The sequence below is a fragment of the Anoplolepis gracilipes genome, chromosome 11 (assembly GCF_047496725.1).
Source record: "Anoplolepis gracilipes chromosome 11, ASM4749672v1, whole genome shotgun sequence".
Taxonomy (NCBI): Eukaryota; Metazoa; Arthropoda; class Insecta; order Hymenoptera; family Formicidae; genus Anoplolepis; species Anoplolepis gracilipes.
The window spans coordinates 1,597,611-1,669,699 of record NC_132980.1 but is presented as its reverse complement, the minus strand read 5'-3'; the positions used below and the strand labels follow the sequence as shown (position 1 = coordinate 1,669,699).

The following is a 72,089-nucleotide window of genomic DNA, read 5'->3' as shown; positions in this document are numbered from 1 at the left end:
ATAATAGATATATAATTCTTGCTATTTTCAATTACTAAAAACATAGAAACAGGTTTTGAACATTTGTTATAGTCAAAACTCATTTATATTTTGCATTATATAGAATATTTCGTGCAACTATGAGATCTATCACATGAAAGAGAAATAAGACAGTGTGGAAATAAAGAAATCAATTTATATTTTGCATGAGAGCCAGTCGACAGCAAATTTTTTATCATCCATGGTGAAGCGTAACAAAAAACACAAGCATAAATGTTAGTTTTTATCAGGTAAATTAAAATGACTACTGTTCTCTCTCTCTCTCTCTCTCTCTCTATATATATATATATATATATATATATATATATAATGCTATAAATAATATATACTATATATAATAAAATATACTATATATATAAAATGTGAACAACAGTTTTGAATTATACAGCGAGCTTTCGGATAGTACACTTGAGAGAAATGACATATTGATTTCATTGGACGTAGTTTCATTATTTACAAATGTACCTCTGAATCTTGCGATTGACAGTATTAATAGGAGATGGATTTACATAGGAGCGCACACAACATTGCCGCAGAATGAATTCATATTCGCGGTTAATTTCATTTTGACGTCAACTTATTTTACATTTAATAATAAAATCTATAAACATATAAGTGCCCTGAGTTTGAGTGCCCCATGGGATCTCCACTATCGCCTATGATAGCTGATTTGGTTATGCAGGATCTTGAAACAACAGTACTTAATTCTTTAAATTTACATACTTCGTTGTACTACAGATACGTTGACGACATTATAATAGTAGCTCCATTAAATTTGGTTTCTACTATTGCAAGCGCTTTTAATAATTATCATGATTGTTTAAAATTTACAGTAGAATATGAGACAGACCATTGCATAAGTTTCTTGGATTTATTGATCAAGATAAGAAATTACATTATTTATATTGATTGGTTCCATTAAAAAACGTTTTCAGGAAGAGTATTGTCTTTCTTTTCGAGTCATCCTTATTGCCAAAAAAATAAGAATTATTTACAATTTGGATAGAGCGTTACGGTTGTCACATCCAATTCATAAAAGGAATATAGAATTAATAATCAATATATTAATGAACAACGGTTACCCTCTAGAATTGATTTTCAGAATTATAAATAAAAGAATAAAGAATCTTATTTCCAACAAAACTAATACAAAAAAATAAGTAAATCTAACGATATATCCTGAACAAAACAATGATAATAAGCGTAAAAAGATTTTTGTTGTTCCATATGTTAATAACATTTCTGAAAAGATAGTCTCCACGTTTAAAAAAACGGATTTAATGATAGGATATTGTTGCTTGAATAAACTGGATAGAATCATTAAAGTACAGAAGGATAAAAAACCTTTTATGACTAACTCCAATGTTATTTATAAAATAAACTGCAGTGACTGTAATGCGACATATGTAGGGCAGACTAAAAGACAATTACGGACAAGAATTAAACAACACATTAACAATATAAAATTGAATTCGGAAAAACACTCGGTAATTTCGGAACATATCTTAAAAGAGAAACATACATTTAACTGAGATGACGTAAAAATTCTTGACGTTGAAATGAATTATCATAAGAGACTTATTTCGGAGATATTACATATTAAGGAACAAAAAATGGTTTAAATTTAAATAAGGATACCGAATTACTTAACAACGCTTATTATGATATTTTACATGAGTTGACAAATAAATAAAAACTTATTTACAAGACAGTAATAACAGTGAATAATGATAGGTGGTTTGAAATACACAATAGGTTTCTCCTTGTCCTTTGTGCTATTAAAAACAGTACAACATGGAAATTGGAAGTAAGATGTCTTATGGAGTCAGGAGTTGGTTGATTTGTTTAAACAATTGACATATGAGTTTAAGATGATAAGGGTGCAAATGAGTGATATTTATTGGGATTTAACACCACACAGCATTGTCATCGTAATTTGTGATATGTTTATAGAATATATAACTCTACGCATCCAAAAAAACGCATAGATTGTTGGTGAATAGTTGTAAATTCTCGCCCTCAACCGATGAAGGAATAATTGGCCAGCAACCTATGAGGATGTAAAAAACAATGTATTTTAAATTAGACTAACGACGTCCTAATAACTGATCGTATAGTTCATATAGTTCGAAAATTTTAATTAAACTTGCTCTTATCTTGCGGTTGTTATAAACAACCATGGATGCTTAAGAAGCCCTTTTATACGTACTGATGCGGAGTTTTATAACAATGATATGATTATAATTCTCGTCACATGAATTTTTGTTTTTTGCTTTTGCGTTCGTAATATACTGAAGAAGGCTGCGTACAGCCGAAACGTTTATGTAGTAATTCAGAACAATAATAAATATTATTTTAATGAACACACGGTTAAATTTGCTCGTTAGTTGGCCCAATAGTTGTTTAATTACTGTATTACTCGTTAAAATTCCAACAACAAAAAATTACCAAGATCCTTTGTAATCAGTGATGAATTCTATAGCATTTTTAAAAAATATATAGCATTGAGACCAAAGAATGTCCAAACTTCAAGATTTTTCTTAAATTATCAAAACGGACGTTGCACCCAACAACCAATTGGAATAAATAAATTTGGCAAAATTCCAAACATCATCGCATCATCTTAAATTACTAAAATCTTATTTATACACTGGCCACACCTTTCGTCGCACTTCCGCCATACTGTTAGCAGACTCTGGAGCTGACTTTATAACATTAAAACGACACGGCGGATGGAAATCCAACACAGTAGCTGAAGGATACATAGAAAATTCCTTCAACAACAAAAAGAAAACCTGCAACCGAATTACTTATTCAATAATAAATAAACCTATATCTTCAATTCTAAAAACAGCAAACTTAAACTTTAATAACGTAAATCCATCAACATCAAAAAACTATATAAATTTCGAAACTACAAATTCAAATAAAAAAAAAATATGTCAAACAATTCAAATAAAGAGAATATAGACATATCAAAAGATTCAAATAAAGAGAATATAGACATGTCAAACGAAATATTAACTACATTTCAAACAAAAAATTTTTCCATCATATTAACCAACTGCCTAAACATAACAATAGCCATTGGAGAAAAAAAAACTAATTCTTTTTCTTTCTCGCCTATCAAAAAAATGAATAATTATCACTTTTTATATGTATTACATACACTATGTAACATTTATTATTCTTTAATTTCCACATTCTTTTTCTTAATCTAATCATTATTTCTACATTTCTAAAAACATTTATAAATAAAATTCTTTAAACATTATTCATAAAACTTTATTCATAAAAAAGTTTTTCTTTATCTTCTTTACCTCTCATTAAAAATAAATAAATAATTATTCTTTCTTTTCTATTTATTAAATTTCCATTCATTACATTTTTTTAATCTCTAGTCATCATTTGTTTCTACAAATAAAATTTATAAATAAAACTTTTTATTTTATAAAAATTATAAAAACAATAAATTACTCTCTTCATTTGCGGGGGGTCTGACCCCCTGCCAGGGGGCTTTGCCCCCTGGACCCCCATCAAGATACTTCACCCCTTGAACCCCCACCAGAAAGCAAGGCCTCCTGGACCCCCGCCTTACCTCACCTAACTTTATTTTACACGTACTTGTATCACAATACACTATTCTTTATCATGCGACAATGCATCTGTCGTGACAGAAAAATATTTATCTTTTAAAAAAAAGCTTGAATCAAAATGCAAAAATTTATTAACATTTTCATGTCTTTGCCATCCCTCCGCGTAGGCTGCGTATGCTGCATGCGCTTAAATATCTGGTTATTGCAAAGAATTTTTAAGAAAAATTGTAAGTTACATTAATAGCAGTCCAAAACGTGTAGCTATTTTTAATGAATTTTATGAATATTTTCAAGATACAAATCGCAAAATTTTGAAATTATGCGATACTCAGTAGCTTTCGCGTTATTCATATATTCACAGACTTCTATAGAGTCATGGGATTCAATAAAATATTTTCTTAACGAAAGGGTTGCGAGTAAAAAACGAAGTCTGGAGAATATTTATTATCGTTAATAAAAAATGTTGACGTAAAAGCATATTATTTATTTTTAAAATATGTTTTAAATTTCTTTAACTCCTTCAATACTTTCTTTCAAGCATATGAAACAAGAATTCATTTATTACAATCTAAATCCGTTAATTTTCTTATACAAATCTGTCAAAACTTTTTAAAACCAGAATTATTACAACATGTGCTTACAAACATTTCATTTCGTGAGAAAGAAAATCACAAATCTCTTGATGATATTACTTTGGGATCAGAATGCGAAGAATATCTTTTGTAACGGCCAAGTCGTCACTATTAGTCTCGGGAGGCCGACACCCGCTCCCAATATTCAAGACTCAGCGCCTATGGGCGCCCCCATTGCACACACCACTGGAATCTCCCTCTCTCGATACGATAATGGAGAGGGAGAAGATTTCCTGGTATAAAAGCCGGACCGATCGACGACTTGGCACCCAGAGAAGCCAGATTCAAGGCACGTAACATCCCATATAGAGTCGCCAGACATTACAACGAAGCCGACGCTTGGCCAACGCATGGCAGACAACTATTCGTCAAGGTTCTGTTAGCCAGTACTGCGCCAACACTGGCAAATTGTCGGCTATCTATCTAATAGAAGGCATTAAATAATAACAGGCATTAAACGATGACACGAGAACAAAATTTTACAAACGTGCTGGACACCATTAATATCATTCGTATTTTCTTCTGTTTTATGGCAAAGGACTTCTCAGTCCATGCTGCCAATATCACTCGTATGACTCGCTCGCTTAAAATATGTTGACTATGTCGCGGACGAGAATGCCCATGGAAAGAGAAATCTTCCGGTAGAAGATATTATATTATACGAGTGATATTAATGGTGTCCAGCACGTTTATAAAATTTTGTTTTCGTGTCATCGTTTAATGCCTGTTATTTGCAGTAAGTCTGTTGTGTGATCTCTTATCGGCGCTGCTGATTTTAAATTCATCGTAAGTACAAACGTATATGTGGAATATGTCTCAATATTATCGCGTAAAGAAACATCGCGAGTTAAAGAGAAAACGAAGTGTGCGCGAAAATAAATCTAATAAAAATAATTTGCATATAAATATTAATTACAATGACATAAGCATTAGTAATGCGAGTAATAATATTGTTAACGATAGTGAAAAAGAGATAGATAATAGTCAGCTTTCAAATGGCAGTGAATTGGATGGTGACTGTGAATTTGCATTGGTTACAGATTTATTTAAATTCAAAGAAACAATTAATGATAAAATTTTGCAGTGGACGTTAAAAAATTTAGATACGCTAAGATTAAATGTAGTGTCAGAATTACTATTAGTATTAAGAGAAGAAGGACACACATCGTTACCTCGAACGGCTCATAGTTTACTGGGTACGAAGCACCATCGAATTTTACAAGTAATGATTAGTAATCGAGAAACTGAGGGTGCATATATGTATTTGTGAAAGATGTATAATGAAGGGTATATCTGTGGGAAACAAACGTGCTATTAAAAGAGTTTATCCTGAAATGAATTGTCCAAAACGGAATAAAGAATCTTTTTTAAAACAAGAACAGCCAGAACATCATAAAGTTGATACAGAATCAGCATTGCTACAATTGCCAAATTTTGATGTAGTTAATTCTGTTGTAATTGATTCCATGCACCTTTTATATCTTGATGTGATGAAAATGTTAATGGAAAAATGGCTAGTTAAGACAAATGTTGCAAAACTTAAAGACGAAAGATATGTCATTTGAAAGCTGTAATGAATTCCATAAGTACAGATATACCTTGTGAGTTTCAACGCAAAATTTGACATAAGTATTATATGTAGATGGAAAGCGACACAATATAGATTTTTTTTATTATATTGTAGCTCAATAGTTTTAGAAAATATACTTGAAAATGATTATTACAGACATTTTTTACTTTTATTTGTAGCATGTCGCATTTTAAACAAACAAAACGTAACATTATCAGAATGTAATTATGCTGAATGTTTATGTTACGTCCAGGCCCGTGGAAAGGATGGGTCAGAGGAAGGGCGTAACAGGAACTGTTCCGATGTCAAAAGTCTTATCGACGAGTGACTCGGTCGAGCAGGTTAGCAAACAGGTAAACAACGGGTGTCGTTATTACTCTGTTATGCGAACGCTCTCTCAGTCCTTTTTTGGTAAGAGAATCGAATCTCTTTTACGCGGGACGGGACCAAGTGTGATCTTTCGCGTGGAGAGAGTGAGGGAGTTAAATAAATTTAGCGATCATTTAATTTTTAGATTAACATTTATTCATTTAATTCCTAACATTATACATACGATCTTATTAATATCGATAAGTAAATAAGAAAGAGGCAATAGGAGCGAGGAGATGTGAATCAAATTATAAGTTATTTTATATAGGTGATGTGTCGCAGATATATTGACAATAAGTACACTAGTAACATTCTATAAAAAGACGGGAATTATAATAAAAATCTGAACGTTTTGATTCATGTTTTGAATCATCTTCAGCATAATATATAAAATAAATAAGTAAATTATAAATAGATAAAAACGAAAATTCATGAGAACGCATCGCATAATAAAGGCGTAAGCAATGTATGAACTAAAAATCGTAGTCGCATGATTAAATGGATCAATGCATTAGAACCGTTGTACATATTTGTCGCATGTTAGTTGTATAAATGACATATATATAAAACGATCCAACTTGTTCGGCTCTTTTATTGTACGGCTTGCATAATAATCCCGTGAGGCAATTCTCCGAGGTTTCCAGACCGAGGGAGGTATGCAGTTAGATTGAGGGGTTAAGTCTGTATTAATAAATGAGTATAATAAATACCTGTTTGTAATAAAGTTATTTACCGCTATTTTGTGTATAATGGTGGTGATTCAGAAAATGCTTACAGGATATGCATTCCGTTTGCGTGTTGTTGAATCTATGGTATATGTATCGCGCAACTGATATTTAACGTGAGGTTGTGCCGATGGTACAGATGGTAATGAGCTCAAGGGCGAAAAATACATTTAAAATGGAAAGAGTTAGATAGGTGACATTAGATCTTAGGCAGTTTGTTTATTATATCATCGTAAATTGCTGGCAAACCTTCTATATCTGTTTGTAGATTTATGCTGTTTATTTGTCGTTTGATGTATAACATTTCAGATATCAGTCTTTTTGTGTAATAGGGCTAATGTACTTATTGTCAATATATCTGCGACACATCACCTATATAAAATAACTTATAATTTGATTTCTATCTCCTCGCTCCTATTGCCTCTTTCTTATTTACTTATTTATATTTAATAATTCGGAGCTCTTTCTGTAATCTTATTATTAATATCGGTTTTAAAATTATTTGTATGAGTGTGTGTGTGTGTGTGGGGAGGGGGGGGGGGATCGCGGCTGTTACATAAGTACGGAGGCCATCAACCAGAAAAGAAGGGGAACGAGTGCGATTCTAAAAATTTTATTCTGGTTGGTATTCGTTACAATAGTTTATAAAAAAAAATAATAAAGATTTACGAAAGTGCAGTATGTGTTACGGCGCGATTTCGACGTCCTCGAAGACGCTATCTATCAGGTGGAAGAGAGCGGAATCGGACATAGATTCGATTCTAAAGAGGGGAGCGCGAAGGTGTTAGGATCTGCTTTGGAGAGTACTCCAAAGAGGAGTCGGGTAATTCTATCGTGTGGTTCGACGAATTATCCGAGAGGATCACGGACGAGGAATCAGAAAAGGTTGGGGGAGACGACGGCGGTGAGTCATCGGATATATCGATGACCGAAGGTGAAAGGGGTACGGGGGAATATGATGGGGAAGGAAAATCTATTTCAGGGTAACAATGGGTAGATGGGAAAAGCGTCTTCAATAGGGTGGAACAGCGCGGGTACTGCGGGGAAGAAGGGGGAGAATCAAAACTGTTGGTTTCGTTCACGGTTGTGTCGTTCGATCTATGGTCTCGGTTAGCTCGCGAGAATCGGCGGGTCGGCGCGATTTTAGGCACTTTAAATAAAGAACAGGGTTGAATAAAGGGAACGAAACGACGGTAAAAGAGAGAAGGAAAATAGACTTACTACTTAGGCAGGTTTCGCTATTTTTTTCAGCTGCTGGTCAGGTTGTGGTCCAGTTGTAGCTCTTGCTCGGCGGGTGGTCGTTGTTGGGCACTAACTCTAATAGTTTTCAAGACTTAATCAGAACTCCCGATATGTGAAACGAATTCCTTGAGTCAGCAAACGACCGAAATAAGTATGAGCGAGAGTAACTGTGCCGAATGAATCTAACGCTGTACTATCGACTGACTTGAATTTTGTGTGTCTGTAATGCGCGAGTCTTCCCTTTTTATATTAAATCTTGAGGGCGTGTTAACAATTTTGGGCGGGAGTATTTTTGAGATTTTGACGTGTAAAAAGCTGTCGTTCGGTGAGATCCTTCTCCTCTTTATTTTTGATTATTGCTGATTGGTGAGCTCTGTACGGCCTCTTAGGAAATTTGGAGATTCTTCATTTGATTATCTCCTGGGATTATGTAGCTATTTTTATCCATTTATTTATTTAGGGGATCTCACTATCGATCCTTTTCGATCATTTCTTTGAATATTGATTTCAATGTTTAAAACATTTTTTCGTTCCGCAGCCCTTTTATGACTGGTCGGGCAATTTTTGCTTCATCTTTATAGGAGGTAAAGACGTGGAGCCGACAGTGCGTAGCGGCATTATTTGTTCCTTAAGATTATGCAGCTGTGTTTGTCTATTTATTCATTTAGAGGATCTCACTATCGGTCCTTTCCTGTCGTTTCTTTTGACATCGTTTTCAATGTTTAAAATTAAATTTTTCGTTGTACGATCCCTTTTATGATTAGTCGGGCGATTATTGCTTCATCTTTATAGGAGGTGAAGGCGTGAAGCCGACAGTACATAGCGGCATTATTTGTTCGTTTCTTAAGATTATGCAGTTGTGTTTGTTCTGTTTCGTTGTTTTTAGGGGATTTTGTTATTGATCCCTTCCGGTATTTGTTTAGATATCGTTTTTAGTAGGTCTAAACATTATTTGATAATAACGGTTCTTTTCTATTGCGCGACTCGTTTTTTGTGACCGATCGGACGATTATTGTTTCATTTTCGTGGCAGGAAAAACGTGGAGCCGACAGGACGTAATATTTATTAAGAAAATTTTTTTATTTGTTACCATCTTTTTATGAAGAACAATCTTAAGTTTTAAATATGCACTATTTAATCCATATATCTGACGACGTAAAAAATTTTAAAATGCCATTAAGCGATCTGTCTACATTTTGGAATGAAAATTATATAAGTATTTTTAAAAAATTAGTAAAATATCACCAAATAAACCACTGACCCAAATTATTAACAGACTCTCTGAATTAGAATCACGGAAAAATTTACAAATAAAAAGAAAATGGTATTTGGATAAGTGTGTCTTTAAAATATTTAACACCTACAATTATAATGACATAGAATATATTATTGTATCCAGCGTTAATGTTTATAACTTTGTATTGAAATGTGTTCATCCTGATAATGTTGTTCAGTTAAAAAATAAAAAAATGTTTAAGATCGATAAAATATTAATTAAAAGAGAAGATGCTAAGGATACGCGTAAACTGCAGGATTTATATATATTAGGATATGAATTAGCTGATTCACAAGAAACATTTAATTATTCAGTTTCATCGAAAGAGGTTGGAATTGTTTTTGGAAACACATTCGCGAAGTCACAAAGAATGTTCTCTATAAAAGATGTAGAATGTAAATGTTTTGTTACGTATAAATAATAAGCTATACGTAATTTCACTATTGCATATATAATTATTGCTTGCTTGTAAATAGCTAATATGATATAATATAGCTATTTTATATATATATATATATATATACATGTAATACCTATATACATATAATTTTTTTTCCTCGACATATTCTCCATATATATTGTACATATTTTTATATCTTATTTCTCATTATATAATTAAAAAAATTTTTTTCTCGAGTCCTCATGATTAACAATTGTTGAAAACAGTCAACGTCTTGGTATCCTCATCGCATCGTTGTATATAAATATTTATTAATTCTCGAAAAGTAGGTATAACTCTTCATTATGCTTTTAAATTCAATACACATATACAAAGATGTATATATATATATATATATATATATATATATATATATATATATATATATATTCTTCCTGAATCGTCATGAAAAAAAAAATAAAGTACTGTGTCGCTATCCTGATGCGGAAGATTACTCCAAGCTATCAAATTGGGTAGCTACGTTAAAAAAAATACGAAGAAAAATGGAAATCTTTTGCTGTCGAAATACTTAGCTATGCACGTAAGTAAACATGCGTTACTAAAAATGGAATTTAGAAAAAGATGATGTTATAATTGAAATAATTTAATCTTAGGTAATTTTAAACAAGGAAACAGAAGATTTAAAAGAACATTAAAAAATATAAATACAATACAAAGTGCGGAAAATAGTATCGACAATATCCAGGAAAATGCAATACCAATTTTAAGTAGAGTAGAGTTGCACGCAGAATTATATAATATAGAGCAAATAAATACGATTGAAATGGAAGATGATACAAATGTAATTGAAGATGATTCCATTTCTACACACAATATCGATGAGGAAGAACAAAATATCGATGAGGAAGTTTCCATATCGTTGGAACCAAAAATAACATACGGTAAGTTATACCATTATATTTATAATTTATTGTATTCTGTATAAAATGCGGTGTTGTGTACATATAATGATTATGACACATTTTTCAGGATTTTTAAAGAGACACATAGATGAAAAATTTAATTAATTATTAGCAACAATCAACTCCGCTAAAAGGAGTATATTGTACGATTTAAAAAAAAAAATCAATGAAGTGAAACGTACAATTGTCGCAAATCGAACGACGGAATTGCCAAGCGATAATGTTCGCGCTATAAAAGATGATTTGAGAGTAGAGCTTCCTATAAAGGCACTAGAAGACTTTTTGTCCTTTGAGGAAGCAGTTACAGCTTCAGAAACGAAGAAAAAAGCTCTTGTAATTATACTATTAAATAGATATAACATTATACTTACTATTTTTACGAAATGTAATATTATTTTATATACGCGCTACAACACACTATATTGTTAATTGCATTTACAGATCAATTTCTTCCGGCTACTTGTCTGTGGAGAAACAATAATGAAAACGTGTGTCAAGAAAATAATGACGGCAACTCTCGCAAAATCCGTAGAAATAGAATATTCGGCATTTGGCAGACAAATCCATGGTGTTGACAAACGTGATTTTAGCAAGACACAAACTTATTTGTGCTTAAAGGTTAGTAGGTTCACTGGGAAAAAAAATGTTGAATCAACATCATTGATTAACGGCATCGTAACTTATTTTATTAATTTAATAATATTATAAATCAAATCAATATATGGCTATTGATATATGGTTATTGATTTGATTAATAATGTTATTGAATTAACAAAATAAATTTCGACTACGTTGCTGTTGATCAATAATGTTGTGTGTGATTTAACATTCTTTTTGTGTATATTATTGCAATCTTTTATCAGACGTTTATTTCAAAATTCAAATGCGATATTAGTGTGAATTTGACACTGCAAGTAAATCGAGAGACACTAATTAAAATTTTATTTATAAAATTTGGGCAAATTAATATTAAAGTTTTATAGTTAAAAAATATTATATATTAAAATAACTTTTAAAAAAGAGTCAAATTGACAGTAAAGGCCAATGAGAGTAAATGAAAAAACTAAACCAAAAATTTATATTTTTGCACAAAAATGTGTTCCAGATGTATTAATGGAAAAGTTTGGACATACAGAAGATTTTAAATCTCTGCCCACTATTATGAGCCGTTGGGTGTCCGAAGTTGAAGATCGAGAAGGAAGACGCAAAAAGCGGAAATCAAGTGATTAATTATATAAAAGTTAATATATCATAATTGTCATAATTATCATTTCTGATTATGCAGCCGACGCGCGCGCGCACACATACACACACACACACATATTTATATACATGTGCCGTCCCTTGTCCCCTCCCCTTGTAGACGCCCATGATTGTGATAAATGTAAAATAAATTATTAATATGCTTTATATTATACAAATGTATTATAGTAACGTAAAGTTATGTTGTAAATATATAAATAAATAATTTTATATACACGGTATTATTTGCAATTTTTGAGTTTTGGTTATTTCACCGTAATCCTTGACTGTGCCAGTATTACCCACCAGTTTTGGCCCGACGCGACGTTATTATCTTATGCTGCGCCAATACTAGCCCAGTAGTGTTACCAGCATTGCGTCAGTGTCGTAATTCTAACAAACCAACATTGAATCGATCGTAAAACCATTGCTGGATCAGTACTGGCTAACTACGGTTAAACCAGTATAGTTTATCAGTATTGGGCCCAAGTTATCATCAGACTCTGTGCCAGTGCTAAGCCAGTAGTGTTACCAATACTGCGCCAGTGCTGCTATTCTGGGAACCATTACTGGCCCAGTACTGGGCCGGTCGCAAAACCCTACATGGGATGCCAAATAGAGGAACCGGATACGCCGGTAAAAGGAATGATGCACACAAACGCGAACCGCATACGTGTGTACACTAACCTGAATCTGGCTTCTCTGTCGGTCCCAATCCTGAATCCGGCTTCTCTGTCGGTCCCAATCCTGAATCCGGCCGGGCTAGAAGCCTCAGGGTGTGCTCTGAAGTGAAATCAACAGCTAAATTCGATCCGTTCCTCGATTTCCTGACTGTCGATCCGGGAGGAGGGTGTTCTCTCCTTCTGCCGGGTGTTCCCGGCAACCGCGATACCGACCGCCCCCGATCCGGGAGAAGGATGTTCCCTTCTTCTGCTGGGTGTTCCCGACGATCAACCTGCGCCCGAAATCGCGTCGCGATTCCATCTCGACCATACGCGTTTGCGCTATCGCACGAAGCCGCACCGCAATATCTGCTTGTATACGCACCTACGCATTCGAGCCTGTATTGCGATATCTACTTGTATACGCGCCTGCGCTTCTGATCCTGTACATAACTGCCTGCATGTACACCTACTATTGTAAATACTTGCCTGCGACCTGCTTGTTTTGCGAACCGCTTGTAATTCGCTTGTATCGCGCACCGCTCGCACCTGTAAATACCTGTATGCGTTCTCTTGCGAATCATACACAAATACACCCGCGCCAACACACACGCACACACATTGTAAATAGAACACACTCACACGTTGAATATAAAGCCTGTAAATATTTGCCTGAATAAATGCTTGTTACCGATAATTCCGTTCTGGTTAATTGGAGTCTTTCCCTTCTCCCGAATCCTGGAACCGACAAGCTAGTCCGATATGTCGGGAAAAATTAACCGTTACACTTTCAAAGTTAGTAAATGATGAAGAACATACAAATATTGTTATAACTATTCGACAAAATTGTTTGCAGTTTTATAACACTGCTGCTGAAGAAATTAAAAGGAGATTACCTGTTAATAATGTATTGTTATAGAAACTACAAGTTTTTCAATCAAATAGAGTTTTATTTGGCAATAATAGAGAAACATTTTTTTAGCGATATTTCTTTTACCGCGAGAACACTTAAGAGGATGCAGTACTGTCCTACTTTATCGATTAAAACAATTATTTTGTTATAGACCAAAATTATTTTATTGGTTGTACAGAATGAAAAATGCTTCTCCATGATTAAAGTACATACAGCAACGAATTAGGAACCTGTTTAATTTTCAGTTAAAAATTAAGAAAATAAATGGATAAAAAAGAGCAGTAGATTAGTGCACCAGCAGATTGACTGGTGTCGCGATAATCAGAGCTATAATCTGTTTCTGTGACAAGGAAAGATAATAGTACTATCCTTGTCTATTTCATACGTAGAGAGTAATATACATGTACGCTCTAATATTATTACATTTTCTCATATCTTTTTTCTCTTACAATACGTTCATTCGGTCTCTTTCTAATCGTTATATCGTCCTATTGCTTTCTCACGAACTTACTAGTTTTTCATCATTTTTTCGTAAGGAAATGAATGCAAATATTGCAAATATGAGTTTGTGAAACAACAACTGAGTGATATATTATAATAAGCAAAGCATTATAGAAAAAGATAGAATTAGACATACAGTATGTCAAACAAGAGCGTGTTCGGTATAACTTCGTTAAGAAACAGTAAACTGAAAAACTCTACAACGTAACTTATAGAGGGAAGCTCCCTCTACGTCGCAATATAGATAAAACCTCAGTTGTTGCCGAACTGTCATGAAAGAATAAAATCTTTTATTGTCATGAGTGTATGCAAAACGTTTTGAAGCCGTGTTCCTATGTATTCATCCCAGAGGACCAAAAATGTCGCATGCAGCCACCGCTAAGTATTTAAAAAAATCGAAGACATTTGTAAATAAGTGGATTAAGCGATATTTAGAATCAAAAACCGTCAGCGACCTGCTAGAACGTGGCACGACGCGAAAAACGACAAAGACAAGACAAATTGATTGTGAATATGTTTTCCAAGGATCCACAATTAACGCTGCGACAAGGTCAAGCAAAATTAAAACAAAAAGATCTTAATGTTTTCCATGAACTGTTCGTAACCGTCTTCGAGCTCATAATCTAAAATTTCGAAGCACAATGAAGAAACCATTATTATCAGAAAATCACGTTAAAAAAAGACTTGCTTGGGCAGAATATCGATCGTGATTGGGATAATGTCATCTTTACCGATGAGTCTTCTTTTTGGGCTCATAGTCCCACTACTCGAGCTTGGTCTCTCCCCAAAAATAGATTTCTACAGCGGACCGTTAAACATGCTGTAAAGGTCCATGTTTGGGGATGCATTTCAAAGCAAGGTTTTGGTACACTCTATTTGTTTACTGACAATTTGAATGCAGAAAAGATGCTCAAAATTTATAAAAAGGCTTTGTTACTATCTGCTAAAAGATGGTTTGGAACATCAAATGAAAATTGGATTCTACAAGAAGACAATGATCCGAAACATCGGAGTATTCTTTGTACTCAATGGAAAGAACAATCTGACATTAATCAATTGAATTGACCGTCACAATCGTCCGATGCCAATCCAATTGAAAATGTTTGGGCATTTATGAAGCAGAGGTTTCGTAGAAAAAAAATATGGAACGCGAAACAGTTAACAAGACATATTCGTCTAATATGGAGGTCCTTGTCAAAAGAATATGCTGTGACATTAACAGAAAGTATGCCTCGGATGTGTCAGGCCATTCTAGACAACGGTGGCGACTGGACAGCATATTAATATGATTGCGACGTAGTTCTTGTGTAGTAGAATAAGTATGTATATTGTCAGTTTTAAATAATTAATATTTTTAAAAGTTATGCCGGTCACGCTCTTGTTTGACAGACTGTAATTACACATAATTATGTTAAAGTAAAAATGTGTAACTGCTAGTTGCAAATTTAGATTTTTTCTTAAAGATAACTATGTGTTTTAATTACACCAATTGATTAGTCTCATTATTCTGTGCATAAAAGTATTAGAGTAAGATAATCAAGAAATGAATATTTTACGAGATATCTTGTATTTTATGTCAAAATACTGCAACTTTGAAGCCTTATAACTCAAAATATACTTAATGAAAAATACTTTGTCATAAGTGTTTTGGAAAGCTCTCGAGATGAGCTACAAGAATATGTAAAAATATATAGGGTGTTCCATTTAAAAAACTTGAAGTGACCTTCACGTGACCTTCAAATGACTTCAAGGTCAAACCAATGGTACCATCTTATGGCCTCCTCGAAACCATACAACTTTTGTCTGAAACATTTTTCTCTCCTGGGCTTGGTTTTTAAGATATTCGACTGGATGGATGAAAATGGTCCACCCTGTATATATATATATATATATATATATATATATATATATATATATATATATACAGGGTGTCTCAAAATGACCGTATCACCTCTCGGGTGCAGGTAGAGCGGGTTAAATGGAATAGAAAAGTCCTGTACCATTTTGCAATTTTCAGAATAATTATTGAGAAATTAATTTACAAAGATCGGCAAATCTAGCGCGAGTATCAGCCCGCTGCAAGAAAGATGGCGAGAAGGACGGCCTACCACAAAAAAGATGGCGAGAAGGACGGCCTACCACGAAAAAGATGGCAAGAAAGACGGCCCACCGCTAGGCCGGTCGCTAAATAATAATCGCTAATCTATTGTTCTTATCAACGCTTCTCGTCTATACCCCTCGTAACCGCGAGGCAATGGCGCCTATTTACGCCGCACGCGCTTAGCGACCGTCCTTAGGATCGTCCTTCTCGCCATCTTTTTTGCAGCGGCCTGATACTCGCGCCGGATTTGCCGATCTTTGTAAATTAATTTCTCAATAATTATTCCGAGAATCGCAAAATGGTACAGGGCTTTTCTATTCCATTTAACCCGCTCTACCTGCACTCGAGAGGTGATACGGTCATTCTGAGACACCCTGTATATATATATATATATATATATATATATATATATATATATATATATATATATATATATATATATTGACTATGTTTAATTACTAAATATTAATTATATTAATTATTTAATTTAATAGCGATTTTTTATACTAATTTGAGACGTTCCAAAACAATTATGATTTAATTTTATAAAAAAACCGATAAAATGCGAAATAAAAGTTTTAATTTTTATTTAATAAATTGTTCATATTTTTAGAGGTAAAGAAAGATTCCTGATGCCGGAGAGTCGCCGAAAGAGAAAACGAGAACAAGGAGCAAGCGAGATAGCTAACATGAAAAGGTACCGAAGTCTCTTTCACGAGGATTCCTTTATCTATCGTTTTTCGTATCATATATCATCTCACTATAAAAAATAAAATTTTTTTATTTTGCATTTTATCGATTTGAAAGTAATTTTAATGGAATAATGACATTTTTGCGATTAAAATAACATGAAACACGACATAAATCTGATGATTTTTAATTAGAAAGATAATCGTAATTATGACAATTAAGTAATTAAAAATCATTCGATTTATGTCATGTTTGATGTCATTTTAATCGCAAAAATCTCATTAATCCATTAAAATTATTTTCAAACCAATGAAATACGAAATAAAAGTTTTAGTTTTTATTCAATAAGATGTACATATTTGTAGAGATAAGAAAGGATCCCCGATGCCGAAGAGTCCCCGAAAGAGAAAGCGAGAACATACCAAGAGCAAGCGAGATAGCTAACATATAAGGGTTCCAAAGTCTCGTTCGTGAGGATTCCTTTATCTACCGTTTTTCGTATTATATATCATCTCACTATAACAATTAAAATTTTTTTATTTCGCATTTTATCGATTTAAAAATAATCGAATGATTTTTAATTACTTAATTGTTATAATTACGATTGTCTTTCTAATTAAAAATTATTCGAGTTATATCGTGTTTGGTATCATTTTAATCACAAAAATCTCAATCCATTAAAATTATTTTTAAATCAATAAAATGCACAATAAAAATTTTGTTTTCCATAGTAAAATGACATATGTATAATACAAAAGACGATAGATAAACCTCGGCATTGGAATTCTTTGATGTTACTCATCTCGCTTGCTTCTCGTTCGTTCCCGCTCTTGCTTTCCTTGACATAAGGACTGTCATATACGAATTTTGCTTTATGAAATAAAAATTAGAATTTTTCTTTCATATTTTATCAGTTCAAAGTTAATTAGATTAATGAGATTTTTCTAATTACAAAGAAACGGAGCACGATATTAATCAAGTAATTTTTAATTAGATAAATAAACATAATTTTAATTATGTAATTGTAATGATATTAGGTAATTTTAATTATGTATATACAGGGTGTCCCATAAAGATTGAATCAACGTGAGCAGGTAAAGCGCATTAAACTGAACAGAAAAGTCCTTTACCATTTTGCAATTTTCACAATATTTATTGAAATATTGATTAAAAAGGATTGGCGAATAAGTGCGCGGTATTTTCACGGGTAGACCATGGACCGTACTCTCTAGACGTTCCAGCGGCGAGTGTCACGCGGATTACATGGCAACGAAAAACAACCATACTTTTCATTATGTTATTTTTTCGTAATGAATATTATTTAATCAAAAATTGATTTCGCAATTCGTGTCATTTCCTTGTGAACACTTGAAATTTCTTCTAAATACAAAATTATATTGTGTTCTCAATATATTACTATGTATACGATATAATATATTCATCACAAAATAATACCATAACGAAAAAAATATAAATCAAGTAAAACTTATATTTAGAGAGAGAGAGAGAGAGAGAGAGAGAGAGAGAGAGAGAGAGAGAGAGAGAGAAAGAGAGAGAGAGAAAGAGAGAGAGAGAAAGAGAGAGAGAGAGAGAGAGAGAGACGCGTACTCTTTAGAGACGAGGACTCTTTAGACTCGCGCAATAATCCTGTATATACATATATATAGGTTTTTATAATTATAAGAGCAAATACGGAGAAACATAAAAATTCGTATTTGCAATTTTAATAACATCTGTATCACATTATCTTTTAACATTATACATATTATATATTGTATTCAAGATACTTTTACAAATATAAATTTCACAAAAATATTTTAAAATTATAAAAGGAAAATATAAATAAGTTAATTAATTGACAAATTAACTTATTTTAGAGAAAGAGAAAGAGAGAGAGAGAGAGAGAGAGAAACGTGCGATATCAGTACATGTGTACCGCGGAGTAAGTCGAGTCATACGTTCATGCGTATACGCGCACGCGATTAGCTGATCTAATGCGCGGACAATCATGTACTGAGCGTACAGTAATAGAGTCGTGAAATCACTCGTTATAACGAGTTTAAGAAAAACTTTAGTTTGTTTATGTGTAATTGTGTGTTAGATATAGTAAAGTACATTAATTAGTGTAGTGAATTTAGTTATTTGTCTCTAAAAATGGGTCGAAAACATGATGTGTTTGCTTCTAGTCAACGTGGAGTTTCCTTCTAGAAAGACTGTATGAAAAAGTTAGTATTTCCATTTATATTTAAAAGAAATTGTTTTAATGCCAATTTATGTTATTAGATGTTATATCGTTAAATAAATAAATAAATAGCTACCGCTCGTATTCTAATTTATAAATAAATTACTGTCTATTCGGCCAATAAACGAGCAAATTGAATTATACAGTGTGTCCCCGAATCAACTCTCGTGGGTAGATAGAGCGTGTTAAACTGAAGAAAAAAATCTTATATTATTTTGCTAAATTCGCAATAATTAATGAGATATAAATTAATAAAGATCGGCCAATCCGTGCCAGTATAAGCGGCGCGAAGAAACCTCCCAGTTGTTACTTGATACTAGACGCGCGGCAAGACATATACGCAGAACGCACTGTACATATCTCTTTCAGTACGCCCTTTGTACGTCCGTTGTACAGCGCTCCGTCTACTGTTTCGCCGCGCGCTTAGTATCAAGTAACAAGTAGGAGGTTTCTTCGCGCCGCGTGCTTATCCTGGCACGTATTGGCCCATCTTTATTAATTTATATTTCATTAATTATTGCAAATTTAGTAAAATAATATTAGATTTTTTTCTTTAGTTTAACACGCTCTATCTACCCACGAGAGTTGATCCGCCAATTCGGGGACACCCTGTATGTTTGTCAAAATAATGAAATTTTATTGTACTAAATTACATCGGAGTAAACGTTTCGACTATACGCAGTCTTTTCAATACATTATGAACGTAATTACAAATGCTAATATTACGTGTGACGGGAATCAATTTCAAAAAGCATGTGGATAATTTTCTTTTTGTCATCAAAAACTTATAAAATTAACTTATAAATTTAACATTTAAATTATAAATTTAAGTCAATTGTCTGAATCACGCCAATTCCTACGCAAGGATTACAATATTTCTACCAACATCGCAAGTTATTAGTAAATGACTATTCCTTCGTTGATTGAGGGCGAGAAATTAAAATCATTCATCAACAACAGTCTATGCTTATTTGGCTGCGTAAAATTGCAAATTCTATAAAATATTAAAATTACGTTGACGTTATCGTATGAAGTTAATAATTTCGAAAATAGCCAATTAATTACCATTTTTTAAATTTCCCTTTAAAACTTACTTGTGTGTCCAATGCATTATCGAAACGCTTCCTTATTAAAAGAGACTTCTCACCTCCAACAGACTCCACACTATACTGTTGTAATATTTTAAAGCCTATGGTCTCCCTAAGATACACAAAGAAAATATTCCATTTAGGATCATTGTCTCGTCCATTAATACGGCACTGTATTTATTAGCTTTATTCATACACAAAATACTACTAAACAGTGTGCCGATTGCTAAGAGCCATGTAAATAACAGTTTTGAACCTATATAGTGAACTTGCAGGCAGTACAATTGATGGTAAGGACGTTTTGATTTTGCTAGATGTAGTTTCACTATTCACAAATGTACCATTAGATCTTGCGATTAACAGTATAAACAAGAGATGGAACTACATAGAAACCCACACTACCTTGTCACATGACGAATTCATTTTTGCAGTTAATTTTGTCTTAACATCGACTTATTTTACTTTCAATAACAAAATTTACAAACAAACGTATAGGAGCCCCATGGGATCCCCATTATCACCCATGATTGCCGATCTGGTCATGCAGGACTTGGAAACAACGTTAAATTTACACACATCATTGTACTATAGATATGTTGATGACATTATAATGACCGTTCCATCAAATTCAGTCTCTGAAATTGTAAACGCGTTCAATAATTACCACGATCGTTTGAAATTCACAGTAGAATGTGAGGCAGACCGTTGCTTAAGTTTTTTGGACTTATTTATTAAGATAAAAAACGATACAATCTACATCGACTGGTTTCACAAGAAAACTTTTTCAGGTAGAGTTTTATTCATTCTTTTCGAACCATCCGTTCTGCCAAAAAGTAGGCATTATTTATAATTTGGTAGATAGAGCTTTGTTGTTGCCACAATTTCATCAAAAGAATAGTGAATTGATAATTAATATATTACTGAGCAACGGTTACCCTCTAGAAATGATATTTAGAATGGCTAATGGAAGAATTGAGAGTCTCATTTCCAATAAACTTAATAAAAAAACCAAGTAAAACCAACGAAATACCCTGATAATAATAACGACGAAAAAGATTTTTGTTGTTTCATATGTCAAAAATATTTCCGAAAAGTTAGTCTCTACGATTAAAAAATCTGATTTATTAATAGAATACCGATGTTTTAATAAATTAGACAAAATTGTAAAAGTACAAAAAGATAAAAATCTCCGTATGACGAACTCCAATGTCATATATAAGATAAGTTGCAACAGATGTAACACGTCTTATGTAGGACAGACAAAAAGACAATTACGGACACGAATAAAAGAACATATCAACAACATAAAATTGACTTCAGACAAACACTCGGTAACTTCAGAACATATTCTAAATGAAAAACATACATTTAACTGGGATGATGTAAAAATTTTGGACTATGAAGCTAATTATCATAAGAGACTCATTTCGGAGATGTTGCACATTAAGGAACAGCATAAGGATTTAAATTCAAATAAAGATACAGAATTGTTAAACGAAGCCTATTATGACATCTTACAAGAATTAAAAAACAAATAATAACTTGTTTATAATACAACAATAATTTCGGTTAATGTTATTATGTCTAAATATAAGAAAGGTTATACCTCGACCTTTAGATTATTACAACAGTATAGCGTGGAGTCTGTTGGAGGTGAGAAGTCTCTTTTAATAAGGAAGCGTTTCGATAATGCATTGGACACACAAGTAAGTTTTAAAGGGAAATTTAAAAAATGGTAATTAATTGGCTATTTTCGAAATTTTTAACTTCATACGATAACGTCAACGTAATCTTGATATTTTATAGAATTTGCAATTTTACGCAGCCAAATAGGCATAGACTGTTGTTGATGAATGATTTTAATTTCTCGCCCTCAACCAACGAAGGAATAGTCATTTACTAATAACTTGCGATGTTGGTAGAAATATTGTAATCCTTGCGTAGGAATTGGCGTGATTCAGACAATTGACTGTTAAATTTATAATTTTATAAGTTTTTGATGACAAAAAGAAAATTATCCACATGCTTTTTGAAATTGATTCCCGTCACACGTAATATTAGCATTTGTAATTACGTTCATAATGTATTGAAAAGACTGCGTATAGTCGAAACGTTTACTCCAATGTAATTTAGTACAATAAAATTTCATTATTTTGACGAACATATAATTCAATTTACTCGTTTATTGGCCGAACAGACAGTAATTTATTTATATATGTTATATTGTTTTCAAATTAAACAGATTTCATTACTCAGAGCGATTTAACCTTACTTTTCAATAAATTTATATTTTCAATCATGGGCATATATTGTTATATACGAAGGAAAAGAATAAAAGCGTTGTTTCAGAATTTGGCAAGTAAATAAAATCCATTGTTAGATGAGTGAATGTTTACTAACCAGTATGTATGGCGGTCACTCCGCAGAGTCCCGCTTATGTGTTCACTCGTTTGGTATTCGCAGAGGAAGAGGTGTAGCAGTGGTGAACGAGACGCAAGGTGTGGTTTTCTCTGATGATGTCTTTATTCGGTATGGATATTTACACATGCGCTGAGTGTGATTATGTACAATGATAAATGTGGTGTGAATGTTTTTGTGGTGGTCCTGAAAAGGGCCGTTTGTGTGCCTATCGGCGTAACGGACGCCAAGTAATCGGAGGCTGCGCTCTCGTGGTCCTTGCCGGTCCCCAACGGTCTACGAGGTTGTTGTTCTCGTCAGCCTTGGAACTCTGACGCTTCTGAGTTCGTCGCTTGCCTTCCTTGGCCCTTCGTGGTCTCGCGGGCTCCGTCTGTGTCCCGTGATCTTTGGTGGTAACCTCCCAATCGCTGTCGCTCTCGTATTGGCAAGCCTTGTCGCTTGTTGTTGTGGAGTGATGTACGGCTTGCTCCGTACTGTCTACTCGGCACTGCGTTCCCGTACTTATACTCCTCGGACCGTTGGTCTACGTGACCCGTTCCTGCGTGGTCATCTGTTGCGGTGATAGAGGCAGCGGAGAGAGACGCTCTAGGAGTTCCCACGCTTGCGACGGCGAGGTGTATCTCCTCACCCGTAGATCCCACGGGTGCAGCAAACTCCTCGGTGGTCGGGTTCGTCGTAGAGGCGGCAGATCGATCGGCGTCAGCTTCTACGGGATGAGAGCGAAGCTGACCCTCCGTGATGGCGAGGTTGGCGAATCCTTGGATGCCCGGAGTTCTCGGCTGGGCCCTGGTGAACGGAGCGTGAAAAGCGGCCTCGGGATTCGAATCCTCCGTCATGATATGTCTGTTCAAAAACGGTGTGCCTCCTGCGTAATATATTACAGAGCGAGACATGCTACTAAACTGCGTGGGTGTCGGCTCTTATATGCCGCGCGCTGGATTCTGCTCGCGGTTTGCCTCTCGCGTGCTTGCGCCGCGTAATGAGTTCTGCGCGCGGGCGTTCGCGCGGGTTTGATTCTCGAGTGCTTGCGCCACGTAGCGGCGCTCCGCACAACGAGTTTTACGCGCGGGCGCTCACGCATAGTGCGACGAGCGCTTTTGCAGGCGCTTGTGGTGGCCTGTGGCCGCCACAGTATGCATTTTTTTAAAATTATTCTGATAATAAATATGCACCTAATGATGAATCTCACTCTGATTCACATTTTTTGCTTGTAAATTAATTGCACACAGCTTGAACTTGGAATAATTTTCAATCATACCAGCAATTTCTTTTGCTTGCTAAAATCCAAGTAGTGAATGAAAGACAATAATGCTTGGATGGCTATTATTCTTTTCGGTAATTATTTACTATAAGGGAGGCAGCTCCAATGACCTTGACCTTGATATATACTGTCAAGGTCACTGTCCTGAGTAATGTTCAAAAGGTTTTAGCCGTTGCTCGTTGTTTCTTAAAAAGTTATTAACAAAAAAAGTTTGACAAATAAGATATTATTCGTTCGTAGGAATAGTTATATAATATCTTATATTGTATAATTTTATTTAATTAATTTTATTTATTCATTTACATTTTTACTTTGAGGATACTTAATAGCCATTACTTCGAAAAAAGCATCTAATCGTTTTTCAAAATAAAATCTCTTTAATATAAACTCTGCTAAATAATGATTAAAATGTTCCTCTTTACGACCATACTCTCAGTGAATAATATAATACGAAAGGATACAGTCTATACACATACACACACACACACACGGGGGGGGGGGGAATGCAAGGGGGCCTTCGGCCCCCTTCCCATATCCCGTCCACCTCGCTTTGCATATACGTTGCAAGCAAAACAAAGTTCACATGGGTTTGCAACTTTTCACGCGAAGCAAGGTGGACGGGGTGGGTGCGAGAGAGGGGGGGGGCGAAGGCCCCCCTTGCACCTTCCCCTGTGTGTGTGTGTGTGTGTGTGTATGTTATGAAAATATTCCCTGACCCATATTTATATTATTCCATGCAAAGTTCAAAGCACGCGTTACTTAGGAATGTACCTTCTACAAGATATTCAAGGTCGTCATCGGCGAGGTGTCCCTTAAAGTAATTTTTTTTTTTACATGTATGTATCACTCCGCTAACGCGATTGATTTAATACACCTAAATAAATAAACCCGCTTTATTAAATATATATGAGGTGAGGAAATTATGTCCTACTTATGAAACTTGTTTTGCTAATAACTTTTTAAGAAACAACGAGCGACGGCTAAAACCTTTTGAACATTACTCAGGACAGTGACCTTGACAACATATGTCAGAGTCGAGGTCATTGGAGCTGCGTTTCGATGCACTGGTTAAAAAATAATTCCAGAGGCGATTTATTCGTGAGCTAGTTGTAATATTTTATACTAAATGCGATTTTCATGTGCGCACTGACTAAATAATAATCCCAGAGGCGATTTATTAATAAGCTGGTTGTAATATATCATACCAGATGCGGTTTGCATGTGCGCACTGGTTAAAAATAATCTCAGAGACGATTTATTCGTGAGCTGATTGATTACAATCAGCTCACAATAACAAAAAAATATATATTAATATATTAGATACGGTTTGCATGTGACATTTTGCGCCGCAATTGTAAAGAACATTTTGTTTCCTCCCTCTATCGATCTGTGGCTATGAAATATAGTTGCGAGAAGGAAAAATTTCAAAAAAAGGAATTGGCCAAAATACTGAAAAAGGAGATTAAAACTTGCGGATTATTTATTGACATTAAAAATCAATGCTTGAGTGCTTCTCCTAACGGACTCATAGATAAAAATGGCCTAGTAGAAATAAAATGTCCTTTATCAGCTGAACATTTAACAGTGGAAGAGGCTATAAAGATGTTGTTTCATTTAAAAGGCGTTTTTGATCAGAAAAATCCAGATAAAATGAATCCAAAACATCGATTTTTCTATCAAATTCAAGGTTAGTTAAATATACACAGCGAGATTATTGTATTTTCACTGTGTAGATGCCAAGAAGCTTAAAAATAGTACATGTTAATAGGGACAATGTATTTTGGAATACTTAAATGCTGCTTTTTCTAAGACGTTTCTATTACGACTGTATGCTTCCAGAAATTTTGGATAGTCGTCATAACAGAATATGCCTATTAGAAACCCACAATATGGAATAGATGCCCAAAAAGAAGCATCTAAAAGAAAAGTTATCCGCAAACCAACTGCGCAACAAAATAATGTAGATAACATAGATATCAAGCAAGAAAATAAACAATTAAAACTGAACGTTGTGCAAACATATTTGGTGAACATTGCTGCTGTTTCGGATACAGAGCAAGATAGCGATTGCATCTTAGTCAGTTATTCAAAGACTAAAAAATAGCAAAACATAAGAAAGTTTTAGATGATACTGTCACGGCCAGATCAGATATAAAATATTAAAATTAAAATAATTCGTAGAAAGGATTAAGGACGGAAGAAGTAATCAAGTAAAAAAATATTAAATATAAAAACTTAAAAGAGGGTCATGAAGGAATAAATAAGGATATTGAGAAAGATATAAAGAATAAGCATACGTGACGGAAATTAAAAGACAACACAGCAGAAAGATGCTGTGTAAGCGGAAGCGACAATGAAAACAAAAGAAATACGTGCTCCGATCAGAACCGCCGTCTTTCCCACCTACAGAAAAAGTTAGATATGTAAAGACGTCGCGAAGATCATCGCGTCGTCGCCAGTACAAGCATTAAGACTGTAGCATATAAAAAAATTTAAGTAGTAAGATGTAAGCAGTAAGCAGTAAGCAGTAAAGTCAAGGCACACAGAAAAATTAAAATGTTACGTTCTACCAATCAGATTTTACTTTCAGATTGTGACAAATGTTAACGAAAAGTTTTATTAAAATAAATTGTTTCGATATAAGTTATTGCCGTATAAGAAAATTATATTTTATATAAAATATATATGTAACATATATATATATGTATATATAAGTATTATAACTCCTATAATTAATTACAATATTTTTTCTTTATGAACGTTAATTAATGAAAGAACTACAGATTTTATTTATTTACTAGTAAATAATAATGTGCGCATATTATATATTATACATATATATAACTTGCTATTACTATATATTAGTAATATATGTACATACATTTATACACAAAAAGACTCTCTGATCAATTATATATTTTATATCTTAATCTGAAATTTAGTAAAAACATACTTAGCATCGCGGTTTCAGCACGCCTTATGCCAACCCGATACGTTCAGGCTCGACGCTGTCAGTTGACTGCTTTTGCTGCTGCTGTTGTTGTTGTTGCTTTTGATAATTATTAATAATTGAGCTGGAAAATTTAATAAATAAATAAATAAAAAATATATATAAAATATACAGGGTGGACCATTTTAATCCATCCAGTTGAATATCTCGAAAACCAAGCCCGGGAGAGAAAAATGTTTCAGATAAAAGTTATATGGTTTCGAGGGGGCCATAAGATGGTATCATTGGTTTGACCTTGGAAAGTCATTTGAAGGTCACGTGAAGGTCACTTCAAGTTTTTTAAATGGAACACCCTATATATTTTTACATATTCTTGTAGCTCATCTCGAGAGCTTTTCAAAACACTTATGACAAAGTATTTTTCATTAAGTATATTTTGAGTTATAAGGCTTCAAAGTTGCAGTATTTTGACATAAAATACAAGATATCTCATAAAATATTCATTTTTTGAATATCTTACTCTAATACTTTTATGCACAGAATAATGAGACGAATCAATTGGTGTAAAGAAAACACATAATTGTGTTTAAGTAAAAATCTGAATTTGCAACTAACAGTTACACATTTTTACTCTCTCTCCCCTTCTCTCCCCTCTTTTTCTCCCTCCCCTTCCCTCCCCTCTCCCCCTCCCACACCATATTACACCCTCTCCCTCCCTCCCTCTCTCCACCCAACCCTCCCTACCACCCACCCTCTCTTCCTTCTTTTCTCCCCCTCTCTCTCCCTTCCCCTCCCTCTCGCTCCCACTTCCTCTCTCTCCCCCTCCCCTCTCTCCCCTCTCTTCCTCTCCCCCTCTCTTTTCCTCACCCTCTCTCTCTCTCCCTCTCTCCCACCCTCCCCTCCCTCTCTCTCTCTCTCTCCCCCTCCCTCTCTCTCTCTCTCTCTCTTTTTTCTCTTTGATAAAGAAAAACTGATATTTGAAATTAGAATATATCAAAGCACAATACCTTTCTCTAACGTCTGCTTCGTCGTCCGCACTATCTATTTCTACAAAGTTTAATATATCTTGCAATTCTTTTTTTTTCTCTTAATATTTTCTTCTTTCTCTAATAATTTATTTAATTCTTTTTTGGCTTCTTTTTTATCCATTCTATAATTGAAAAATATTTTACGCTTGTGTTAATATTAATTTTTCTATACATATATATTCTATCTATATATATATATTGTTGTGCCTCCAGGAGGGGGGCACAGGATTTTTCGGGATCCGTTAGGGAAGGCCGGGGATACGACGGGCTGTGGCCTTTTGTCTTAATATTAGGTTTAATTGTTTACCTCCTCCAGTTTTTTTATAATAAATAGCAGTTTAAAAGAAATCAAAAGGTTTGGTATTTTATCACTACTCCCAGCGTACGTATCTATACTCGTGTGTATTGTCGGTTAAAGGGAGAGAGCGGTATCTCTCATATATTCTGTCGTACAGGTAGTCTGATACGCGTCGGCTTATCTCAGGCGCGCGTATCTCTCTCAGTCATGCGAGTATGACTTTGTTGAATCTGGTCAGTAGCTGCGCGTGGCGATTAATACTCGTTCGGTTCTAATTAACGACTGCCCGTGGCTTCATCGCGGCGGGTGCTGAGCTTCCCTCCGAACTGCATGGTTTTTCGGAGGGGGTCCCTTAGCAACATGACCAAATATGGTTATGTTGCTGAATTCGCGTTTTAGTGCAGACGAGGACGTTCAAAGTCGAATTTCCTCGCTTGTACTTTTAACGATTCAGCGACACCTTTCCGGTGCGTCTCCGAGAGCGCTTTCCGGTTTCGCGTTCGCGCTCGGTCTCGGGCGCGCGTGGCTCGCTGCGTCAGCGGCTCGCGCGATTATCGCTTCGCTCGCGATGCATTCCTGCATCTATATAATTATATGTATATATATATATATTTATCAAATCTGTAGCCTTTTCTGGGGCTATAACACCCCTCCCCCGTTGGAAAAGAAAACGGAGGTACAACGTTTTCTGTTTTAGTTATATATATATATACTATATATTTTCTTTTATATTATTTTCTTATTTTAGTTTACAATTTTGTTTGTTTTCGCGTTTACGATATTTAAATATAATCGTTTTTCTTATCTAAAATCGTGTGCTTAGGCTACGTTTTAATATTGGTTTTGGGAGTCGATCGATCGGTTCGGATCGCTCTTCGTCGTATATCCTAATTAATGGTCGCTTCCTTCTTTTATTTTTGTTTCGTATGATTATGTAAAGTACAATTAATATTATTATTATTGTTATCGTGATTGTTCCGCTTGTCGCCATTGGATATACGAATTGTTTTTTCGCGAAGAAATTTTGTTCGTTACTTTTTAAATTGTTGTCTATTTCTTCTAGTTGTAATTTTAATTTTGTCAGTTCCATTCGGTGTTGACCTATGTCTTGTATCGTGTCATTATCGTGTGTTATCGTGTTGCGTTCTCGTATCAGTGTCAAGTTATATTCAGGCAGGTACGTTTCTATATCTGTTTCATAGATTGTCTGCTTTGTGTTTGTATAGTCATGTCTGGAGTTATTAATTTGCATTTTCCCTTCAGCGTAATTTTTCCAGTGTTTTTAATCACTGTTTTGTATTCTTGTCGTTTGTCGTATTGTATTGTTAATTGTTGTTCTGTAGCAGTCGAGTAGAGCCATGTCTGTGGCTGTTGTAAGGCGATCCATGTGGTACGCATTGATATAATGTATTTCGTCTTACAGTTACGTTGACGCTGCTGTGTATAAATTTGTATTTCGCATGGTGCATTTAAATTTACTCTATATGTCGGTGTCGCATGCTCACATGTGTATTGTGAGTTAATGTTAATACAATCGTTTAAATCTTTTTCTGTTACTAAAACGTATGTTAGTTTTTCTTTGTCTATCGCAATTATTTTATTGTTAATTTCTGTTACTGCGAATATATTGTTATAACTGAATACAGGTAACGCAATTACATTCATTATGGTATAGCTCGGTTGCGCAATTAATGGGAAGATTAGAATGGTATAAATAATTGCTTTATCGCTGAATGCGCTTATTTTCGCGTATTTTTCTATAGTAAGCCAATCTTCGGTGTGTACTTGAAAAGGGAAGTACAGTCCTTGTGGCAACTGCTGTGTTGCTTCCTTTAAGTGTGTTATTATGCTATCTATCGGTGTTAATCTCGGATGCATTGCTCCGTTTTTTGTATATGTTAGGTATTCTATAATGTTATCCGCGTCGCGTATTAATTCTGCTATTACTGCGGTAATTATGGTAAAGTGTTCGTTTATCTCGCTGCGTTCGATATACTCAGTTACTCGTTTCTGTAAGAGGTATTCGTTACGTTGTATTGTATTTTCGATTTTATCAATATGCCCGATAGTCGTATTTATTATTTTAATTTGATTTTGTACGGCATGCTGTATTGTTTTTTGACTGTTTTCTAATATGTTAAGTTGTTCGTTAATTCGTTTTTCGTCGTTAACGTCCATTGTGCCAAATAAAGACTTTGATAAGGAACCTATTCCGTCTATGAGTCCTCGTCGTTTATTTGTCTGTTTTTTGTATATCGTTTTAATTTGTATTATGACATTTTTTAAATATTTTGCTTCTCTTCTTGTTAGAATGTCTAGGTTCACACATGTATCTCGAAGATAATGGGCGTGAAATTTCATAGTTTCGCATAATCTTTCGGTCTGTTTTAAATATTCGTTTATTTGCTCGTATCTTTCGTCTAAGTGTGATAAGTCTAATTTTATTACTAGTTTCCAGTTTTCCTTTGCGTAGTGGATTTGTCCGATTTCTTCGAAGAATAATCCTGGGTTATGTTTAAACTCTTGTATCTGGTATGAGAGATTCGTTTCGTCGTCTTTCATGTGACCTTTGCTGATCCAGCAGGCGAATGTCCTGTAATATCATATTATATTTCATTTTATTATATTTTATCTCTTGGGTGTCGCTCGCCTTCTCTGACTTCGCGGGGTTCGCGCTAATCCAGCGGGTGATACACCGGTAATATTATAATGTGGGTTTAGTCTCTCAACGACTTTTGGTTGAGGTGGATCTAGCGGATTTATTAGAAGGATGTTGCGCTTCTTGCTTCAATGGAGCCTGCCAATTTGAGCACTTTTTATTTTATTGCAGGTCTTGCACGACGCTCGAGGTGCCAACTCCTTGACATCCACCGGGGGTGTTCCCTGAATCCCACCGCTGCCACCAGATTGTTGTGCCTCCAGGAGGGGGGCACAGGATTTTTCGGGATCCGTTAGGGAAGGCCGGGGATACGACGGGCTGTGGCCACCTTTTGTCTTAATATTAGGTTTAATTGTTTACCTCCTCCAGTTTTTTTATAATAAATAGCAGTTTAAAAGAAATCAAAAGGTTTGGTATTTTATCACTACTCCCAGCGTACGTATCTATACTCGTGTGTATTGTCGGTTAAAGGGAGAGAGCGGTATCTCTCATATATTCGTACAGGTAGTCTGATACGCGTCGGCTTATCTCAGGCGCGCGTATCTCTCTCAGTCATGCGAGTATGACTTTGTTGAATCTGGTCAGTAGCTGCGCGTGGCGATTAATACTCGTTCGGTTCTAATTAACGACTGCCCGTGGCTTCATCGCGGCGAGTGCTGAGCTTCCCTCCGAACTGCATGGTTTTTCGGAGGGGGTCCCTTAGCAACATGACCAAATATGGTTATGTTGCTGAATTCGCGTTTTAGTGCAGACGAGGACGTTCAAAGTCGAATTTCCTCGCTTGTACTTTTAACGATTCAGCGACACCTTTCCGGTGCGTCTCCGAGAGCGCTTTCCGGTTTCGCGTTCGCGCTCGGTCTCGGGCGCGCGTGGCTCGCTGCGTCAGCGGCTCGCGCGATTATCGCTCGCGATGCATTCCTGCATCTATATAATTATATGTATATATATATATATTTATCAAATCTGTAGCCTTTTCTGGGGCTATAACAATATATTCTATATATTTCTATATATATATGTATAATAATATAGAAATTCTTTTACATATATGAATAGAAATATATTAATTATAATACTACTTACTTCATTTTTATCAATCTTTTAATTTTCAATTCTTTATATATATATATATATATATATATATATATATATATATATATATATATCGTCGGATTAGATCCTCGCTGTTCCACGAGTTCGAATAAACTGATTGTCCTAGCGCGACTTGCAAGAAGCGAAAGTAAAGAGCAAGTAAAACGAAAGATGATCCATCATCAAAGCGTTTCGAAATTTGCTCGAAAGCTAGTGATTCGCGGGTGGCTTGCTTTATCTTTCCGAACTGTTCGTCGAGTGCGAAAGCGAGACCATATAGAGTGTGAGATGACCTATCATCAAAAAGTTCCGAAGTCTCTTACAATGGGCTTTCTCGATCCATAATAATTCATAAATGTAAATATTTTATAAAATAAAAATTAAAACTTTTATTTTTTATTTTTTATCTTTAAAAGTAATTTTAGTGAATTAATGAAATTTATATGATTAAAATATCATCAAACACGACGTATTTCGGAACATTTTTAATTATTAAATACGTAAAAATTATGTCCCAGACAGCATATAATATTTATTATGATAAATATTCACAAATATTTATAAATATATATTTGTTTGAAATATCATATAAATATTTTATAAAGAACTTTATTCGACGTATTATTAAAATGTAGAATAAATATTTCATATCATATATTTATAATAAGTAAAAATAAATTTTTATAATACTTAAGAAAAAACAAGGCTATGAGAGCTTATCGACATTATTAACTATACATAAAAATAATAAAATAAAAATAGAAAATAATAAAGAATATAAAAATAGAAATAAAGAACAAACTGAAAGGACAACAAATTGGTAAAAACAACATAATTATATTAATGTAAATCAAGTAACATAAAAAATTGACATGAAAAAATTAAGTAACATGAAAAATTATAATTAGTGTGCGGACGTTTCGACTCCTTTTTTGAGTCGTCTTAGCGCAATATTATCAATAAATAAAATTATAAATAAACAGAAAGTGACACGAGAAGTGACATATGTAACTCGCAAATTAGGGATATTACTCGTTCAATCGGGTCTTAACTTAATTAATCGATGTACGTAGAGTTAATTACAGAAACATATTTTTTTTTCGAGAACAGCCAAAGAAGCCGGTGGATAGTAAGCGGCGTTGGTGATTTCATAATTCGATTAGCAAATGTTAAACAGTTTTTTCAACTTTAAAGTTAATGAGCTTAAAACCGAAAACTGTGACGGTTGACTGTTTGCAAAAACAACACGCGAGCAATGTCGGTTCAAAAAAAGGTTGTCAAATATTAAAACGTGTCAAATGTTAAAATTGGTTAAATGAACAGGTGTAAATGCTTACATCGCTAAGCGAGACATCTTCGCATAACGGCCCGTCGCCATCAGATCCACACAGAGAATTGTTGTATATTATTTTATAATTATGTATTGACTATTCTTCACAGTGTTCGGAAAACGAGTGACGAAAATAACAGTTGTTGTGTATTATGTTTTTATTGTTTTTTTGTTTTTTCCTTGCATGACCCTCAAATCGATGGAAGCTTGTTTATTACTTCAGTATATATACCTGGAAAACATTCTGTATCTTTTTGTAAATTAATGCCATTTTTTTGTCGTTTAATGTGTAGCATTTCAGAAAACAATCTTTTGTTATAATACGTTTCCCTATCCAATATCCTCACTTCATCCCACTTAAAATCATGATTTTCATTTAACCTATGTTCCGTGATAACTGATTTATTTGCTATATTTTTATTTATATGTTTTTTGTGTTCATTGATTCTAGTACTTAGTTTCCTACTAGTTTGTTCGACGTAGGATGCATCACAATCATTGCAATCAATCTTGTACACTACGTTCGTATTAGAATAGGTCGGGATACCATCTTTAGGTGTCTTTACAATAGTATTTAATTTGTTGATGCTGTAATAAGACAATGTTGTATCTGTATCCTTCAGTACATTTACTAATTTGTTTGTTAATGAGGGGATGAACGGTACTTTGAAGTAAGATTTTAGGTCACTATTGTTATTCGTGTTATTAACCATACTTTTTGGACCATGTAGCAAATATTTAAGCCTATGTGTAACGTTGGTAAATATAAATTTTAAAGGGTATCCGTTCATGAGTAAAATATTAACGATCAACATGATGTTATTGCAATGGTAAGTAGGGTGTGAAAGTAAGAAGGCTCTATCAACTAAGTTAAAGATTGTAGCCCTTTTTTGGGAGTCTGGATATTGTGAGAAGTAAAAACATCACTCATTTACAGATTTCAACGATCATTGCTATTCACATACAATATTATAAGGTCAGTGATTTTTGTAATGTTGACTCTGTTGTCTGCCAAATCTTTTAAAAAAACACACATCGGAGACGTTCCTAACAACTAAATTAACAACTTTATTACACTTACATTTATATATTATTACTAATAATTCTCGTTCTATTAAAATTGTAAATTTGTATTTTTACTATTGCGCTGAAGAAGACTCGAAACATACGCATTTGAATTATATTTAATTGTTAATTTAATCTCTCTAAACATTTATCGTTTAATATATGGTTAGGTAATGATGCGATAGTGCGATATATAATTGCGATATTATAGATTTATTATTAGTGATTTCATGACATGTATGATAAAGTTGAAGTTTTTGATATTAATTATAATACATTTTACTTTGTCGATTAATTATATGATTTGTTAATTATCACCTAACTCGTTTATCAGTACACAGGTTTTGCTCTCTATGGCCGTTTGTTATTTATTGTTCTTAATTTATATTTAAGAGAGCACTGATTTCATTTATTTATGTAATTTCTTGATTAAATATAAATATTTTATTTTATAGTACAATATTTTTTTACAGCTTTTATTGTACGTATGTTCATTGTTGATAATAGGATAATGATTTTTATGGTAAGAAAATATTCGTATTTTGTTACCCTTCGAATAAAACGATCGATAATATTATCGTCCTGCAATTACCTCCGGGCCCTCCGGGCCCACTTGGCAGTCACAAAAATTTACCCAGGGCTAACCGTCTTTAATAGTATCTCGTCAGTGGTACAGCGCTCGCTGTCAGTGTGTGTGTATGCGGGCAGCGGCGCAAATTAACATCACTGCCTCCTGGTGGTCGCCAGCCTTCTTTCTGCTGACGTCGGGGTCGATTTTCGCGCCTCTCTTGCCGCGGTAGACGGACGCTTCTGATTGGTCGCACCGCGCTGTAGTGAAAGCCCGCCTTTACGTTGCGGATGCGCCTTTATCGCGCCGGCGCCTGCGTGTGGCGCGGTGCTTGAGGAGCACGTAATGGCGGCTGTCCGAGCTGTCGCTCTTGTGGATGTGTGATAGCTGCAGCGGCCGATGATGATGATGTTTGTGTCGCCGGCCTTGCTGCAGTGACGGTCGCGTAGAAGGGAAACCTTGTCGTCGACGCCGATGTGGTGGCCGGTGTTGTGACATGTGATGTTACTGCGGATGTGTAGTTGTAGGTGTCGCTGTGGCGAAGAACAATCTAGGTTGCCACGTGCTGTGCGGCTTCACGACGACGCTCCGGTGGTAGCCAACGACGGCGGAGAGGTGCCCGCCGCCCACAATCGAGTTTCTGTGGAAAAAAGTGGCCCGCCAGCATTATTAGTGTTGTGTGCATCCCCCATGCTTCGACCCGTCCTTGCAGATGCCGTGGGGTGTTACGAGCTTAGGGTAAGCTACGTAATGTATAAAAATAAAAAGATACTATGTAAGTACTTTTTATTTGTTACTCGAGCAAGTTACCAACGAGAACTGAACTGGGTTAGAGAGATCTTTCTGCAGGCTAAGCAGGTATATCATTAGTAGCAAATATTAACTAATGAGGTTCGATATCAGAGGAAACGGTCTTCGGAAGGAGTAAAATTGAAGGACTGCAAAGCAAAAAAAAGGGTAACAAAAATAACCTATGACGCAACGGACTTTAGTGGAGGGTCAGAAGTAGGAAAAAGAGGGTTAAGCAAAAAGTTTATGTGAAGTTTAGTTAGGATCTGAGACGAGACACATAATTAAGGTTTATAGAGGAAATTGTAAAAATCTAACAATAAGATATAGGTTGCGGCACGTAACACCTTCCCCCTTAGATAGAAGATCTTTCTTGGTTCGACAATTCAAATTTTCTTATAATGAGTTATAATCGAATTAAGTAATTTAATAACAAAATTTCGAGTACGATATTATAGTAATTTAATCTATTATTACAATTTTGGATGGCTTATGAATAAATTTACATAAAAAAATTACATTCTAACGTTCTTATACTATACTCGCACGCATTTTCTATAAGTAAACTTAACTTAAATTTGAGAGTCGATTATTGTGAGAGCGGGATCGGCGATTCCCGTTGTTTCTCTCAAAGCTTCCTTGAGTTTGGCTATCTCATTTATTTTTATTTCATTATTAGGTACTGCAGTAAAGATAACTGCGTATCGCAGGTCATTTTGCGGATACGAGCAATGGATTTGATATTATTATTAAAACATTTATAAAAATATTAGACGCAACCTTCTTTTGGTACTCAACATAATCTAAAAATATAGACGCATTTACTTATTAATGAACATTTTACAATTATATATATAGTATTTAGTACTATAATGATGTACAATATGTAATAAAACCGACTTACAGTTTTTTCGTATAAGGTTTTTTTCGTTCGTTGATGTTTACCTATTTCATCTGCTTCTTTATACAACTCTTTATACAATTGAGGCTAGAGCTAGCTGTTTTCAATAGGTTAATGTCTAAATGAGGTACTTTGCCGATATTCAATAATTGAAACTCTGAAACATTTATGTTATCTTTTTTTTATGTTGTCGCATAATTTCTTAATACTAGATTAACTTTAGAAATAAAATCTTTTTCGACAGTATCTACTACGCTAATAGTTTGACTATGTAATAAAACATTATCCGAGATAGCATCACATTCCGAGGATAATTTGATTAATCCGGTCGAAAGTAGTTGTGTCTGACGTGATTTGTCATCTTCACATAAAATGTGAAGAGTTTTCTCACGCGACGCAGTATAAAGCCAGGAATTCGCGAAGTTTAATTGATACCAGACAGTATTATGAATCTTCATTAAACGTATATCGCATTCTTTTAATATAGTCTCTAATCTAGCAGATTTCAATAATTTTGACTCGCAACTGTGAACAGACAAAATTTGATACAATAAATTTGTTTGCTTACAGATCTTAACTTGATTAATTTTTTGCATTTTGTTATGTCTTGGTCAGTTAAATGTATGTACCATTGTTTGTCAGTTCTAAGTCCTATGTGTGTATATGTCGGATTTATGAACGAATAAATATTTTCTTTATTTCGTTTGGTAGGTATGGGACCGCATGATATAATATGAAATCATTTTGTTCAATTAATGGAATTTCAATGATATAAACTAGCCTATAGTTTTTATAAAATATATTTAAATCGCTAGAGTCAATTAAATTGTTAAGCTGATTAGGTTCTAATGTTACGGATAATCTTCTGTTTTTCGTCATATACTGCGAATCTCTTAAATTATTGAACAATTCTCTAGATGTAAATATTTTCGGATGAAGCAGTCTTCGACGCGCTAATAATATAGCGTCAGTAAGTGTTTCTAATTCTAATTCGTATTCTAGTAACATCTCGGCACATGCCAGTAGGTACGCATTCGTGTCTAAGTCCACCTGTGTTTTGGTTAGTCTTTCAGAATTTTTTTATTATTTGTAGGTGGAGTTTATTAATATTAAAGTCAACTTTTTTAAATTTGTTATTGTTTGTTTTAAAAGCATCGCTAAAGTTACTAATGGTTGATTGCATAATACTGTTTTTTATATAAATTCGTTAATTTTTTCGAGTTATTATAAGCAAGATCTATTTGTTCATTGTAATAATCAGCATCCGATGAATCTAACGTATCGAATAAAATTTTCGAAAGTTCTACAAAATCGAAAACGCCTCGTTTAACTCTCGCACCGCGGCTATGAAATCGAGATTCCTCGTCAGATCGCCCTATCAAATAATTTCTTTGTCTGCCTTCAGTGTTATTAATTTTCGTTTTATGCGTAATAATTCCTATAATCCTGTATACGTTATATTATAACCGGAGAAGCGATGACATAAAATTTAAATCTTTTTTACGTAAAATTCCAGTGTCTTTTCCTTTTCTTCTAATGGCGCGAGATTAATATAATTAATAAATTTCTAATGATCTCTAAAGATAAGAAGCTCGCCTAATTTTTAAACCGCCTGCCGCCGAGTCCGCCGGGCGTCAGTCAGGATTTTCTGCAGGACAAAGTTGTCCTCGTCCCTCAGAAATCCCTTCTGCGACCGGCTAAGTTTGTCATTGAGGACCGCCTGGTCGGTCAAACGATCGGCAACAAGCGCAGCGAAAAGCTTGGGGACCGTGTCACCCAGCGCAAGAGGACGCCAGTCTTTTATTAAATCCCGCGCGCCTTTCTTGTACACCAATACCGTGTTAGAGGTCTTCCAGGACGCGGGAACTGCCTCGAGCCGATAGCGGATGTTAAATAAAGAAATGAGGAGTCGCGCGCCCGGATCCGCCACGCGGAAGTCTTTGTAGGTGATACCGTCAGGTCCCGGCGCAGAGTTGTTCATGCGCCGACGGTCCACCACTCGCTCCGCAAACGGATCAAGCAAGCGCGCGGCCTCCTCATCGACCGAGGGGTCAGCGCGCTCCGCGTCGCCGCCGTCTAGGAGATCCTTTCCCCTCCTGTCCTCGAAGTACGCTCGAACCCGCTCCTTCCGCACTTGGCAGAATTCCACGGGCCCCTGCAAAACTTCTCGGACTGTCCGGCGTCGGTTCACTTTATATAGCGCTTGTAAGCGGATAGCTTCACATACCGCACCCTTCTCCCGACTGCGAGGGGCCGACCGGTGCCGGCCCCTTCTATTTCTGGCATCGTTTTTCGTTGGTGCGACCCCGCCGCTCTTGCGCCTCACAGGACGGTCACGGGCGCCGAGAACACCGTCGCCGACCACACCCGCTACGCTTCCCCCGAGGAAGTCAACGACTGAAGCCGCGTGTTCCTCGAGATCAGCGAGCGAGGCAACGTTTCCGGCCCGCCGTATCAGCTCGTCCCTTACAGCCATTCGTTCCCGCTTGCGCTGCCTTGCGACAGCAGCAGGAGTTGGTTGACCGTTGCTGAGCCGGCGGGCCAAGAGTGTGCCGCGGGCCTCAACGGTGCTCCCCGCCCCCGTTGGAAACCGAACTCGGCGGTGTCGACTCATTCGCTCCAGCACTGCCGGCCCATGACACCGCGGACGCTCACGGAAGCACTCGGATGTCCCGCGTTGACCTCTTCAGTACGCTGTTGACCCAATCCTCCTCCCGCGCCGTTCCTCCGGGATGCAATGACCGCGGTAAGCTCTTTTGGTACCCCTGCTACGGAACGGATGTTAGTCCGCTGCAAAGTAACCAAACATGGTTTAACAAGATGTAAATAATTATTATTAATAATATTATTGTTCACCGGCGTTATCGGCGACTCGGGCGACTGCCGCCGGACTTCCACCTTCCACGGAGCTGTCGCTCCACCGCCGCCTTGCTCTTCTTCCCAGGCGCGTCTTCCATTCCCCTTCGCGGTCTCCCTCTTCCACCGATGTCCCTGGGGATGCTCCTGCTGGTCGCTGTTGCGTCTTCTCCGGTGTCCGAGGAGTGTTGACCTCCTGGCGCATTCGCACGTCGACCTCGCACTGTGACACCTCCACGATGGTCGGGGAGGAGGGACGGAGCGGTTTGCTCCTCCACCCCGCGGAGTACCCCGTGGACATCACGGGGAATCCGCATGTTATCGTTATCACCGTGTCGGTCGACAGGGTGGCGGGCATCGACGTCGTGGGCATTTCCGGCGTTCTTGAAATAAGAGGAGACCCCACGCCGCACGTGCAGATGGTCGACGATGCGGCGGGGTTCCTCTGGGAGAGCGAGGTCCCGCGCTGCAGGGGCGACGTCCTCGCCGGCCCCTGTACCCTCCCTGTGTTCCGCGATGTCGAAAGCGCGGTGCCGACGGAGATGGTCGTCGTCGGCTGGGACCATGGACTTCCAGGTGGTCGTTGCTTTCCCCGGGGGCCCCTGCGGTGCCGCCCTGGCCAATGTCCTGGCCAGGGACTTAACTCTCGTCTCCAACGCGGTTTTCTCGACCGGTACACTCGACGCCCGAGTCCTGCTACTCGTTGTGGGACCCGCCCGGATGATGATTGGCGGGCTTTTTTTGGCGGGAAAAGTACTCTTTTTAAAACTATGAATTGTAGTTATCATTATTTCAATATTACAATTATTGTCGTCAGTATCTCTGTACAACAAATTTCGCAAGGATAGGATTAAATTTAACATCTTTTTATTCCATCCAATAATTTGATTTTTGTTTCTTGCAAGCAAAATATCCCAGTTGCTATGAAAGCAGCCTTCAAAATATGAAAAAATCTTTTTAAATTTCTTTGTGCCTATAATCGGCTTTTACGGGTTTCAAATTATTTGCATTTAATTTCTTTTCCCTTTCTTGAAACATTTGTTTTAATAATAGTTTTAAATACTTTTCTTTCATTATAACGTTTTTCTTTGGTATTTAATAGAACATTTTGATTGAAATGTATTAGTTTTTATTTTGTACCAGAAATGGAGAAGTTTAAAATTCAATAATATTTATTGTGTTCTTGGTTATGGAATAATGAGAATAAGAGAAAAGAATACATTGAAGTAATAATGAACGAAATTAATATAAATTTTACTTCTTATAATCAAAATCAACTTGCTTAAATTCGAAGTAAAATTACAAATAACTTTTTACCGACTTATGTTCGTAAATGGAATTCAGTATCTCGTATGAGAGAGCGAGAAAAAGTATAAACGCTTTTTATATAATGATTTTCTAGTTGATTTTGTTTCAAATTTATCTGAAATTGTAAAGAAACATTAATGGTTCATACCACTTTTACATCTGCCTCAGATTCAACAGATTTGTCTTCCAAAAAAAAGGTCGCCCTCGTGTATCTTATGAAGAATCCTCAGAAAAGAGCAAAAAGAGACGGATCAGTGAAATTCGTTCTACGTTTTGCCAGGAAGAATTACACAGAGCAGCAGGACATGGGCATAATAAACAAGAACTTGTAAAACCTATACAAAAAGAAAAAGATAACGAAAAAGATGAGCGCTTTAGTAATACAGTTTTGGCAATGTACATGGATTTGAATTTGACTAAATCAAAATATAATACACTCCGATCCTACAATGAAAAACTTTTAGGCGATAAAAGCTATCCTCCATATCCGAAGGTTCTGTCTACAAAAACACAGTGCTATCCAGAAGATATTTATGTCACAGATAACGGAGCAAGTGTCAAATTGCAGTCATTACTTGACCATACAGTCCGCCGATTGATATCTTCTATAGCACCAGAAGTTTTAGGCTCATTGCAAGACAAATTATTAATTTTGTACAGTAAGTGGGGTATGGATGGGGCTTTGAATCAACAAGTTATTCAACAAAACAAGGTCATAAGAGGACAACCAAAGATAAGGAAACAAACGAGTTTCAAAGTAGTCAATATAGATGAAGGTGCATCAATAAATAATAAAATTGACGAACACCCAAATAGATCTGATCACTCTGTGTTCATTATATTGTTTGTCCCTTTGGAGCTCAGATTTGATAATGATATTGTATGGGTAAACGATCGATCGTCATCAATCAGATTATGTCGCCCGATAAAATTTTAATTTATTACAGAAAATGCGATCACCCTAAATGAGTATAATTATTATACAGAAAAAATAAGTAATCTTTATCTCACACATGTAGCTGTTGATAATATTTCATTTTCTGTAATTCATGACTTACAGTGTACCATGATCGATGGAAAAACATGCAATATTATAACTAATCAAAAATCGAGCAACTCGTGCAATATATGTGGGGCTAGACCCACGCAAATGAATAAATTGAATATTATAAGTACCTTACCCCGAAAAACAGAATTTTATAAATTGGGATTGTCAACTCTACACTGTAAAATCCGTTTTATGGAGTGCTTACTGGATTGCTTACAATATAGATTTTAAGGAAAGCAGTACCAGAAGAGACGAAAATAAAAATGCCAAGCAAAATAGAAAAAAATTTATTCAATATTCTTTGAAGAAAACTCTTGGCATCAATGTCGACGTGGTAAAACAAGGTACAGGAAATACTAATACTGGGAATACAGCTAGACGTTTTTTTGCTGAACCGCAAGTTGTAGCCAAAATCTGCCAACTTGATAAACGTTTAGTGACGCGGTTTGCAATCATCTTGCAAGTACTCGCTAGCGGCCAAGAAATTGATATTGTGAAATTCCATCAGTACGCTTTGGAAACAGCTCAATTATACGTTGACTTATACAGTTGGTACTTTATGCCACCAACTGTATATAAAGTGTTAATGCACGGTGGTGACAAAATAACGTCATCATTTTTACCCATTGATCGCTATTCAGAGGACGCGCAAGAGGCAACCAATAAAGTATTCCGAAATGCCCGTCATAATAGTAGATGGTCATCTCGATGCAATAATAATGAAGATATTATTCATTATCTTTTAGTGTCATCTGATCCACTTATCAGTAGCTTGAGACTGAAAACAGACAAACAAGATAATGAATTATCGGATGATGCTAAAAAATTATTAAAATGTAATTAAAAGTGAAGTTTTTTAAACGTTTAGTGACGCGGTTTGCAATCATCTTGCAAGTACTCGCTAGCGACCAAGAAATTGATACTGTGAAATTCCATCAGTACGCTTTGGAAACAGCTCAATTATACGTTGACTTATACAGTTGGTACTTTATGCCACCAACTGTATATAAAGTGTTAATGCACGGTGGTGACAAAATAACGTCATCATTTTTACCCATTGATCGCTATTCAGAGGACGCGCAAGAGGCAACCAATAAAGTATTCCGAAATGCCCGTCATAATAGTAGATGGTCATCTCGATGCAATAATAATGAAGATATTATTCATTATCTTTTAGTGTCATCTGATCCACTTATCAGTAGCTTGAGACTGAAAACAGACAAACAAGATAACGAATTATCGGATGATGCTAAAAAATTATTAAAATGTAATTAAAAGTGAAGTTTTTTTTTTAGATTCTGTGTAAATAATTATTATGCTAGCAAACGCAAAAAATACGTAATAATTTGAGCAATCGTCATCACTAAACGCGCTCAAATATTTCGCGGTTTCCATTATCGGCGAGTGTTGCTCGCAATATACGATGCACTTTCTAATAATTTCACAAAGACGCGACATTTTTAGCTACTTTTGCTTCTCGTTCGCACACACCTATTTTCAACTCTAACACTACCGATCTTTCGAGCGTGGCAGAAGTACGATAGATAGCTTCTCTCGCGAAAAGATAAAACAAATAATGATTTTTCTTTCACGAGCAATTTATTTAGGTTTTCCCACTTCATCTCCAAAAAGGCGGATACAAAAATCACCAATCTTGCGTAGCATACGATATATACAGTACAATTCCTAGGGTCTATTTTCCCCTTTGAATTGTCCTCTTTTACAAACAGGCGCTAATGAAAAGTTCTTAGTTACGCCGTCAAAGACCACCAATTTTCAAACTTCGTCCATTTCTAGACAAAAGTGTTATAAAATAATTTAAGAAATATTGTCTATTTTTAGGTCTTTGCGAAAGCCCGACAGAACCCTTTCGAATAAGAAAAAATCCAGGTGGAAAAATTAGAGGGTGAGAAAAAAAATTTCAGAAAAAATTTAGGTTAAAAAAAAATCTCGGGTGGGTCATAAAAGAATTTATAACCCAAATTGTACAATATGTTTGTCATAAATTTAAGTCCCTAACAATTTATGAAAAAATCCTGTCGTAAACTTTTTTTTTATTATTTTCTTTAATCTAACCAATTTTTTTCTTAGACATTGGCTGCAAAATGTACCGCGCCAATGTGCTAGTTGTAAAAATACTTTTGCTTTTTATGTTATTCAAATTTAATCAGATTTTTAGATCTTTTTCAATGTTTATCAAACAGCTTTCAACATAAAAAATTCTGATTTTTCGCGATAATTAATTGTAGGTGTGCGCAAGTTATTCTCCCACTTCTCGGATTTTCAGACTATATAAATTGCGCAACAAATCGCTCGTTTATATTCATTCGAGTTTGCACCTTCAAAGTTTTAATTTAGCTGCGATTTTTCTCGAGATTTTGTTACTTTATCTCGTTGTGCAACTATTCCTTGTTCGGATTCTCTATGCGAGAAAAGCGATAACAATGGAGGCATCGAAGAATCTAAACAATTTCGTAAAATCTGAACACGTTTAGCGACGTTATCAAGATGGAAAGTAATTCCAACAACCTAAGAAGAAACGTACAGCATCATTTATTGCTATCATCATCGTACGGACTTAACTCATCTCATACCAAGAAGTTACATGTAGGGTTGCTAGTAACCAACGAAGGATGCCACGTACCGATTGTTAAATTAACGGGAAATTACGTTGACAGGATTTCATTCGACACCGACACGTGGCAGCAGTTTCAACTCAATATGGAGCATATAAAAATATATCTGTGTGAAAATCAAAAAACCAGACCGGCTCCTCAATAATATTTCCATCAACTTCACCAGCGCTTATGGCTCGAGAGCGGTGTTGGTAGCATACAAAGAAAATCTGGAACATTGCGCGGAGGGTAATGGTGAAAAGGAAGATCATACTCAACCACCAGCGAAGAAACGTAAAACTTATAGCATAGCCGTTGTGATGCAGAAAGCAACTTTCCTCGGATTGGAAAATATTGTAAAATGTGTGGATGCGCATCTGGCTCGGTTACATTCTATCGCCGACACCGTTAATATTTGCGAGAAATATGTAATTAACGAAATAGAATTAAAACTTCTTACATCTTACATAAATTACGAAATTATAAAGCTTACTGTTAAAGATAATTATCAAGAAATTGAACATAATGTACAAACACAGATAAATAACTTAACGTTTTTAGACGAGTATTGTAAGTAGATATATATAGAGAGTTCTAATCCAGGGATATGAGGGGGGTGAGGTAAGCGGGGGGGACGAGGCGAGGTACCTCGTCACCCCCCGCACTGACGGGGGAGGGGGAGGGGGGTAGTCCCCCTCAATCGCGGGGGAAGGGGCAAATGTCCCCCTAGACTGAGGGGGAAGGGGGAGGTACCAAATGCCCCACCCCCCAGATTAAGGGGGGAGGGTGGTACCAAACATCCCCTGATTGAGAGGGGGATGGGGGAGGGGGAGGGGGGGCATACATATGGTTCCGCACGTGGAGGGAGTGTCCTCTCCGAAAGACTGCGGAGGTCTGACGGTGAGAGAGAGGAATGTCAACTGTTATAGATAAAATAATCACCCCACTCTGTTTATTCATAATGTATATTTGCAATAATAGACGTTCGCAAGGCGGTAGAGGGAGACGGTGCGATAGCGTTCGCAAGGCGGTAGAGGGAGACGGTGCGATAGCGTTCGCAACGTGGTAGAGGGAGACGGTGCGATAGACGTCCGCAACGTGGTAGAGGGAGACGGTGCGATAGACGTTCGCAACGCGGTAGAGGGAGACGGTGCGATAGACGTCCGCAACGTGGTAGAGGGAGACGGTGCGATAGACGTTCGCAACGCGGTAGAGGGAGACGGTGCGATAGCGTTCGCAACGCGTTAGAGGGAGACGGTGCGATAGCGTTCGCAACGCGTTAGAGGGATACGGTGCGATAGCGTTCGCAACGCATTAGAGTTCTTCTTAGAGCGTATAGGAAAAAACTAACCACGCACCACGCGCATTTATCTCAAATATATACACGAGATCCCATATCTCATCTCTCTCTAAATAGAGTATCTCTTTTTAAATAGACTATGCATATGATTCCTATGAGAGGTAAACGTCTTTGTTTGACTGAGACTAAGAGAGCGCGAGGAGGAGGAGGAGGAGGCGTAGAATAAAATAGTGTGAAGAGAAACATTAATGTTAATAATAATTTTTTATTTTTTATTTGTTACAAGTATCATAAAGTATATCATTTATAGCACACGCCAACAATTCGCAATCTACGAGTGATCCGCTATCGAACGCGTCACTCTCGCGAATTGCTTTCACAGCATCATTTACATCAGTAATATTGTTTCGTTGCAAGACGTTACAAAATTGTTTAAATTTTTCATTCACGAAATGTGTATTTTGACACAACCATGAATGCATATGATCGATGCAATCTTCAAAATCGAATAAATGTAATAATGTTTGAGGTTGCATATACAAAGACTTATTAGATAATGTTAATTTAATAATTCTCGATCCGTTTAATGCGATCATTTGGATAGATAGATCACAGATCCATAATGGTTGACTTTCAGTCGATTGTACATGTCGTTCAATGTCTGCACGTTTCTGCATCAATGAGTGCCAGAGTACGATAGGCAATACTAATCGATTACCTCGGTTGTCACCAAGTATCAATTCGACATACGACATAGCTCCAACGCTTATTCCAATCTCCAAATATTTGTAAGATGTCGGGGTTAAGATATACCTTCTTCCAAGTATGCAAACCGCACGACGAGATGAAACGCTATATAAAATATTAAAATATATTAAAAAATAATATTTAGAAAATAATTTTTAGGAAATAATATTTAGAAAATAATTGAAACTTACATGTTCTTTGATTGAATTTCACCGTTCTCAATCGGAATGTAAAAATTCATCTTGCTGGTTTCTTTTGTGGAGCACATTTTTTTTTTTTTTTTAGCACAACCTTATGCACGGACAACTGATGCGATACTAAACTATTGAAAGTACTGCGATCAATCAGTAATATCGCAAAACGTAATGAGGAGGGGGAGTATTTGTGACGTAATTTTTGCAAGCGCCAATGTAAGGCTGCTAGAAATTATTAAAAATCGCGTCCCCACGTGCTTTCTCGAGCGCCGTGTGTGGCCGCCGTATGATGAAATCTAATCAAATGTATACGACGCTAGAAATATTCGGTTACAAATGTATAGGACAAAGCGTGAGATAAAATTTTTGGCTAAATGATAACATAAACAGACCGTCGACGGTACGGATGTTTGCGCTAAAGAATAACGCGCCGACAGTACGAATGTTTGCGCTAAAGAATAACGTGTCGCATAGTAGGTGGGCATTATCATGTATATTTAATTTGATTGTAAATAATAAATATAATCCTATGCGGAGAGGATGTCATATTATATTACATTACCACGAAAATATGCGTGAGATAAAGAGACGTGATAATATAGAAATGACGGATGTTTATACGAAAGAATAACGTTTTCGCAATCTGAAAAGAATATAACGATTAGATATAAATCAGAACAGAGAGTCACATCTCGCCATTATTGTCGAAGCTTGCACGAGTGTACCTTATATGTAAAAAAAATGGAGCAGGTTTTAACGCAACAATCCACCTTGATAAATTCGGTGGAGGAGTACTTTGCATGGGAGGTGCGATGCGATGATTATATCAAGTCGTTGGAAGAGCAGAGTCGAATTAAACGACCGCGAATATCGATCGGATATCGACAATTGTTGATCGCAAAGATCGCGCGACTCGAAGGACTGAAAAATGCGTTGCGCAAACGTTTCGTACACGCGGGTGCCGGACACAGCGCGCATCAAGCTGCACTATTTTGGCGAGAAATTGATACAGCGTTCGAGAACCGTATATCGACTGGTGCGATAATCAATAGCAATTATATCGAACCTCGCCAGTTTCTCGAAGACGCGAGTGATATCGTGCTCGAACATGTGCGAGACGCTATCGAAACACACTGCAGTGTGAAAGTGAATACTATGTTTAACGGTGAGTTTGTGGCGGGTGAAAAGCACAACGATAAAAGTGTAAGTACAAAAAACTGTGAACTATTTCGTACATCTGATTTACGCGAATGGTACGAGCAACGTGTTATCGAGCCCACTTTAGCATCTCTCGAAGAATTTCAAGAACGTGATAGTGGGTGGGCATTATCGCGTATACATAATTTGACTGTAAATATAAATAAATATAATCCTATGCGTGCGGGATGTCATATTATATTACCGCGAAAGATAATGATGAAGCGAGCGATAGTTAACGTGCGATCCAAAGACAATGCATGTTTCGCATGGGCAGTGACTGCTGCTATGTATCCCGCTGAAAGAAGGGTTGAACGAGAATTATCGTACCCGCGTTACACGGATGTGCTAAATCTTCGAGACATTGAGTTTCCAGTGACTCTTAATCAAATTAAAAAGTTTGAAATTAACAACAATATTTCAATCAATGTGTATACCATCGAAAACGAAAATATTGTTCCTATTCGTCTTTCGGAGCAAAAGAGGGACAAGCACGCCAATTTGCTCTACATTCAAGATGCGCAAGATATCGGACATTTCGCGTGGATCAAGAATTTATCGCGACTCGTGAGTTCGCAACTCAATAAACACAATGGACAAAAATATATTTGCGATCGGTATGTATATTTAATATTATTGATTTTTTTCAAAATAAATATATAATTATTATTTCTATTTTTATAAATGTTAAAATATATATATAATTATTATTTCTTTTTTATAGATGTCTACATTATTTTTATTCGAATGAGAAACTACAGTCACATACTGTAGACTGCGGGAAGATGAACGACTGCGCTATCCGATTACCGAGCGATAAGGATAAGTGGCTCGCTTTTAACAACTATAACAGGAAGGAGCAGGTTCCTTTCGTCGTGTATGCCGACCTGGAATGTGTTTTGAGAAAGACGTACAAAGAAGAAGAAGCAGAAAAAAATTTATACCAGCATCATCAAGTGTTTAGTATCGCTTATTATGTACATTGCTCGTATGATAATTCGTTGTCCGCGTATCATTCTCGTCGCGAAGCCAATTGCGTCGCATGGTTTGCTGAAGAATTAAAAAATTTAGCAACGAGCGTGAAAACAATTTTATCTACAAATCTTCCCATGATAAATTTGACGCGTGAAGAATTGGAAAAGTTTAACAGCGCTACTCAATGTCACATATGTGAGAAACCATTCGTGGAAGACGATACGCGCGTACACGATCATTGCCACCTCACTGGGCGGTACAGAGGTCCCGCGCATTCAAATTGCAATCTAAATTATAAGGAATCCTTTTATATTCCAATTATTTTCCACAATTTATCCGGTTATGATTCACATTTTATAATCGAGGAAATAGCCACAGCGTTCGAAGGAAGAATCGATCTACTTCCGATAACTAAAGAAAAATACGTTTCATTTACGAAAGATGTTAAACTTACGGAAGACAATTGGCGAAATCACATTAAATTACGTTTCATCGATTCTTTTAAATTTCTCACAACAAGTCTCAACAAATTAGCATCTTTTCTCAGTAAAGATAAATTAAAAATTTTACAATCTGAATATCAAAATTTGCGGGTAGAAGACTTTGATCTGTTAACGCGTAAAGGCGTCTTTCCGTACGAATATATCGATTGTGTAGATAAATTGCACGATACATGTTTACCTCCGCGCGAATTATTTTACAGTTCCTTGACCGATGACACAGTATCCGAGAGCGATTACGCGCACGCTGAGATTGTGTGGAAGCGATTCTCCATTAGAACGCTAGGCGAATATAGCGATCTATATTTAAAAATCGATGTCTTGTTATTAGGCGATGTTTTTGAAAATTTTCGCGACAATTGTATCAAGAGTTACGGGCTCGACCCTGCGCATTATTATACTCTGCCCGGATACACGTGGGATGCCATGTTGAAGCATACAAATATTAAGTTTGAATTGCTCACTGACATCGATATGGTAATGTTTATAGAACGAGGTATACGCGGTGGTTTGAGTCAATGTTCCAACAGATACGCGCATGCTAATAACAAGTACATGCAGTCGTACGACCCATTGAAACCATCATCGTATCTAATGTATTTCGATGTAAATAATTTATACGGATGGGCAATGTGTCAACCTTTGCCTTACGCTAGTTTTCAATGGGTCGACAATATATGCAATTTTGATCTATCATCGATCGCGTCCGATTCGCCTACAGGCTATATCCTCGAAGTCGATCTCGAGTACCCGCAACATCTTCACGACGCGCATACTGACTTACCGTTTTGTCCGACGCGTGACAAACCACCCGACAAGAGAGAGAACAAGTTGCTCGCGACCTTATACGATAAGAAACGATACGTAATACACTACCGCAATCTGCAGCAATGTACGCGACACGGTCTTCGCGTTACAAAAATTCATCGCATATTACAATTCGCGCAATCTCCATGGTTACGTACATATATTGAATTAAACACGCAATTTAGAACAATGGCGAAAAATGATTTTGAAAAGAATTTATACAAATTAATGAATAATGCAGTTTTCGGCAAAACGATGGAAAATGTGCGCAATCGCGTAGATGTAAAACTTATAACAAAATGGGACGATAGGTACGGCGCAGAGGCGATGATCGCGAAACCAAATTTTCATAGCAGGAGCATTTTTTCGGAAAATTTAATCGCTGTGGAATTGCGTAGACTCGAGGTGAAGTTTTACAAACCAATCTATGTAGGTATGTGTATACTTGATGTATCCAAGATGTGTTTGTACGAATTTCATCACGATTACATGATTCCAATGTATAGAGAAAAATGTAAAGTCATGTACACCGACACGGATAGTCTCATATATCACATTGAGTGCGAAGACGTGTACGAGAATATGAAGCGCGACATCGGCAAGTTCGACACGAGCGACTATGCGATAGACAATGCGTACGGTATACCGCTCGTGAATAAAAAGGTACCGGGTCTGATGAAGGATGAAAACAACGGTATGATAATGACAGAATTTGTCGGGCTTAGAGCAAAAATGTATGCGCTAAAAATAGATGGTAAAAAGGATACGAAAAAGGTAAAAGGTGTCAAGAATAGCGTCGTCGCGAAAACGATAACATTTGACGATTACATGCAGTGTTTGAACGAAGGAATTGAAATGACGCGACAGCAATCGACTATAAGATCAAAAATGCATAAAGTATATACCATGCGGCAGAAAAAAATTGCTCTAAGTCCACACGATGATAAACGGTATATAATACCTAAAAGTATCGATACGCTACCATGGGGGCATTACAGAATACCGTTGTAAAAAAGAAAAAGTGTATATATTTGAATATTATATATATTTATATATGTAAACTTTATATAATATTTGTTATATTTTTACAATACATTATTTTTATGAATCCAAGAATTCCGTGAACTATCGAATCCCAACCATTTCACAAAAACTTCATCCCCTCTCTTCCTCAATATCTTTTCCACAAGATATATATCGGGATTAGCAACGCGTTGTAGTTCGTATTCGTAAAATCCACCGGCAACGGGATTTCCGCGCGAATCTTTTAATATATATGTCGCGGGATTAGTTTTCTGTATCTTAACAATTTCGAACACTTCGGTGGTCCAATTTGGTGTGTAGCCTTTTTCGAATAAAGTCTTGAATTTACTCACGCGCACCGAATCGCCTATTTTAAATTTCGCCGGCGCCGCAATCTTTACGTTGCTGTACACCGTATGTAAAAGTTTCTCCGCGACGGCTGGAGTAACATCGACAGGTCTCATACCGATAGTGCGATGTTTTTGCGTGTTGTACTCTTCAACGAGTCTCGATAGTTCGTCGATCCACTTGTAGTTTCCATTGAGCGTAAACATTTTCCACATTTTATTCTTCAAAGTACGATTGAAGCGTTCCACGATCGAGGCTTTCATGACTGAATATGTCGAATAATGATTAATATCGTGTTTCTTCATGAGGTTTTGTACATTTGCATTGTAAAATTCTTTTCCTTGATCGGTTTGAAAATTTTTCGGGCATCTCGCATCGTCTCGAATTATCTCCGCAATCGCATCGGCCGTCTCGTTTCCACCTTTACTCTTGAGCGGTACGACCCACGCATACTTGCTCAACACATCGATAACAGTGAGTATGTAATTGTATCCCTTGTTGACTCGAGCATACGGACGCATCTCGACGATGTCGGCTTGCCACAGATCATCGTATCCCCGCACTATGACGTGTCTTCGGGGAAAATTTTTTCTCGCTGGCGCGTGCAGCTCGTTTACCAACTGCCGTCTCTCCAAACTATGTTGATCCTTTGCTTTGCCAGTTTTTCTCGATGGTTGTTTGTTGTTTGCTTTTTTATCACTCATTTTTCGTTTATCGTTCTTTAAGAGCCGTTCTTTAAGTTCCGTTTTTTCTATGTTTTTTTTATTTTTTCACGTTTTCTGATCCGTTCTTAATCCGTTCTTGCGTTGTTCACCGCCGTCCTTCACCCATTCGAAAATCGTTCTTGACCCGTTCGCAGCCTTTTTCACAGTCGTTTTTGACTCGTTCGTAGCCGCTTTTGACCCGTTCGTAGCCTCGTTCACAGACGTCTTTCGAACGATCGTAGGAGTTCTTGAGTTGTTTGTAACCTTGAGTGTAGCCGTGAAGAACGTGTTCGTAGCCTCGTTCACAGCCCTGCTTGAGATGTTGATAGCCTCGTTCGAGGCTGTTGTTATTGTTGTTGTTGTTGTTGCTGCTGCTGCTGCTGCTGCTGCTAGGTCGTTCACTACCACTGCCACTCATTGTAGTATATTAGATAGCAGTTCGGTAATTCTTCGTAGCGGTTCGATAATTGTTCGCAGCCGTTCGATAATCCTTCGTAGCTGTTCGATAGCCGTTCGATAGCCGCTCCTAACCCGTTCACTGATGCTCATTCGGATTGATAGCCGTCTCTGAGTTAGCGTTAGCCGCGCGTTGAAGATTGTTTAGCGCAATCTGTAATGCTCGCACGTCCTTCTCAAGCGAAGTAAGCTTATCGTCTGATTGTTTCTGTCGATTCATTAATCTTTTAACGCAGGACTGCACGTACAATTTGTTGACGGCATCGGTGTCAGCCTCAGGTTGCGCTACACGACGAATCTTACGCGACCTCGCATCGAAGTCTGTAACGACGCGACACAGAGCGTTTTCGTGCACATAACTTTTTACCAATCTATCCCAAGAGCCGTTTGTACCGGTTGCATCATTTCTTGAATCGAATAAGCCAAATTTGTTGATAGGCATTTTTTTCCGACGCTTCGTAAAGTGTCACGCGACGCTGATCGACTGATTAGTTTTGTCGATACATCATTCAATTTATAATAAGACCATCTTCGCGAAGTTCTTCGATAATCGACATGATTTCATTGTCGTGAGCATTGTTACCGGCTCGACGCGAAGCATCCAGTAATCGCAGACGATCTACCAACTCGTTTGGATCGTTCCAATGCACGTAGTCGATCTTATTGTCGTTTAGAGTCATAGCGCGCGGTAGTATACCCTTTCCAGCTTTTCTGCTAGACAATAACGGCGCAATTACATTTTTATACTTATATCCTTTAGTCCCTAATACTGGATTATGTGCTTTGTTCCCACGTTTATGCGCATTCGTCGCTAATAATATACTTTTATATTTAAGCAAATCATCTTCGGTGTATATTTCATCGTCGGGGATTTTTTTGAAAATTAATTCATAGAGACCAGGCGTTCCCGTATATTTTACTTCATTGATAATTATATTATCATTTTTGTCTACGTCAAAATGTTTATCACCGAGCATTATTCCATCGTTAGAAAACTTAATGCCGTACACATAATCCATAGCTTTATCTTTATCTTGATTCATAACAGTTAATATATATTTTTGTCCGAGTGGACCTAAATGCTCTCGAAATATGTTTACACCTGCGGACGTTTGCAATTCACGTTGTACCGTCGTAACCAACGAATCGGGTGTGGTTTCAAAAATTTCGTCGACGGGTGGTTGCTCGTACGATAATTGACGCGGTTGCGCAATTTCTATCTGAATAGATGTGTCCGGTATCGTTCGTCTTTGATTAGGTGTAGAAGTTATCGGCAAATCATTTAATGAGACGTTTAATCGTTTTTGCTTTGAGCTCAAATCATTCAATGAGATTCTTGGTCGTTTTTTAACTTTAATAATTTTCTTTTCCACATGGTCTTTTTCGAGTATATCGAACGGCTCGATTTTCGATACGTCGGATTCTACATCGATGGTATTTTGAACAAGCTGTTTTAGAGGCTCGCTAATCGGTTTAAACTGTTTCTCCAACGCTACATCTTCCTCAATTTTACCAGTTTTTAACGCGCGATATTTTTTGCGAATTGACTCGCTCGTCTGTACAATTTTTCGCGCAATCTTTTCACGATCACTCATGTTTTTTTTTTTTTTTTTTTTTATGTAGACGTTGCTCTGTCAATGTTTAGATAGCGACTGATAATTTTACGGTACCGCAAATTCATTAAAACCTCTTCTGTAACGTCCATTGTTCATTGAACTGTCTTTGTCAATTACTAGAAATCCATGCTTGTGCTGCCAACATTTTTGGCATAACGCGCAAAAATCATCGTACGACATATCAGTATTTACATGATCGTTGTACACATGTCGCAAGTTTGTACCGTCTTGTTTAAATAAAATCAACAGATTAGCATTGTCGCGTATAAGATGCTTGGGTATCTTGGCATACGTTTGACAGAGATAGAAACAATCGACGCTTGAGTGTCGACCCATTGAGAAGTACTCTCTTATCGTATCTTGCTTGTCGCATGCCACGTCATCGAAGATAAAAACCGAATTCGGAAGCGCCTCTCTCGATGAAATGACATCGCTGTTATTAGAGAACGTAAAGTAACCAATTTCATCTATCGATGATAGTAAATTTTCCAAATATTGATATTTTGGTTGTTGAAGCGATTTTGAATATATGTATAAATTTTCAAAGCGTATGCCGTTTGGACTTTCTATCAAGCTTATCAACAAGTTAGTTTTACCGCAATTCGAAGGGCCGCAAATGAGACCGCGTATTGTATTCGGTAACATTTTTCCATGTTTGTGTATTTCTTTTTCAGGCATTAGTCTATTGTCAAAATTTGTTACTTTAATTACCGTTGGTTGTAGCACGAATCGCATGACTTGTCTAATCAGACTTAACGATACTTTATGAGGAGGAGGAGGGTGAGGAGAGCCTATTTATAGATGCGCATCAAATCGAAACCGCTCAGTATCAAACATGTTTCTTTCACTGTCGGATGACTGTGATATTCTCAACCTTACCTCAGAACAGTTGCAATATATACCGAAGATTATTTTATTGAAACAGTTTGGTCGTTACGTGGAACGTCTGTGGGACAAACTTCCGCAATATATAAAGGCTGATTCGGAGGTTCAGACCTATCGTCGCTGTTTCGAACATTACAATCGACCGTGGCAACGAACGCACATTGACGGTCCAGCGCCGATGATAAAAGATTGTTACGAATGTCAGCGAAAACCGTAAGAGGCTGTGGTCTGTTGAATCGCGCGATAAACGCACTCCCTATCGAATTACATATTCCTGGATATCAGTTTTGCGGACCGGGAACTCGTTTACAAGAACGATTGGTTAGAGGCGATCGAGGCATCAACCCATTGGACGTCGCGTGTCGCGAACACGATTTAGCTTACTCGCGAAGCAACAACCTCGGCGAACGACACGTAGCGGATAGTATACTAGCTGCGAGGGCGCGAGAACGTATTACCGCGAAAGATTCGAATTTTGGCGAAAGAGCGGCCGCCACGGCCGTTTGGACGGTCATGAAAGCAAAGACGAAAATGGGTATGGGGATGAAAAAGTCGTCGACGAAGAAAAAGATTAGGAAAAAACGAATACTTCCGGTAGCGAAACGCGGAGGCGTATTACCGATTCTACCAGTGTTGGGTGCTCTCGGATCTCTGATTGGTGGAGCGGCTGGTGTAGCGAAGATGGTAAACGACGGAAAATCTACGCAACGTCAGTTTCAAGAGATGCTACGTCACAATCGCGCCATGGAAGGTCGCGGATTGTATCTCGCGCCATACAAATACGGACGAGGAATCTCAATGAGAAAGAAGAAGAAAAAAAAAAAAACGTCAAAGAGACACTAAAAATGCCAGAGGGTGCAACTACCAACGTACAACTGCTGCAACTAGCAAAACGTATGCGCATTCCGTATTTTAGAGGCGTTTTTATGCGTGACTCATTACCGATCGGTGGTATACATCGAAACGAGAGCGGTATCATAAATTTGGATAACGCTAAAGGCTCGGGTACTCACTGGGTAGCGTATGCAAAGAGAGGGAATCGCGCTATATATTTTGACAGTTTCGGCAATCTTCGCCCGCCGAATGAATTGATACGATATTTAAATGTGTCAAAAATAGATTATAATTATACATCCTATCAAACTTATAATCAAAGCATCTGCGGACAATTGTGCTTGCAGTTTCTCCGAACGGTCGATGCATGCGAATTTAAATTTTAACACATACACATTATATGTATGAAAACACATTTTGAATAAAAATTATATATTAAACATATATATCGCTATGTATCTTCTTTAAAAAATCCTATCCTTCTTCCTGTATATTATATAATAATAATAATAATAATAAGTTACATTGATATATTTTTTAATCGAAATGTATAGTTTATTGGAAATGTGTCAAGAATACTTTTAATATCTTAATATGTTACGTTTATATTTCTTTTACTGCAACCTTCTCCTTTGCTCTATCTCTCTCTCTCCTTTCCTTACACATCATACTCTCCTTGTGCTACGTCTATAGCGCTGCCCTTTTCCCACCATTATGCTCTCCTTGTCCTACGTCTATAGCGCCTTCCTTCTTACACCACGTCGTACTCTCCTTGTCATACGCTCTATTGTGCTTGCAGTTTTTTCCGAGCGGTCGATGCACGCGAATTTAAAGACATACATTCCGCTATTTAATTTAGTATTCGTTAAACAGTTTGGTCAACATGTCTATGACATTCACGCTGACTGGGAAGAGCAGCGTTCTCGCGGCAAATTACTCGCCCACCGTAGATTTAAGCGATGGTGAATACGAACTCGGTCTAGCGGATTTTGAGAGTTATCACACGATATCGAACGTGAATTCCTCGAATAATAAATTTTACTTTGGCAAAGACGATGCGGAAATTACGATTCCCGAGGGATCGTACGAGCTGCAAGCGATACATGAATTTTTGAAAAAAACAATTTCACGAAAACGTTCGCAACACGCAGTTCGTGATGGTGATAAAAAACAAACTGACGACGATGACTTCGAGGCTGAAGAATGGCCGATAGTGCTCCGCGCTAATTACAATACGATGCGGAGCGAGATCAAATGCGCCTACAGAATAAATTTTAGCAAGCCTAACAACATTGGATCGCTGCTAGGATTCTCGAACCGTATACTGCAGCCGCGAAAATGGTACGAGTCGGACGTGCCGATTAACATTATCAACGTGAACATTATCCGCGTCGAATGTAATGTCACCGCGGGTGCGTACAACAACGGTAAACTCGTTCATACGATACATGAATTTTCACCGAGGGTACCACCAGGATATAAGATATCGGAAACACCGGCGCACATCATTTACCTACCGATCATCGTACGGAGCATTACGGATTTAACGTTACGCGTTGTCGATCAGGAAGGACGATTACTCGATTTTCGAGGAGAAGAGATCACCATTAGAGTGCATGTACGACGGCGACAAAATTAGCGTGTGATGCTCGTGCTGAACGGATCGAAAGACGTGAGAGACAACACAATTTTTACGACGCCCGTGACGACAACAACAACAACAACAACATCGAGATTTGCTAATACGCAATCATCTTGCGCTAAGAAAAAGAAATTGAACGCATCAAACGTTGCGTTTTTACAATCTTTGGGATTCGCGGTGCGAAACATTTGAACGATGACTGACATTCTCAACATCGCGGACGAACCGATCTTTGACGATCGCATCGTCAAGATTGAGACTCACGCATACAACCCATTCGCCAACACAACGTTCGGACACAGTGACGAGATAAGAATACCCATACAACAACAGGATCTGTATACATTACCGTACGAGAGTTTCTTATACATCGAGGGAGAATTGAAGATAAACAATCCAACTGACGGATCTAATGTGGTACTGCAAAATAATTGCGTAGCATTCATGTTTGACGAGATTCGATACGAACTCAATGGCGTGGAGATTGATCGCAACAGAAACGTGGGAATAACGAGTATGCTCAAAAACTATGTAACAATATCATCCGATAAAAGCGTGATTATGAGAAATGCTGGCTGGAGTGATCCAACTACTGTAAATGGACATTTTAATTTTTGCGTACCGCTCTACATGTTATTGGGATTTTGCGAGGATTACAGACGCATAGTAATTAACGCTCGTCACGAGTTGATCTTAATACGATCGCGCAATGACAACAATTGTCTGGTTGGAGCTTCGGTGGTGGAGCCTGTGATCAACATATTCAAGATACAATGGCGAATGCCACATGTGCTGTTGAGTGAAATTAAGAAGTTGTCTATGCTGCGCGCTCTGGAAAGCGGACGCTACCTCAGCATGGGTTTTCGCTCGTGGGATCTGTACGAGTTTCCGCTGTTGCAGCGTACAACCAAGCATTCGTGGGCCATTAAGACCGCGACTCAGCTGGAGAAACCACGATACGTTATCTTTGCTCTGCAGACAGGTCGGAAGAATGTTATGCTCGAGGATATGAGTAAATTCGACGACTGCAAATTAACAAACGTGAAACTTTATCTGAACTCGGAATGTTATCCGTACGACGATATGAATCTGGATTTCGATAAAAACAGATGGTCGATTCTATACGACACGTACGCGCGTTTCTCTGCAAAAACTATTACGGATACGAGTACCTCGAACCGAGCCTCACCGTCTCACTGTTTCTACTTTACGGTCCGTTTGTAATCATCGATTGTTCTCGACAAAACGAATCGGTAAAAAATGCTACCGTAGACGTAAGAATAGAATTTGATTGTAAAGAAAATGTGCCGGCAAACACTACCGCTTATTGTCTCATTTTGCATGATCGCGTTGTCGAATACAATCCTCTAACGAACGTAGTACGTAAAATTACATGAATCAACACTAGCAGGAACGCTCGTCTTATCAGCCAACCAACCAACCAACGTTTGATTCTTCTGTAAACGAAATTGGAGAATCGCATACCGGATCATATAACATAAAAACTTGCGATACTCGATGGTTAACGTCAGTCGTTCGTCGTCGTAGTTCTCGCTAATATCTCTTCATTATGGTTGTGCCAACGTTTGTGGATCTTCAAGGATTTATCGTTGGAGGAAAGTTTATCGTGAAAGAAATTGCGATTTTGACGAAGGGATCTGTACTCTCTCATTATATTTTTACGAGTCTTACACCATTTCGTTTGCTCACGAGGTCTGAGAGATCTCAGGTTGCATGGTTGGTTGGAAAACATCATAATCTGCAATGGGAAGATGGGAACGTTCCATACTACATGGCTAAACGTTTAATCACTGAGGCTGTGACGTTGAAAGATACATCTTCTCGAGTGTATGTCAAAGGACATGAAAAACGAGAATGGTTGGCGAATTTACTGGAAGACGATGCGAGAATCGGTCTTATTATCGAGACATTGGATAACGACTATGATGACGTTCCTGCTTTAGATAAATTAGATGCTACTCTGCGTTGCGATAGACATGTACGAAATTGCGCTTTACAAAATGTATTTAAAATATTCAATTGGTGGTCGAATCATCATCATGAAGGTTCAATCAACCCATATTTACATTAAAAAACTATAGTTCAAGTATTATTTTCTATATTCTGTAATTAAATTTTTTTAATTTTAAATAAATTTGGAATTTTTATACATTTATATATTTCTTTTACTTGTCACCTTCTTTCCTTACCATCGTGCTCTCTCCTTTCCTTACACATCATACTCTCCTTGTCCTACGTCTATATCGCTGTCCTTTTCTCACCATGCGTGCTCTCCTTCCTCTCTATTCTTTCTCTCGCACCCCATAACACGCTCTCCTTCTCGCTATCCTTCTTCATCTCTATTCTTTTCTCTCGCACCTATATCTCCTTTTCCTACCATCATGCTCTCCTTTTCTTACCATCATGCCCTCCTTTTCCTATCATCATGCACTCCCTTGTCATACACATACAGCGCTTTCCTTCTCACACCACGTCATACTCTCCTTGTCCTACGCTATATAGAACGTCTATCGCATCGTCTCCCTCTACCGCGTTGCGAACGTCTATCGCACCGTCTCCCTCTACCACGTTGCGAACGTCTATCGCACCGTCTCCCTCTACCACGTTGCGAACGTCTATCGCACCGTCTCCCTCTACCACGTTGCGAACGTCTATCGCACCGTCTCCCTCTACCACGTTGCGAACGTCTATCGCACCGTCTCCCTCTACCACGTTGCGAACGTCTATCGCACCGTCTCGCTCTACCACGTTGCGAACGTCTATCGCACCGTCTCCCTCTACCACGTTGCGAACGTCTATCGCATCGTCTCCCTCTACCACGTTGCGAACGTCTATCGCACCGTCTCCCTCTACCGCGTTGCGAACGTAATTATTTATTGCAAATATACATTATGAATAAACAGAGTGGGGTGATTATTTTATCTATAACAGTTGACATTCCTCTCTCTCACCGTCAGACCTCCGCAGTCTTTCGGAGAGGACACTCCCTCCACGTGCGGAATCATATGTATGCCACCCCCCCCCTCAATCAGGGGATGTTTGGTACCACCCTCCCCCCTTAATCTGGGGGGTGGGGCATTTGGTACCTCCCCCTTCCCCCTCAGTCTAGGGGGGACATTTGCCCCTCCCCCCGCGATTGAGGGGGACTACCCCCCTCCCCCCGTCAGTGCGGGGGGGCCGAGGTACCTCGCCTCGTCCCCCCCGCTTACCTCACCCCCCCTCAGATCCCTGGATTAGAACTCTCTATATATATCTACTATTGTATTTCAATATTGTATTTCAAGAATTACTCGCTCTTCGGTTTAATGAAATTGTTCGTATAATTTTGTTAAAAGGCAAATCTTAATTTTGTAAAACAAAAAATTTTGTAAAAAACAAAAAATTTTGTAAAAAACAAAAAATTTTGTGAACACAAAAAATTTTTAATAAAAATTTTTTTTTTTTTTAAATACTAAAATTTTCTTTATTCAATCTTTTTTCATAAAAACGTTTTGATATAAATCAATCGGCGTATCGAGCGGTATTCGAAACGACAAACGAGCATTTTATTTCTAGTATAAGTACGCTAAGAGCACCGCATATGAGTTAATAAATTTTGGCGGTGCTCGAAAAACGCTGGCGCGAACTTACCCCCGCGAATATGCTTATTCGCACAGCATCCTCGGCTACATATCGGCTAATCGGCCGCGGAGTTTTCCACCCATACGCGTACCGGGAAACGCTAGCGCGAGCAAGCGGCCGCCGTGGGTGGGCTTCCGGAGCGTAGATAAGCTTATTCCTACGCATTGCTACGATTAACATTAAAAATTAATCACGCATGCGTATTTTTAATAAGAATGTCATTGTTTTTAAGAATGTCTTGAGTTACTTGTTTCATTTACGTGTTTGTACGTAAATAGTTCATTTCGCAAAATGGATACACGCTGGAAACATCCTTGGACCGATCATCTGCGGGTCTACAGGATGCGGAAAAACGATTTTCGTGAAAACTTTTCTTCGTTACTTATCTGACATGTGCGATACTCGATTCGAGAGAATATTATTTTATTACGTCGAGTGGCAAGATGCCTATCAACGCCTGAATGTTTGACAGCTGAAAGAGAAGAAGAGAAAAATGTGGGAAAAAAAGAGCGGATACGGTAATAATACTTTGATAAACACAAAGAAAAATGTAATCGAATTTCGTGAGGGGTTGCCGTGTCCGGAGGATTATTCCAGCGATCCGCTTTCCCCGAAATTAGTAATAATCGACGATCTTATGAGAGAATCGTCTTCGAGCAAGGCTATCGTAAATCTGTTTACGAAAGGAAGCCATCATAAGAATCTCAGCGTTATTCTCATCTCGCAAAATCTCTTTCATCAAGGACGTGGACAGCGCGACATATCTCTAAATGTGAATTATATAGTAGTTTTCAAAAATCCGCGCGATCGTGCGCAAATTCGTCATTTAGCGCGTCAAGTATATCCCGATGATCCAAAGTTTATAGAAGAAGATACTACGACGCTATCTCGAGACCTCATGGGTATTTATTGCTCGATTTGAAACAATCGACTCCAGACGAATATCGATTTCGGACATGTATCTTTCCCGATAATAAGCTGCATCACGCCTACATTTCGCGTAGATCGATCAATAGAGGGGGAGGCGGCGTATAAAAGATCAGTATTTACACTCGAGAGTTGTCATTCGTGAAATTGATGCGTAATGGTGAAAAAAGAAAAGAATAGCGAAAAAAATCCCTTCGCGGTGATGTCACGCAATTCATCCTGCAATGCGATAAATACTGCTAAACGCTCTGTTGGCGAGAAAAATGCGTGTCTTTTAAAAACTTTATATTATCTGAGAAAACATCAAAGAAAAGCATTTTTACGTACCTCCGATAATAAACTCATAAAGTATTCAAGAGTGCATTTTCAATACTCTTGAGGGAAACGTGCCGCTTAGAAATAATGACAAAAAACGCCTAGCCAAACATAAAACAATTTTACGACACGTTGTTGCAAAAAAAGTAATTTAAAAGATAAAAGACAAATGTTAGTTCAACGCGGCGGATTCTTACTTTATGTTATTGGCCCTATACTCGGAGCTATATTATCCCGGATTATTGGTGAATAAAAAACTACTTTGTATATTTGTTTTTCGAGGAAAAATAAAATATTAACTACAGAATAATGGAAAGAACTGAAAAAATGGTTTTAATTTCAACGGAAAATTCGAAAGGATGCAACGAATGCAGCAGCAACAACCAGTAGAGATATCCCTCAACTCGTCGGCTGATAATTTATCGAATACTGAGATTACTTAAGAAAATTATCGAGATATCGAATACTGAAAATGATAATAATTCTGTACGGACACCTAGAACTCTTTTATCGCGAGTTGATGCAGAGATGTGGCGTATTCTTAATCTCACACCTTATGTCACCGAGGAGGAAAGATGGAAAATGTAGAAGCAAGTATTACAACATTATCTTCACTTTGTTCAAGCTGCGAGAAAACATTTACGCAAAGACGTATACGATAATGGTGACGCGGATGAAGAGCAGAACGAAAACATGAAAGATTCGAATGACAAACTTGCGGACACGAGAACTTTAATTAGCAGCGACGGTAACATCAGCATCGGTAGTGTTAGTAGTAGTAGTTTCGGGAAAAAATGCGCTCAATCAGAAATGATCAAAAAAATAATTAACACCGTACTGAAATTTTATTGCGATAGAGGTCGCACTCTTTTGAAATACTAGATATTCCGGCATCTAAGATTAGCTGTGATAAACGCGGGGTGGTAACTATAGACGGTGCACTTGTAGAGGGTACGAATATCGCTGAACTCATAAACGATGCGATACGTGAAAGAAAAACAGTAAAAGCAACCGAAAGAATTCAGTTTGCTCGATTACTGCGTGATATAAATACACTTTTCAATCTCATAGAAAATTGCGATTTATTACATGTTCCTCGCATTAAAAATCCGTTACCTCGCGGGAGCTCCACTCCGAAAAAAACTCCGTGCACAAGGTCATACAGTCGTAAATTAGACGAAACCGACACAGAGCCTCTATTTGTGTCCGCCGACGAAGACGACGGAGATAAAACATTAACAAGCGATAACGAAGATTAAGAGAAAAAAAGGTTTATTCGCATGGCGACCGCTCTAATGACGGTTTGAAAAATTGTATTACGACCCCGCGCACTACGCCGGGTATTCCGCGGTGGATTTATCGCGAACCGTTAAACCGAATTTTACGCGTAACGAAGTTCTCGACTGGCTTAAATTGCAAGACGCGTACGTGTTGCATCGCCCGGTATGGCGAAAATTTCCGCATTTACATTATAACGTGACAAATATCGATGACTTGTGGGAAACCAATTTGATCGATCTTCGTAATCTCAAGAGCTACAATGACGGTTATTCCTACTTACTCGCGGTAATTGATGTGCTTAGTAAATTCATATGGGTAGAACCTTTACGTGACAAAACAGCTAGTTGTGTAATGGAAGCCTTTAAACGCATATTCTCGAGAAACAAAGGCCGTCTACCCGTATACCTGCAGACCGACAAAGGTAAAGAATTTATTGCGCATCCTGTACAAAAATTCTTAAAAGAAAAGGACATTCGTTTTCGAGTAACTCGCAATCCCGATATTAAAGCAGCTATAGTGGAACGTTTAAATAGAACACTCAAGGAGCGTATGTGGCGTTATTTTACGCATAAAAATACATGGCGCTACGTAAATGTTTTGCAGGATATCGTTCACGCTTATAATCATACGTGGCATTCCGTTATCAAAATGCAACCAGCGGTCGTTACGCGCGAAAATGCTCGCATCACGCGTGAAAATATAACTCGCTGATGGAAAAACGAAAAACGTGAAAAACAAAAGGCTAAATATCGCGCTGACGAACTCGTACGGATTAGTGGAGCAAAGGTCACCTACGAGGCGAAGTGGAGCGAGAAGATATTTCGAATTCATCGCGTTCTTGATTGGCAAAAACCGCGAGTGTACGAATTAAGTGACTTAGCCGGCGAGGTCAGAGACAGTATTTTTTACGAGCAAAAATTAGCCCGAGTTGAGAAAAATTTACAGGAAAAAGAATTTATCGTCGATCGCGTGATAAAGAGCAGAGGACGTGGTGATAATAAACAGCTATTAGTTAGCTAGTGCGGTTATCCTAGCAAGTTCGATAGTTGGATTCCCGCTTCAAGTTTAACAAATCTTCGAGATGAGGGAGGAACAATTTCTATTGGTTCTTCCGAGCAATAGCAGTATGCGTCATTTTGCGGACAATACTACTTCGTCATTTATTAAGGAATTATCTCAAACGATATAGTTACACGGCGAATGGGAAGTTGCGCTCAGCGAAATTCAATTCCCCAATACTTTTTTTCATGTACTACATCACGAGAATATACTCACATTCGTCGATGTTGACATTCGAGGTAACGAGGAAAAAGATACTGTGATAACTTTGAGGGAAGACGAAATGTGGGCTGACATTTATAAAAATATGGATGAACTTCTCGCCGCGATTAATACGACGTGTAAAAAAGCTGATTCGTATTTTCGTCTGGATCGACGGGAGTTAACCGGTGGTGGTATAGAGTTTTATCTCGAGTGTGATGAAAATAAATGCAAAACTAAATCATTATGTAAACTTTTCCGATAAACTTCTACAAATACTCGGTTTAGGAGATGCACTTTATAATGCTCCTAAGGGGGAAAGGTCAATACTATATTATGCTTACGACGTATAATCCTAATTAAAAACAAAATCTACATCAATTTTTGTGAAATTCGGTTTTGAAAAGAGAGAACGCTATGGATTCTTTAGTTATGAACCCTGTAGTTTGACTCGCGGTATTCCCGATAAATTATTCGTTTATTGCAATATTTGTGAACCTTATATAACAGGCGATGTGCAGTCTCCTCTTCTCCGAATAGTGTCGGTCGAGGGGCATGGTCGCGATTACGGAATGAATCAAGTGAAACATTTCTCTTCTCTACATTATATCCCGTTACGACGAATAAATTTCAGTACGATTGAAATCGATATAAGAGATCAGTTCGGAAAAAAATACTATTCGAATCCAGAACATCGACGTTACACTTACGACTTTAAGCGAACCCGGTAGTATTGTGAACGTCGGCGTCGTTGTAAAAATATAAAAATTAAGTTCTCAAATGCGACATGACAGACTACTACGAGTATTACAATTTATAAAGCGGGCGGAGTGGTGAATTCCGCAAGTTTTCGCGCACCTTATCAACGCGGTCATGGAATTGGAAGTTTTTTAGGAGTGTTTAGACATATACTACCTTATCTAAGTAGCGGCATACGTAGCTATACGTAAGGAAAGAAGCTTTACGTGCCGGTGTTAATATAATTGACCACATTGAAAATAATATCCCACTAAAGGTAGCGACCAAAAATCGTTTTAAAGAATCGCGTGACAATCTCAAGAGAAAAGCTAAAAAAAAATAAGTAGTTTGATGAAAGAATCGGGATATAAGTCAGATGCCAAAATGTACGTAGCTCTTCCTTTCGTAGGGCTTAACGCGCGCATCGTTAAATCCGCGGCATCTTTGTCGTGTAAACGCCGTCGAATGAGTAAGAAAAGTTTATCGAAAAAACCCAAAACGAGGAACAAAACATCAAAAAATAAGGGGAGAAAAAAATCGTACGTCGGTAAAAAGACTTAAGACGTTCTTGAAACGTCAAAAAGCTGGAAAAAAATGTACAGTATCCGACATATTTTCTTAAACGTGTACTACAGTAAACACGGTAGACTAACAACGAAATATTAGATGGGGATAAAAAATTTACGGTAAATAATCATGTCTTTTCTTCATACACATTCGAGCGAGTGTTTAAAAAATGAACTCGATCTCTTTTCTTTACCGCCTACGTGGACTAGTATCGAGAGTCGAGAGTTCACAATGGATCTATTACAAATCCGTCACCTCGCTCTCGGACGATTCGCCGATAGAATTCGTCATCCCAGGCCACAGAGAAAAATATTTAGATCGCATACCATGCTAAACCTTCGCGTAGAAACTGATCCTGTAATACGAGCGGCGGGTACCAGCATTGAGGTCAACGTAAGTCCCATAAATCATTTACTCCATTCCATCTTCAATCAGATCGATGTGTATTTCAATCAAAAACTCGTCGCCCCCGAACAACGCTTACGCGTACCGCGCGTACATCGAGACGTTATTAAATTATTCTTCAACCGCAAAAACTACCCATCTAACCTCGTGTCTGTGGGACGCGGATACATTAGGATACATGGACGATCTGGTGGAAACAAAAGACAATGTCGCTCTCGCGAGGTGTGCTCAATACATTCACGGAGGACAGCTCTGGATCTTATAGGACATCTTCATTGCGTTTCAATCAAGACAAGTTTTTAATTAACGTCAATAATAAAGCATTTAACGGCGATAGAAAATTAAATCCATTTAATTTTAAAAATTACGGAATAAATTTCTTCTCATTGTACGTCGATGGTACGCAAATTCTCAGTAGACCGCTACAGCATGTTTTCTCAACTGAAGAACCGTTTTACCTTATCAAAGCTTATTTCGAGGACGGGCATTCATTTTTTGAATAAAAGAAATTCTATAAACAGAGATGATTATTCCAAGGGATATACTCTATTCGTCTTTGACCTTACGCCTAATCTGTCAGCTAATTGCGCCGGAAATTGGAATCTCGTGAAACATGGAAGTTTGCGATTAGAAGTGCGATTTGAAAAAGCTCTCACCAAGACCGTTAACTGTATTGTTTACGCAGAGTTCGATAACGTGATAGAAATCGACGCGTCGCGTCAAGTCATTGTCGATTTTTCTGGCTACATTTCCGTTGTGTTTCGTACGTTATAACATAATACTCGGTTAAAAATTTCCTCACTACTTCCGATTAAAATATCGATATTTGCGTGTTTTCTAGAAACGTATATCGTAACAAAAGATGGTTTAGTTTCATTCGAGACGTGAACGCGAACGTTTCATAAAAGAGCTTATATCATGTCATTGAAAGTGAATAAATTTCCGCAATATGAACATAGTCGTCGACATACAAGGTTTCCGCGATGGCGATGATAAATTCATCCCGAAGGAAGTCGCCGTTATCGCAATTGACGCTCCAGTCGTCGGCCATTGGATTATGATACCGCCTCAACCGTTTGGAGAATTACCTGCAAAAGTAAGACGAGAAAACAATTGGCTTTCACAAAATTATCACGGCATCGAGTGGTTCGACGGCGAAGCTAATCTGCAATATTTTACATCACATCTGCGCGAAATTTCAAGGCGTTACATTTACGTCAGAGGCAACGAAAAAGTAAGATACTTGCGGAATCTACTTTCAGAGATATAAATAATTTGAAAGGCATCTCTCCATCATTTAAAAATTTATCATCAAAAGAAGAGCACGAGCGATATTGCGCTTATCACGGATTTCGCAAATTCGGAATCTATCATTGTGCAATTGCATAATGCTTATAAATTAAAATACTGGTTAGTCGCGCAGATAATCTCGCAACAACACCACGTTTAGTACTTAAGCTACTTCTAATACTGACGAAAATTGGGAAATAATCGAGGAGGACGAAGACGACCAACGAAGTCGATATCAGAGATTATGAGTCTTACGATATAAATGAAAATATTAAAATATCTAATGAAATAGAGAAAAAAACCTGCAGAAAATCGAACAACTAATTGAAAAAGAAGAGAAATTTGCGAAATCAGAATCATCGACATTGCCGAATAGAGAGAAGTTTGAAACAACTAGTAGCTCCACGTAAAGTGACTTTGAAAATCTGAAGATACAGGACGGCATAGACGAAAACTCGCTAGCAAAAGGTAAAAGCCGACGTTATTCAAATAATACCGTACGTTCGTTCGTCTTTAGATAAAAAAAATGAACTCTCGCGAAATTCTACAAGCACTGCATCATCTCGATTCCAGACATGTGGGAGTCTATCCTGCCGACAGAGTTCCGAGGGTGTGGACAAGGTCAACAGCCATCGTCACTAACACCGACAACCACAATCGACCTGGAGAACATTGGGTCGTCTTCTTCCTCGATGCAAATAGTACAGCCACATACTTCGACAGGTACGGATTACCCCCTTTGTATCCGGGATTTTTCCTCCGACTTCGACGAAACTCCATCCATTGATAGAATACTCAGCGATTACAAGGAATTTTTTCCCAAACATGCGGACAATATAGCTGTGTATTTTTATATTATATGTGTAATGGTTACGATCTTAATCGGTTTCTTACTCTTTTTACCGAAGATTGTGAACATAACGATTGTTTAATCGTGCGTTTATTTCGTAAAATTTTTCTTCAGAAAAAGCATAAATCATCAAAATATAACGCATAATGTCATATTTAATCCTGTAACACAAAGCGCACATAATACCATATAATTTACTCATATGTAATACTCTTAAGTGTATGTAATAAAAATGCGAATTTTAAAATATAAATTTTTATTTTAAAATATAGATTTTTTGTGAAAAACTAGTATATTAATAAATGCAAAAGTTTTTTGCCTTAAATCGCCGTTTCTTTCTACTACCCTTTTTCCCTTTTACAACATTGGTCGCACGAAATTTTACATATCTACTTTTATTGTCATTATCGTCGGGATGACGCTCCGTAAAACAGGCAGACATGTCCTAACTCGTTTTATTATTATTTTTATTTTATTATCTTTATTTTATTATCGTTCAATAAACGAACGTCGGGTCCTATGACCCGTTATTTTAGCCGAAAAGTTTCAATAGTATAATTAATATTAAGGCTCTCTGTAAAGAAAAACACGAATGTGAAACTATCTCACGTTAGCCTTAATAAAATGAATAAATTCATCAAAGTCCATAAAGATATTATTCTGAAGGATTCAAAAACCAATGTAGTATATAAAATTAACTGCAATAATTGCGACGCATCATACGTTGGTCAAATACCTCGAATGCTAAAAACCAGAGTTTCTGAACACAAACGACATATTAATAGAAATATCACTAATAACGCCGTAATTATGAATCACAGACTAGAATATAATCATGACTTCGATTGGATGAATGTTAAAATTCTTGATCAAGTTTCGTTCTATAATAAGAGGCTTATCTCTGAAATGCTCTATTAAAAGACAAAAGAACGGTTTAAATTTGCAGACGGAAAACTTACCGAACACGTATCATGATGTCATTAACACGCTCCCAAAAATATCTTAGGTAAAGACACAGTATATAAATTCTCTCTCATTATTTAGTTTGACAGTAACCGATCGTCCTCTAAACCACACACTTGCTCAAGTCAAGATTTTTCTACGCTTGTGTAGAATACTTTGACATCGTAAGTAACCACTTTATAATTTCTACTGTAAAGATTAGTGACTTCGATTACTCTTAACTAATCTATACAAACATCCATAACGTTTTCCAGGACTGAACTGGTACTGAATTCGAGTCACTATTCTCAAATTACAACTATATCTATGAATATCATCTTGGCTTGACACTTTATAAATTATTCTTAGAAGACTGATTAACGCCGTGATTGTTCTATTTATATATTTTTTTATTATTTATTATTTTTTCAATCATACTTATAATGACTTTTTATTGCGACCGATACTGTACTCATTAGTTTTTTAGTTATTAATGTGCGCTGAAGAAGACTCAAAATGAGCTCGAAACGTTCGAATTTATACTAATTCACAACATATTCATAGATTTCGTTAATTGTTAATAAACTGATTTGGTTTCTAAATAAATATATATATTATATTACAGTTTTAATCGTTTTTAACTACCATCTTTATTTCCATTTATATGACATATACTTTGCTCTCTACTGCCGTTACTGTTATTAATTTATTTCAATAATATAGCAGGTAGCCTAATCCTTGCCCGACTCTTGCCCGTCTCCAGGAAAGATGTTTTACATAATTATACAACAACGCCGCATCCAGACACCGTTTTTTCGTAGCACGCGTTTTTTAATTTATGACGCTTACCCTTTTTTTAACCCCCACTCCCGATGGGCACTATAGAGCGGTCCATTTCGTTGCATGGGTACTATGGAGCGGGCCAATCAGAACACCTCCCTCTCCAAGGAATGATGCTTTATATAATTATAGTATACAACAGCCCCGCATCCAGACGCCATTTGTTTCGCAGCAGCCATTTTTCTTTTGACCCCCCACTCTCGGTGGGCACTATAGAGCGAGCCAATCCGCTGCATGGACACTATGGAGCGGGCCAATCCGACGCATGGACACTATGGAGCGAGCCAATCCGCTGCGGCACCATGGAGCGAACCAATCAGAACACTTCCCTCTCCAGACAGCCACGCCCCTCAGCCAATCAGAACACGGCCATCCCCACCATCTGACCAGGCCGCCGGGTCGGTGATGGGGATTTGTTTTGACGCTTCATAATGCACACTATACTCCTCAAACGAATGCTGTAGAACAGTTAAAGTTTTTTCAGATGAAAAATGTTATTATTCCATAATTATAGATGAAACTACAGATGTTTCAATAAAAAAATGCTTAGCAGTAGTTATACGTTTCCTTCATAAAAATAAAGAGATAAATTTCTAGGTCTTATAGAAGTTGAATCTGCTTCTGCTGAAACGTTATTTAATGCAGTAATTGAATTACTTACTGAAAATAAAATACCACTTCAAAAAATTATTGGCTATGCTGCTGATAACGCACTTGTTATGCTGGGACAGAAATCAAGTGTTCGTACAAGATTTCAGGAATTAATTCCAGATATAATTACACTAGGTTGCTTATGTCACTCATTGCATTTGTGTTCTTCAAAACTAACAATTAAACTGCCAAAATCGGTGGAAGAATTTGTAAGAAACTTATATAATCATTTTGCTAACAGTCCAGAGAGAATGCATAATCTAGAAGAATATCAAAAGTTTTTAGATTTGAAACCTTATAAAATGCTACGACTATCTCAAACTAGATGGCTATCATTTGTTACGTCCTATCGGCTCCACCTTTCTTCCTCTCACACGATTTAATTGATAAGCGATAAAGAGAACACAGTGATCCTGAAGATGAAAAAAGTTTGACAAAAATGGATCCAAAAACGAGTTTCACAGAAAGTTTCTAGCATATCTACAGGTTAAATATTCGAAAAGCACGAAATCCTAGATGCTCCCCTTTACGAGATATTCGATTTTTATGTAATTTTTATGTTATCCGTAACTTGAGCAAAGCAAATTTTTGTCTGCATCGTATTAGAACAAAATAATATTAAACAAAATATTATAAATTGTTTGAAATTTCGTGCTCATATAGTACTTTCGATGCGCCGATAGGTGGCGCGAATAGCAAGAGAATCGCAAGAGAAGT

At 37.1% G+C, this 72,089-nt stretch overlaps 3 protein-coding genes across 3 annotated transcripts; 2 read left to right on the top strand and 1 right to left on the bottom strand.

Moving 5' to 3' along the window:
* Positions 1 to 46,863: 46,863 nt before the first annotated feature.
* LOC140671283 (uncharacterized) lies at positions 46,864 to 48,824 on the top strand. Its single transcript, XM_072902540.1, has one exon. The coding sequence runs from the start codon at positions 47,419 to 47,421 to the stop codon at positions 48,535 to 48,537; it is 1,119 nt and encodes a 372-aa protein (XP_072758641.1). The 5' UTR covers positions 46,864 to 47,418; the 3' UTR covers positions 48,538 to 48,824.
* An 822-nt stretch (positions 48,825 to 49,646) lies between these two features.
* Positions 49,647 to 51,167, top strand: LOC140671162 (uncharacterized). The gene has a single exon (XM_072902311.1). It carries the CDS (start codon positions 49,776 to 49,778, stop codon positions 51,165 to 51,167), a length of 1,392 nt encoding a protein of 463 aa, XP_072758412.1. The 5' UTR covers positions 49,647 to 49,775.
* A 1,710-nt stretch (positions 51,168 to 52,877) lies between these two features.
* On the bottom strand, positions 52,878 to 54,298 carry LOC140671285 (uncharacterized). The gene has a single exon (XM_072902543.1). It carries the CDS (start codon positions 54,280 to 54,282, stop codon positions 53,197 to 53,199), a length of 1,086 nt encoding a protein of 361 aa, XP_072758644.1. The 5' UTR covers positions 54,283 to 54,298; the 3' UTR covers positions 52,878 to 53,196.
* Positions 54,299 to 72,089: the final 17,791 nt, after the last annotated feature.

Coding starts and splice junctions, on each gene's coding strand:
- LOC140671285 (XM_072902543.1), bottom strand. CDS start 54,282: ATGAGTGATCGTGAAAAGATTGCGCGAAAAATTGTACAGACGAGCGAG.
- LOC140671162 (XM_072902311.1), top strand. CDS start 49,776: ATGTTGAAGCATACAAATATTAAGTTTGAATTGCTCACTGACATCGAT.
- LOC140671283 (XM_072902540.1), top strand. CDS start 47,419: ATGGAGCAGGTTTTAACGCAACAATCCACCTTGATAAATTCGGTGGAG.